Genomic DNA, 71,602 nt, shown 5'->3' on the forward strand with positions numbered 1-71,602 from the left:
GTCAGGGGTCCAGTGGCCACAGACAGACCAGGACACAGCCCAAAAAAAATACGCAAGTACTCACACACTAAGACCAGAGGAGCGAACCTCAGAGGGGACCGAGGGGCTCGCCAGCACAAGGACACAAAAAGTAATTAAATCTCCGCAGCGTTTAGCTAGCCCACCCATGTAAGGAAGAAGCCGCAAAGATGAAAGGAAGGAAGCAAATCGGACCGACAGCCGACAATCATGCCTCACACGGATATTCACAGATTGCCCGTGACGCATGATTGATTTGACGCTCAACGGACGCTAACTGCTTATAAGACCAAAGATAAATTCCCTGTGTCATAAAGCGGACCCGAGCCCGGCCGAGCGGGGCATCAGTCTGGTCACTGAGAAAAAAAAAACCGCTGCAGAGCAAGAACGCGCAGCGCAGTTAACAAGGACTTTGGCTTATAAATCTTTTAGGAATTCAGATTATTATAGATTGTGTTGTTGTTTGCAGTTGTACTATGGAACAAAAACACATACAGGGTTTTCCTTTTCAAAATACAGTTGGTATGAAAGAATTGAGAAAAGGCCTTAAAAATTAAGTCAAAAAATTTGTGAAAGTCTTGGTGAAAACTTAAGTTACTGGTGATTGAGTCATTCCCAAACCTGGACCTTGACATGTGACAAAAATGTGAATATGTTTCACTGAGTCACAAGATTAAAATGTCATTGCTTTTTAAGGAAAATGTTACTTGTAATATTATTGAATATAAAAATATCAGGAAAGTTTTTTCTCCACCTTGGTGCTTGTTTAGTTTTCAAACATTTGCTTATAAAAGGTATAAAAGTTCAGTTGATTCTGCTCTGTATCATAGTTTTTATTGAATGAATCTTGTGATCAGTTGCAGGGAATGCCATTTTGCTTGGTCAGGATAGAATATCCCTTGCCATGGTCAGTGTGCAGGAACATGTCAAAAAATACCTTGAGGCTGAAGAAAATGCAATGAATGAAAGAATACGGTAATTTGCAAGTTTCAGTTCCAGCTGACATGATACTCGGTCTTAATACACACTTATTTAAGGTTCTCCAGGTAGCTGCCAAGTAAATGTTCACCTTTTGTGTATTAATTATATTAAACAAGAGAGAGAGAGAGTTTTGTCACATTTCCACACCGAGAAGAGAGTTGAAAATACGACGCCCAGCGAGGTATTTTTGACGAACTCCAAGGTGTTTTGATTTGTGATGGAACAGTCTCGAGTGTTTGATATATCTTCACAATTGAAACTAAAACTACAGAGAAAATGGAGAAATAATATCATAAAACTCTATGCTAGTTATGATCACTTATTTAAACTCCTGCCATGGTTCTGATTTCTTTTGTTTTGACTTGATGAATTATTAATGGGATTTGAGAAGCCTTGATCAACACAAGTTGAAATCTGCCCTGTAGCTGTGTACTTAATTGAATGGAAGCTCGGCTGGTTCTGTATTAATACTTCATAGGGTGAAAACTAATTATTATAAGCTTGAAGTTGACACACTTGAGTGAAAATTTAGACGACATATGAAAACTTCTGATCAAATGGCTTGTTGTCATGTTGTTTGGGTGTTAGAGCATTTTGAATGAGACCCCTTGCTAACAATCCAGTTTCTTTAATTTCATGACAGGAAATTCATTGATGAACAGAAGGCAGGATATACATCCCTTCAGACAGAGGTATTCAAGGATAAACAGGCTGTCTATTGGTATGTAAGATTTCACATGATACAGGTTTATTTCCCTTGTGATTCAGGAAAAAAATAGTTTTGAATTATACAGCATTCAGCTGTACAGTGATGTCATGTGAGAAGCATATCTGGTGCTTGACAATGCAGGGGTTTGCAGATAAAAATAAATCTTCTCTTAATACAGTGAACATTATATTGTACCTATAAACTAAACGTAGAAATGCCTTTCTTTTATTTTAACAGGGCTATCAAAAAGGAAGAAGAAAAATCATTGGAAAACTCCCTCACTGAAGCAATAGCAGACAGTTCTTCAGACACACCTGTGTTACCTAAGCCTGGTATGAATAATTAATTATTCCCATTTTAATTTGTAATTTTTACACGCAGTTTACCGACACTGCAATTAAAGTATTGGCTTGTAAAACTTTTGAGTTTTCAAGTTTGTCCATACTGTAATCCTTTTCTTTTCCCTTTTTGCCATAATTTGTTAGTCATAATCATCTTTTAAATTCTTGATATTTTATTTTGCAAGATTTGTTCCACAAATTGAAGTGATTGAGCTTTAAATAGTCTTTTTCAAATCTTGCAGAAAAGAGCCCATTTTGATAAATATGTATTATTTATATACAGTACTGTGCAAAAGTAATGCAAAAATTTTTTTTTATTTTTTTATTTTTTTGGGTTTTTTGTTTAAAAATTTTTTTTTTTTTTTTTTTTTTTTTTTTTTTTTTCCCACAAAAATTTTTTTTTTTTTTTTTTTTTTTTTTTTTTTTTTTTTATTTTTTTTTTTTTTTTTGGTGTATAACAAAAAAATATTTTTTTATATATAAAATTTTTTTTTATAAATTAATATTTTTTTTTTTTTTTTTTTTTTTTCATATGTTTTTATGATGCGCACTGCCAATTCTTTACGTAATATTTTTTTTCTTTCTGTCTTTTCAGTAAACACAGTCCACAAACTAAAGGAGCACCATCCCGTAAACCAAGTTCACATTACTCAAGTGGCCTCTCAAAAATATCCTTTACATCCTGGTGCCCATCCATCTCGGAAGACAAGAAGGTCACCACGGAAACCACCGCAAAAGGACATATCCTTAGAATCCGATGCTGATCCTGTGTTTTCATTGGATGATTTCACTGACGACTGTGAACCTTTCTTTGAATCAGAGGAAGATGAACTCAGTAGTAGTGGTGAGAATATTACAGTCAAAACACCTGAAGCGTTCTTCGGGTGGATAGATTCCATATTGCATTTGATTTCATTCTTTGCTCAATACCATCGAATTGAAATTGCAATTCAAACAGCGACTCAATTAACGTGAATGTTGACTTCATTCATGGACAGACACGGAGATGAAATTCCCATTTGCATAATGGGTCAACCATTTTTCCCACTTTTTCTTCTGCCAGTAGTATTCTTGTGCCTTTTCAGTGTACCAAAATGTCTCGCCTATCTTTTGGTATTGTCATAGGGCTGAAATAAAGAAAGTGAAGAACAAAATGATAAGAAAACATGATGCGTTACATTTGACGGTTGACTAGTCTATGCAATTTCAGGCCGAATTCCCACGTGCCCGTCGCGTGAAGCCAGACGACAATCCAATCAACATTCAAGTTTTGAATTGAGTCGCCGTTTGAACATTGCAATATTCAATTCAAGAATGGAACATTGAAGCAAAGAATGAAATCAAATTTGCAATAATGGAATCATTAATCCACCCTTGACAGGAATGTTTGAGGTGTTTTGACTGTAATGTGTTTGGCATAAATAGTTGTATGAGGTCCTTAAAGTCTTATTAAAATTAACACCAGTGTTGTTTTGTTTGTCTTCTACAGATAACAGTTTTCAGAGTGAAGAACCAGTCTACAATTCCAGGTTAAAGAATATCAAAAAATCAACGCAATACTCCACCTCTGTCCCCATAACCATGCCAACAGGGAAAAACTCGCCGCCGGAGGATGATCAAGAGGTAATTAAGCTGTTCAGTTTCTCGCAGGGTTTTAGGGTTTTATTAGTGTGTGATAATATGGGATAGATACTATAGATACTATGGGAGGCGGGGTGGCCTAATGGTAAGTGCCGAACTCCAGATCGAATGGTCCCGGTTGGAGCCCTGTCAGGGGCCATGGGGGTCATATCTCTCCAATTTAATGGCAACAACCATATTATTATTCTCTCTCTCTAGCTGGTAAAACCTGATCCAAGCAAGATTGGAGAATCCATGAGAGCATTAGCCCGCAGTATTCACGACAATAGAGAAGAACTGTTTGGGGAACTACCAAGACCTAGACGGAGTACTTTCTCTTACAGATAGTGAAAATAGTTAAATATTAGCACTAGGTAACTAATTATTTTATGAAAATTATGAGTGAAACTTGAGCTGTCGCTGTCCTTGCATTAGCTTGCTTGGATTAATAGTCAAGGTCAGGTTTTGGCCAGAGCTACCCGGTAAATAGAAAAAAAGAAAAGAAAAAGTGTTTTGGTCAGAGCTTAATAATTTATTGTATAACGTGTTACATTATTCAGATTTATAGATCACTTAAAATTTGTAGATCATTTAGCTTAGCTCAAGTGTGTCACATGTGTTCCGTTATTTCTAGTGACATTTTAGTGTTATTACGAAGAGATGGGCAGTTGTGAGATATTAAAATTTATTTGCCCACTCAATAGGAAACAAGGATCAATTACAAAATTAATTACTAACAAGGATATGCACAAAATTTGCTTGAAAATCTGAAATAAGTATTAATTTTTGACATGTTTTGCATTACAAATGGTCATTAAGTGGTGTAAATGCTGGTTGCCTTCAGAACCAAATCCAACTGTGACTTTAACCAGTCATGCTTGACTATTCTTTGGCCTCTGGATGTAGCTTCTTAATTCCAGTTTTCATGACAAAAAAAAGCATTCGAGAGCATTGAGTGGTCTTTTATTCGGTAACGACATCAAACAGTGGATAACAACCTTGTTATACTAACACAGAAAGTGCAGCATTCATTACACAATGGATATACGACTAACTACTTAAAACTTTCTAGAGGAGTTAAGCAGGGCTGTCCTCTGTCTCCCTATCTCTTTACACTTGGAGCAGAAATTTTTAGCTGCCCGAATAAGGCAAGACTAAAAAAAATTGAAGGAATCGAAATATTCGGAACAGAACACGAAAGTAAGCCTTTTTAATTTGCAGATGATTACGTCAGATGTTTCTAAAAAACACCACGTGGCCATATTATGTTGCCAAAGCGCCGGTATTTGACCAATAAAAAATAATCTTAAGTGTGAAGGGAAAAAAAGTTGATGCAGCAATGTGCACTTGCAGGACATGTGTCATTCTGCCATGTCAACTCTATCCTCAAACATCTTAGATTTTCTGGTTCTGTCTTGTTATGTGAGTTCACTAGCAATGACAAAGAAATAGTTGCTGTCAGTAATTCTTTTGTTTAGAAGTCATGGTTTCCTTGTAATGCGTTGTTCAGGCTTTTTTCAAAATCAGTCAGTCAATACCTTTGTAGAGGTCCGAAGGTATTTATCATTGAAAAATAAAATAAAAAAGATTAAAACATTCCATCTATAGAAACTTAAGTGGAAATCTGGGGAAAACATCAGACATGAAGAGTTAGAGTTCTAAACTTTAAACCTCCATAGAAATATAGACTTGTAATTGAAAGTGTTTTCTATCAAGTTAAAAAAATAACCCATAGAAACAAATTTTCCGTGTTTCTTCAGAGTTCTAAAAACATGGCTCTCAGTTAATCAGGGTGTGTTTTTTTTATGGGTGATTTTTTAAAGTAATATTGTGTGATGTTAAATATATATATATCAGATTTTATTTATGTCAACATGGTTTTGCAAAATGTGGAAATTAAGGAGTTCTCAATTGTAATGAGAAGCTATGTGCTAGTTGGTATTTTTTATAGATGTATTTATAAAGATATTTTGGGTTGGCCAAATGGCCCATTAAACAATTAAACAAAGGAATACAGGTGTCATGTTTTAGGGGACATTTGTTTGGAAAAATTCTGGAATAAGACTATATTCTGTAATAAATTCCAGCTATCTTGCCAGAATGGAAATCCAAGTATTCCGGAATATATAGGAAGAGCAGCCAAACAAAAGTTAACTTGTATTATTCCAATTATTCTTATTTCGGATTGATCCCAAATGAACATGCCCTAAGTCTACTTTGCTGCCAGCTCAGATGTAGCCTGTTCCAGGCTCTCTGTAGTTGAAGGGGAAAGCCTTCTTTCCCCCCTCTTTTTTTCCTCGCTCGCCCGTGTTTTTTGCTTTCCCCTTCAACTGCCAAGAGCCTGGAACAGGCTAGCTAAGAACTAGATGCAGTCAAGGTTCAGATTCGTAGGCAAAAAAAAAAATAATAACTAGGTAAATAGCCAGGCATCTTGTCCAAACAGCCTTGGTCAATAAAAGAATTTATTATATGGAATACCGGTAGTTAACTCAGCGGCTCACTTTCTTTTTAACAGGCTCTTCCATTTTCAGTTTTCACATTTCCTTTATTATTTTGTAACCTTCAAGGTAAATGCTTTTGAAATAAGCTGCCAAAACAGGAATTAGCTATTGCAGCTATAAAGAAGTCATTTCTTTTGTCTGAGGCTTGGCGTGCCAGTGTGGTTGTGTTAGTCAATAAAGAGCAGAAATGAACTGTAGGTAAACCATAATATTTTCACGTTGAAAATAGCTGAAGCTCCTTCTGATTTGATAAAAAAAATGGTTTGTATCTGATCTTAAAATCGGTTTAAAAAGTTGTTAAAAAAATGTATAAAACTGAATTTTCGGTAACTCTGTTACCTTCATCAGAGTTAAAATCGGTTCAGTTTTTGCATACACTTTTTTTTTTTTTTAATAATATTTTTTTTTCTGTTTTTTTTTTTTTTTTTTTTTTTTTTTTTTTTTTTTTTTTTTTTTTTTTTTTTTTTTTATTATTTTTTTTTTTTTTTTTTTTTTTTTTTTTTTTTTTTTTTTTCCCCTTTTTTTTTTTTTTTCTCATAAATATAAGAAGGAAAAATTTTTTTTTTTTTAAAAAATTTTTTTTTTTTTATTCCTTTTTTTTATTATAATTTTATTTAAAATTTAATCCTCTATTTTTTAAAAAAATAATATATAAAAAAAAAAAATAATAAGTTTTTATATGCCGCAAAAACTGAACCGATTTTAACTCTGTCAAACACTGGTCGCCCTAATAACATCCTTCTGATTTGTTGGTGTTTATCTTATTCCATTCAAAGCTCAAAAATATTTCTCCTTGATGAGTGCTATTATGGCGTGTTTCATCATGGCATTTCCTGGGGTGACAAGAATATTGGAAATCTTCAACCAGTGGGCTTAAAAATAATCAGAAATCATTTCACTTTCTCAAAAAAAATTGAAAGCAGCTGTTGCTTAATTTGCACTGTCACCAAAAGACTTGTACGTGCTTTCTGCCATTACTTAGATTTTTAGTTTGGCAAACTGATGAATTGTCCCAATTGTGTTTTAATTGGTTGCTCAAATATGGGAGAAAATGAGCTATGGACCAAGGGGAGGAGCGCGGCCCCCCCCCCCCCCCCCGAGAGAGGGGTCTGAGATTTTTTGCTCTCGTGTGCCTTGCTTCTTCAGTACCTTGGATCTGCCACTAAAAATTGAAATTAGAAAAAATTAGAGTAGGATGCAAAAATTATTTTGATAGTAGTGAGCTGACTATAAGAATAAGTTGTGCTTACAAAAAACTTTGAAAGTTATAGGTATCGTATTTTCTGTACCTCAACTTTTGGCTAACTTTGGAGACCGTAGATAGCTTAGATGACCTGTGGTCATTAATCTTACGAGCCTGGGATGCCTGTGATAGCACTGCGGTTGACGGCCGAGAGATGATTGGATCGAGTGTTCCTCTTCAAACACATGTTGTAAAGGCTTTCTTTCACGAACCGAGCAGCTTGCTACTCTATTTTTTGAGTGTACCGAGGTCTGTTTCTGTCACGACATTGCTCATTCAATTCTCCGAGGCTACACATTTGGTAGAGGGGAAATGTTTGGTAATCTCGTGAACAAAAACGCTCGCACGGCTCTCAAAGAATACGCCGATCACAATGGAGCCATGGTCGATTTTGACATCGTCGCTCAAAACACTTTGGAAAATGCACACAATCCGCAGTTTACCGCCGTAGCAAAAGTTGGTGATCGCAGTTTTGTTCCAGCTACAGCTTCGTCGAAGAAAGACGCGAAAGAATACGCGGCCGATCTCGCACTACAAGCTCTTGCTCAAGGTACAGTACAGTAACAGCTAGAACATGAAAATTTAATATGGAAGATTGTAATTCTTTCAGCGCATTGTTTTGTGTTTTGTTTTAATTTTTTTTTCCTTTCTATTCCGGTTCTCTCTACAAATGTACAGTATTTTGTGTTCTAATGTCCCAGATGCTCGGAATGATACCCAGGTTTATATTTTTTTGCATATACCGAAGTTTTCAAAGTGTGAATTTCATGTTTTAGGTGTATATTTTGTTCACAAGTTGTCGATTTCTAGCTAGTTCTAGATCTGGATGGCAGATGTTTTGACAATTGGATTGACGCACAAAGTTTTTTTTATTTGCTTTTGTATTTGGTATAAATGAACTTTTTTTTCATCTAAACCCTGTGTTTCAAATGAGCAGTTTCTAAGAGTTTACCAGACAAACTGTTTTTTTGTGTGTGTACTTTGAAAAAGTTCACTGACATATTTCAAATTTTTATATATCCCAGGCCAATCTTTCTATGCCATCATATGGGAGCAGGGATGGCGCAGTGGTGAGAGTACTTGCCTCCCACCAATGTGGCCAGGGTTTGAATCCAGGATCTAGCATCATATGAGGGTTGAGTTTGTTGTTGGTTCTTGTCCTTGCTAAGGGTTTTTCTCTGGCTTCTCCAATTTTCCTTCTCCACAAAAACCAACACTTTCAAATTCCAATTAGATCGGGAATACACAGCTCCACCACTCTCTAGCTTTAAACTCAACCATGTCTAAGTGTAGGTAATTTATTTTTTTATTTATTTTTTTTTTGGCAAGAAAATTTTGCACAGGATCCCAGCGTTTTTTCAAGTCATTAATGCCAGACTTTTCCAATTTAAACCAGTGAAAATTATCATTTTCAATCTTGCTGTCATATAGAACCATATGGTAGGTTCCAACATAGTACATTTGATGCTCGTGGTACAGAAACCATGGCAACTGAACAAGGGCTTCCCCAAAGGTATGGGCGGAACTTCAGAAATCGGCGTCCAAAAGTAAAAAGCCTTGACCCAGCAGCACCACCAGACAAGGACCCTGTGATGCTACTCAATGAATATGGACAGAAAAGAAATCAACCTGTATGTACAAAATTATTATTGTAGTAATAGACGATAGAATATATGTACATGTAGTCACAGGCTAGGTCATCCAACCAAGCCACAATATTTACAAGTAAACTTTGTTTTGCGGGGAAAATGGGTTTTTTTGTACTGAGCGTTTTAAAATATTAGATAATAACTTCTCTCATCAGAGGGTTTTGTCCCTGGGTGTGGTGAATGCAGGGTTGCAAATAATTTTTTTCCTAAAATCATCCATTTTGATCGGACAAAACAAAAGTAAGGTCAGGCATCATATTACAGTACTGCTTGATATGTGAACCTGCTAAACTAATGCATTGTCAACGCAGAACATTGGTGTTTGCACTGGAAAGCAAAAAAAGTTGTCGGGACATTCTGACCAACCACAGTTGGAATTTCATCGGACATTGGCAAATTGTGTTTGGACAATGTCCGATTTCCAACAGTTATTTGCAGCCCAGAATGAATTGCCCTTCCAAAAATGTGCAGCTCGCAGAATTAGCCAAATATCAGGTTCTCATCATCTCAATTTTTTTTCCAGAATGCCATCTCAGAGTCTCACTTTCTTTTGCAAGGCTAAGAAAGTCTCAAGCTCGTAGAAAATATATCAGTCTTATTGTCTTGCAATGTCTCCAAATTTGCCATTCGACACCCCATAAATTTTCCAAAGGAATTTTGCCCAATGCTTATGCATCAGTCACTCAGATCAGTGCAATCATGTTTTTCAGGTGAAGTTTGAAGATGTGCAGTGCATGTACCCAGGATTGTACCAGGCTCAGGTTGTAGTAGGAGAAACTACATTTGGTCCAAAGAAAAGCTCAACAAAGAAAATGGCCAGGAAGCTTGTTGCGATTGCAGCCTTGAAAACCCTGATGAACTGGGAGCCGGCAGAAGGTTAAGAATATTTATTGTTAAAATAATTGTTAATAAGTAATTTTTAAAAAGGTCTAAAAACAGAACCAACGTCTTTTATTTATCCCAGTTTGTTTGTGTGGGAACTAAGCCTCCAAGTTAAGACCATTTTTCGTCGCCATGACAACTAAAATTTTGGAGCTGGAAACTAAATTGGAACTAAAGTCGCCAGCCTGGCGACTAAAATCAAGAAGAAGGATTGAAAGCATGAGCTTAATATTATGTGACTAAAAGTTTTCACTGGCGATCAAACTTGGGCAGTCAGTGGCCAAATGGCCACTAAGGAAAAAATAAACTTGGAGGGTTGGGAACACTAATTTATAGAAGTCTTGAGAGTGAGTGAGTTTGAGGATGTATTTCTTGCCACCTAAAAGACTTTGAACTTTCCAATAAATATTACTGTTGAATTTTGATTTCTGAACCCCTGATTTCTCGAATCTCCTGATAACTTGAACCAAAAGTTGTTTCCTTCCTTAGAGCAGTTTTCAATTGAGTGTCGTAAAACCAAAACCAATGTAATAACTTTGGCCAATCACAAAAGACACGGACAATCCAGTGAACCTATCAAAACTCGAAGCAAATACATGTAACCGGCTCAAAGTGCGGAAAAACGTGCGTGAGCGAGTCACGATTGGTTTTGGTTTTAGTTCCGATTGGCTCGAGAAAGTGGCGCGAGATTTTAAAGCCAATCACTGAGCGTAGTAATGCAAAACCATAGCAAACGCAATTTACTTTCAACACTCAAGTGAAAACCTCTCTAGTCAAACATTGCAATTTTACTAATTTCTCAAACTCCCTGATTTCTAGAACCAATGAAAATTATTTTCATTTCCCTTTAGAGGTTTGAGAAATCAGGATTCCAATGTATGTTAACAGCACATTTACTTTACAATTTCAGTTGAAAGTTTTGTTTTTGTTTTCTAGTGCTAAATGTTTTGAAAATTCCAGATATTTTGGGACATTCAGGACTTATTCCTTCATCACTAGAACTGTGTTTTGAACAACATATCCCGGGGGGGGGGGGACTCCCATATCAAACGGACGGGGATGCTCGTCGGAAATTTTGAAAAGAACCCCTAAAAGAGACCAATCTGGGTGTGGCTCAAGCCTTTCTTGACCCCTAAAAGATACCAAAAAAGTAAGAATGGAGTTTATATTTGTATATTTCTTCGTGTGTAACCCTAAACGAGACCATTATGGCTAAAAATATTCATTGGCGTTTTGGGCGTTTTTTCCCGGAACACCCTAAGCGAGACCAAAAGTCCGAAATTTACACCCCTAAGCGAGACGACGAGCATCCCCGTCACTTTCATATGCGAGTCCCCCCCCCCCCCCCCCCCCGGGCAACATATTCTCTGGATGTTCTTAATGCATAAAGAAATTCAAAATAAAATTATATAATTAAAAATTGACACAGTCACTTTGAAAGTTATCACAGGCTCAGCTTTTAATTAACACTTGATTATTTAGGATTGTATGATACAACAGAAGAGAGCCCTCACTGGTCTGTGGGAAGCAGTGGTCCTTTAGCTCCCCAGCAGATGCCAGGAGATACAGCACACGCAGAAGCTGTTGTGTTACGCAAGGATCCTATCATGCTTCTGAATGAGCACTGTCAGAAAAACCAGCTCAAGGTAACAAAGGATTGTATGAATACAAGAACTTAATTAGCCATTTAAGGTAGGGTAGAGGTAAAGTCTGCTTTCAAGCCTAGTGGCCCCTCAGGCTGGACCTTAACCTGGTTTCAGTAGCATGAAGCAACTAGAAGTACATATTTGCCCTAAGTATATCCAGGATCTATTTTTCAGAAATAACAGTGGATATAACCTTGTACAACCCAAAGCTTGTAGTTAAAAGAAGAGCTTGTTTCCAATTCACTCAATTCCTGTTTAGGTGGCATATGTAATGTAACTTTTTTTAGGCAGAGAAAGTGCTGCCAGAAAAATGATTGATTACAAGCTAATGATTTGTTAACAATTTTATTGTTTTCTCTCTAACTTTGTGCAGGTTTCATATGAAGATCTTCCTCATTTTGGCCCAGATCACAAGAAGATATTTTCTTGTAGAGTCACAGTGGGAGAAAAGAGTTTTAAGGAAGGGTCTGGCCCTACAAAGATTGCAGCCAAAAAGAATGCAGCTTTGCATGCTCTTGAAGGCCTTTTCAACATGCCTGTTGAAGTAGGTATGTGACAATCAGTTCTATCATATGATAATGTTTTGTTGACTGGTTTTCGGCAATATTTTTCAGCGTTGTTTGATCCTGTTGTTTGATTGTTGTTTAAATTTAGTCTGGCAAACTTTTAGGTATCATTATCTTATACCTGCCAACTCTCGCGCCTTAGGTATGAGTTTCACGCCTGCGAGTTGAAAACTTCGATCTCACGCCAACTCGCGCTTACGAACCAATTTCTCACGCCTAGTCGAAAAATGTGTTATTACAACCATAAATAGCACACTTTCCAAAAATATGTGAACTCAAACCAATGTGAGAAACGGAAACTACATGTAAACTGAGTTGACGAAGATTCTTTCCCCGAAATCTCAGAGTTTTGACAAGAAAAGCATTGAGAATGTGGTCGTGTTTAGCAAAACACGTCCTGGGACTGTGTTCGGATATGTTCGGAACGTCTTAGGAATACTTCGGACGTTTTTCGGGAATCTTCGGAAATGGTCGTGTCATCTCCGGAAATCCTAGCACTCTCAGGATAAAAACCTCACGCCTTTGACCCAGAAAAAGTTGGCAGGTATATTATCTTTCTAGTTATGATACCTTATTGCCAACGAGACAGCCGAGCCAAGAGGCGAGGCTGTCGAGGCGGCAGAATCATAGAGCCGTGTGCGTATGAGTGTATAGGCAGAGAAAATCTTAAGTTCTGCGTAAGGGATTTTTTTTTTTGACCATATTTGGGTGTAAGTAAACCCCATATTTGGGTTGTATTGTTCTTCCCAACTGGTTCCCAGTCTCTCACTCCTTGCTAGAGAGCAAATGACCAAAATGGCGTCCACGCGGCTCGCTGTTAAAATTTTCAATGTGGTCATTCATCCCTTTACCGATAAATACACCTTTGGGGAATTATAAATCGAAAGAGAATACCCTACAGAATATTCGACCGCTGAAAAAATGAACAGCAAGGTCTTCAATGCGATGAAATAATCTTTCGACTTTGGAGTCCTTTAATTTACGATCGCAGAGAGACATGAAAATCAAAAGCGGACTGTTGACTTCAAATAGAGTTTTCTTGACTTATGAGAATGCTGAAGTCGGGTAAATGCTTCCTTTTAGTGTTGATTGTGTTTACAGTAATTGTTTGACCGATGATTTATTCCAAATCAAATACCGTTTATATTTAATTTGGCACACATTTTTGCTCCGCGTAGGAATAACATCAATACAAAGCGACGCTCACTAAAATTACTGCATGTCATACACACAAGAAAGTCAAAAGTTTTTTGCTTCTAACGGCAAATGTAATGTTAACTTGAATAAAAATTTTGTCTCCAAATAATCCTTGACCGTTCAAGTTTTGTTTTCTGTTCAAATTTTTCAAGTTTTGCGTAACTGAACATGACACTTCGCATGCAAGACTGAAATCTGACCCACGGTGCATTACTATCTCTGATTACTGAAAATTATTTTCAAAAAAGCATCTTAGCAGTTTTGATTTTGGGATTTGATTTATAAGAAGTTCTTGAAATGCAACTATCCCTTTTGTGGACGGAAACATTTTAACCATCGCGTGTTGTATTTAAAAAACAGTGATTAAACCTCATTTATTTATTAATTATTGCCCACATTTTGTGTCATTTTAACGTTGAAAAGAATTTAAAGATTTGTCAAGAGTTATCAATCTGTCAAACCCATAGCCTGCGCAGCAGACATCTGTGTACGTTTTTATTGTGTTTAAAAGAGTGCGCGATCGCGAGAATACACGCGCTGGAAACTACGGCGCCTGCTACGCAGGCTATCAAGCCTGTGTCATTTATGAACACCAGAGAAATAGCACTTTTTTCGCATATTACCTAAAATACAATTTACCATATTTTGGTTATTTCAAATATAGTTCTATCAAAAACCATTCAATATCTGTTCTTATGAACAAACATGTTGAGTATTTTGCTCGTTGGCACTTACCGATAGGTACAACTAGTTATAGGAATATAACGAGGCATTTTAACAACGCGAACAAAATTTATGCGTAATAAAATTAACGCGAATTTAGGAAAAGTTCTGGTCAAATGCTTATAGTAAAAAAGTTAACATACATAAAATTAACGCGAATTTTTGAAATTCGCGTTAATAACATGTATCATTAATTTCCTATAATAAGGTATATCTATTACCATATGGGCAACACCTGTTTCGCCCATAACCACCTGTGGGGAGTATTGGCCTTTGTTCAACTTCTGACATTGTTACCTTTAAGCAAAAGAGGCATTATTTATACTTAGGTTCTGCACAAGGAAAAGATCTTTCCTCTGATATCCAGATCAGAGCGAGTGGGCTAATTGAGCTTGAAATACACCCAATACCCAAAATTTTGATTTTTGCACATGCCAGAGAAAAAATGCCATAACACACAATGCTAGTAGAAAGAAAGTCCTGTTTCCATGTTGCAAATGCTGTTTTGAGTAGTCTGGAGCTAATTTAGCTCATACCTGGCCAGAAGTGTCAAAAATCTCGATGATTTGGTAAGTGCAGAATGCAATATGGAACAATTGAAAGTATGATGTTTTATATATGTTCGTGTTTATTTGCTTTACTTTACTTTCGGAAAAACTGTTCACAGGCTACTTGTATTCTTTCCTAGGTGTTCCTTACGTTAATCTTTGCAAACGTAACACGACACTTTTGTTCGTTTGTAACAAAATACTTTTGTTTTCCTTGAAAATGCCGTAACATGAAACTCTTGTTTTTTGTTTGTTTTACGGCGACATCGATGACATTTGTTTAATTTAATTAAGTTACGGTTTAAACTGCACGAAAGACGATTCTCAAAACTAAAGAACAAATCTAATCAAAAAACATCTTTTTCGAAAGGGTTTTTAAAACGCAGTACAGCTAGGATATTTGTTTCCTGGTTATCAGGTGTTCACGCCGAAAATCCCGGTGCAAGTTTTTGCATACCTAATTACGATTTACGAAAGCGCTGTGAACACGTCACACGCTCACTCAAGCATGAAGCCGAGAAGCACGTAGTGTGAAGATTTCTTTCAAGAAATGTCGGAACCGTCACGAAAGCATGTTCAAACACTAAAGCGGCAGAGGTTTTACAAAATAAAACGGAGGTTAGTTCAACCGATGGAGAACAAATAAAAGGAAAGGAAGTGACGGATGTAACATGATATTGTTGTTTTTTTCTCGCAGATCGCTGTGATGCCTTTTAAGTCTAATTAAATTAACGCCACGGATTCTACAGGAATTCAACCGCATTGAAAAGCACACCACGTTAGGCTTTAATACAAAATTTCTAAACACGTCACTGTTATTTTAATTTTCGATAGCTTGAATTTCAGTTTGTTATTGAAACAGCAAACGAGATACTTTTGTTTTTGTCAAAAACATGTAACATACTTTTGTTTTTGTCGAAAACGGATGTAACATGATGATATGGTAACGTGATTTATTTTCTGCAAAGAAGGCGACATTGATTATAACACAGATGTTATCAGGTTATCAATTAATTATGAGATGCTAGATCACCTTTTCTAAGAAAACAGCATTGCCATATCAAGAATTATTTCACATGATCTGCTATGACGCCTTACTGTCTAATTCAATTAATTTGTGGTTTTAACTTGGGGCCACGGAGTCTACACGAATCCTTCTGCAGAAGAAAAACGCAATGTTCGTGATGAAGACTGATCTGCGCATGCGTTTAGCACAAAGTATTTTTTTCCAGAAAGAATTGTACCACAAGGAGAGCATAGTGCTTTCTGAAACAAATATATACCTTGAGTTCTTCAATTGTAAGTATCGTAATGGACTCCCCGATTTACCAAGGGCACACGGTCAGGTGCTCTCCATCCCCTCCCCCTTTACAGAAATAATTAATTAATTGATATTAATTAATTAATTGGTGATTAAAAGTTTACACCGCGTTAGCGGTTTAGTGGCTTAGTGGTTTAGTGGTTTAGTGGTTTAGTGGTTTAGGGGTTTAGCAAACGTCAACCCACCAAACCATCACAATAGTGCATTCTGCACTAAAAATGTCTAAAAAATGTTTTTTTTTCCTTCAAAAAACTCCAGATGTCAATGGGTTAAATCAGGTGAATTTCTAAATTTGAGATAGTTAAATAAAGGGTTATAATTCTAAGTTTTCTGTTGTGGTTCTTTCAGCTTACAAGCCTGGTGCTGGTAGCAGTGGTGATGGAATGGCTGTTGAGAGGCATCCTGTGAGCATTCTAAATGAGTACGGGCAAAGGAAAGGCGTCAAGGTAACCTTAAGTTCATAATGTCTTAATTAGTTAACCTTGGAGAACCTCAAGGCAATCCTTTTAAAATTTCTGGTGAGCATCTTCTCTCACTGTTAAGCACTGGCCAAACGGTATTGCAAGTGGGCGCAACTAGTCACAAGTTCAACTTGCATACAGACTTACCTTAGGTGGCCAAACAGACATGCAAGTTTAGTCACAAGTGCGCGCAAGTTTGCAAAAAGTCATTTAAAATGCTACAAGGTGTAATTCAGTATTTGAGGTTAACTGCAAAAAATGCATTGACTTGAGATGGGTGGACAAACCATGAAAAATTGCGTTAACTTGTGTGTGAATTTGGTCAAATTTGATCGACCAAAGTGAACGCAAGACAACGCAATTGTACTCTAGCCAAGCAAGTGCACGCAAGTCCTGGCCAAACGGAGAGGCAAGTGGACTCAAGTTTTCAACTTGCAACTACTTGTGTTGGTGTTTGGTCAGGGCTTAATATAGTAGATAGCAGGTTTCATGGAAATTTACATTGACTTGAATGAATAATTTCGTTTTCATGTTGTGTTTCAGGTTGAGTTTGAAGACTTGGGTCATTCAGGGCCTGACCACTTCAGGAATTACAACTTCAGAGCAGTTGTTGGTGACATGGTTTGTGACAGTGGCATGGGTCGAAGTAAGAAGGATGCAAAGAGGGAAGCGGCAGCCATTGCTCTGCAGAGCTTGGGTTACCAAGTCAGTTCTGGTGAGAGCTACTCACTTGATCTTAGCTAAAGCAAGGGGCCAGTGTTTATGTCCAGTTTCTGTAGCTTGGCTGTCACAGGGTTGTTGTCAGTCAGGAAATGGTCAAGGAAAATAAAATTCTGAAGGTCAGGGAAAAGTCAGGGGATTTTATTTTGAGTCAGCAAAATTGACATTTTGAAGAAAAATCAATACCACTGATGGCTGGAAGAATCATTTCAGGTCAATGTGAAATTGATTATTATCATCATCATCATCATCATCATCAGCTAAGGGATGTTTTGTTTTGAGGTGGAGGCTAAAGGCCACTTCCATTATTTGTATTTATTTGGTCAGGGAAATTTTATTTTTATCAGGGAAAAGTCAGGAGAACTGATGTCTGTGGCAATCATGTGTCAGTATTGGCAGTTCATCACTGCCCCCCCCCCCCCCCTTCTCCACTCCACCCCCTCCCACTCCCCACTGCCCAGCAGATTGTCTAGATACCGTTGCAATTTGTCTGTATCCATTTAAACTCCTGGGTGGAGACAGACACCATAAGAGAGAAGAACTATCTCCCCCAAGAACACAGCACAGTCAGCCAGATGACGTGTTTGTTATGTTGTATTTTACCTTGTTCAAGAAAATAGCAATTAGCTTCAGGAAAAAGAAATACAGTTTAACCCCACTATTTCGAACTGTCAGGGGAAACAAAACACAGTTCTAAATAGCCGGTTACAAGTAAATGACTGGAGTCAAATCCAAGGGAAATGGGGTTTTGTTCAAAATAGTGGGGAATTCGAGTTCGAATTTGCTGGGTACTGTACTCTTGTTTTGCTTTTAGCCTTGTTGCTCTCAGCCTATAGAAGAGTTGTCTATGAGCTAAAGTATCTTGAAACACTCTATTCCAACAGAGCCAGTTAAGTCAATTCCTGTTGCTGATCATGAAACCTTACATCAACCTGACGTACCCCTAGCCTCCTTAACAGACGGTAAAAACAGCATCAGTGCATTGTACGAACTCTGCCAGGCCTATCACTTGCCACAGCCAGTGCCACAGGAAGTACGACCTGAAGGAAATCTAGACCCTTCTCTCCATTACTGTGCTTACAAAGTTGGCGAGGAGCAGTACAACTGGGGAGCCGGAAGGACGAAAAAAGCTGCAAAAGAATCCGCAGCGCAGCATGCAGTGGCTTCCCTGTTGAAGCTGAAAGGTGTACAACAGCTATACAACCCAGGGACCTCCACGGAAGGGGACAAGATTGCAGCCCTATGTTGGAACCACCTGTCGACCCTTAGTCGTGATGCACCAGAAGGATGGAGGTTTGCTGGGTACAAGGTGATTGCGGCATTTGTGATGCAGGATGGTGATGATGATCCTGGGACTGTTGTGAGTCTTGGAACGGGGAACAAGTGAGTTCACTCTTTATGCCTCATAGCCAAAAAACAAATTCTCCTTACTGATCTCTTTACATTTTGCACAGTGCTAGTTGAGAGAATTTGTAAATATCACCTGAAGACAATTTAACAGAATTACATGGTATTGATAGGGCTGCAATGCATGCAAAACACGATTAATTTTAAAAAGGTAAAAATGTTGACTTTGGTAATGCTAGGGTAATCGACAAAGGCAATTATTGCGTTCGAAAAATGTTTGAATCTTGGCATACTGCCAAATCTGTCAGCGCTGATAACAACTCGAATCTGTTGCCTAGGCAATATTCAATTTTACTGTAATTAGATATCATTTACATTTTATTTTCTTAGTTTTTTTTTCACACTTCTTTTCTATTTTTGTTTTTTCATAAGTTCTATCACACTCTTTTTCTGTATATATTTTTCATTTGTGCACTCAGCCGAAAGCTTATGTTTTTAGACTTTTTAACCAGAGAACGTTTTTACCTTTTTAATATGTCTTATCCTGGTTACAGTTCTTATTTCACACGATTAATTTTGATGTCTTTCGATTATAAGGTGTATAAGTGGGGACCAGCTGCGCATGGACGGAACAACAGTGAACGACTCTCATGCTGAAGTGATCGCACGGAGGAGTCTGATAAAATTCTTTCATTATCACTTGACACACCTGCTGAGTGGTAAAACAGATGTGAAGAGCATCTTTGTCCAGAAGGAAAGGCAAGGAAAGATTCAGCTGAGGGACGGAGTCAAGTTCCATCTTTATGTCAGTACAGCTCCTTGTGGGGACGCCGCTATCTTTGTGAATGAAACTGTTAACAGGTAACTGTCTCTGTCTGCAGATTATTGCTGGCTTAGTGCTTGTAAAATTAGCCACCAGTCAATGGTAGTTATTGGTAGCTCAGGATTAAAAGTTGTTCCTTTTGTTTAATTAAAGCTAATTTCAAGTTTCTGCTTGATAATTGCCTGCGTTGCAGACGTCATGCAGGCTAGTTTGATTACTGCTGGCTAAAATTAAAACCGTTGGCCTAAAATCAAAAGTGGGAAATGGTTACTCACGACTTAGAACTACATTCAAAGTTTGTACTAATCAAAGATTAGCTTAATCCTACATTGTCCAACAAAAAACCTGAGCCTGCTCGCCTCGAGCATTGTGTGTGCAAATGTTGATGTGATCTAGTGCAGTTTTCAAATCAGTGTTGTAAACTCAAGTAGTCACCCTGGCCAATCACAGAGGACATAAACAATGATCCAGTGGAGCAGTCAAAACGCGAAGCAAACACATAAAGCTTGTGTGAAGCGCAGGAAAACATGCGTGAGCAAGTCGTGATTGGTTTTGATTTAACTTCTGATTGAATGAGAATGTGATGTGAAGTAAATGCGAATTACCTTCAACATTTAAGTGAGAATCCCATGCCGCAGACTTTTTGTGTTTCACTGACTTTATTTTATCTTTTAGCACTGATGATACAAGTCAAGCTAAGGCAGTATTTGGCTCCAGGCAACAAGGTCTGTTAAGAACAAAGGTTGAGAAAGGTGAAGGCACGATCCCACTGGACCCACAAGATGGTATTTTGACCATTGATGGAATCCGTCGAGGTCAGAGGTTACGAACTGCTTCATGTAGTGACAAAATAGCCAAGTGGAATGTTCTAGGTAAGTTCTTTTGTGGTGTTATTTTTTGGTTTACTTTTGTGTCCTAACAGTCTTAATTAAACGTGCAACTCCGTTCATAGTTAGCAGAGGGAGACTCTACTAACTTAACAAAAGAGCAGTTTTCAGTATTGTAAAACTAAAAGCAAAGTAATTACTCTGGCCAATCACGAAGAAAATACATGTAGACCATCCAGTGAATCAATCAAAACTCGAAGCAAATACATGTAGCCGGCACTAAGCGCGGGAAAACATGCGCGTGCGAGTCACGATTGGTTTTGGTTTTAGTTCTGACTGGATGAGAAAGTGGCGGGAGATTTTCAAACCAATCACTAAGCGTAGTAATTCAAAACCAAAGCGAACGCAAATTACTTTCGACACTCACGTGAAAACCGCTCCAACGTTAATTTTTAGGATCCGCGCCAAAAATGATTATGTGAGCCTCACAGTTTCAAGATTGTCTGTTTTGAAATCCGTTTCCATCCTCGCCATCGTCAGTCGTCCTCACTTCCTAATGGTTTCCTGTCATTTGCTGAGTACAGTTGCACAAATCCAACGATCTCCTTGTGTTTTTGCGTGGTCTGTGGACATGTTTTCTAGTGGGAGAAAGGACAAATGTTAGCAAAATAAAGCAATTTCCCCACAGCTCGGCTTGCTCCACATTCTTTGCGCTCTTTTCTAGTTCTTGAGGTTCGCAAAGTTGGCTAAAACAAAATGAAATGATAACTTTGATTCCTTGGTTCTGTTTTACAGGCGTTCAAGGAGCTCTTCTCAGTATCCTTATTGAACCAGTCTACATCAGCTCCATTGTACTTGGAAAGCTGTTTCATCCGGGTCATCTCAGCCGTGCCGTCAGCATGCGCGTTGAACTCGATAATGACAACAGCTTTTCAAACCAACTGCCTGGCTCTTACCACGTCAATCATCCTAAACTGGAGGCGGGGCATCTTGTTATGCAGGTTGGTTTCCATAGTTACCATATTAGGCTCATTTTTCAAGGTCCATTGAGGGTGGGGGTGAGGGTGGCTTTATTAGGTGCACCCATCATTACTTTCGGCTGGAATACTGTCTATAAAAAATTGCTGAGCCCACAGTTTTCAGCGGATGTTGCTAAGCAACATGACACGCCCCGATGACGACAAGCTGACGTGACATCTCTCGAAGCACGTGCTGTTTCTGATTGGATGAAGCGAATCGGAGAATCTTCGGTACTTGAACGAAGATTTACCGAACTGTAAGTAACAGCTCGGGCTATAAAATAAAATTGAATATACCTGTTTTGCTTTTCCTTTTGGCAGGATCACTCTCGAGAGATTGAAACCAAGTGTAAAACCAAGATGCTCTCACTAAACTGGTCTGCTGGACAGGACACGACAGCGGAGGTGTACGATGGATGTTTAGGGATGGCACAAAATAAAATGTCCAAACCCTCTCGTCTGAGTCGGCAAGCCTTGTACTCAAGTTTGAAGGAGGTGAGCTTCTTGCAATCGAAAGGCAGACGGAAAAGGGATGTTGGAAAAATTCGCAACATTTTATCAGTGAACAAAAGATAACGTGGATTTTTTTTCTTTTTTCTTTTCAAACTTGTCCATCTTTTATGCCCGGCATCAACCCATATCGTGTTCTGATTTTGTTAATGTGTTGTGAATTTTTGCTTGTGACATTGTCTTTGTTTACATGTATGCGCAGTAATAATAATAAATTGGTCTTTTTTAAGGTTACCTCTTTAGTTGGGTAGACTCTACAAAAATGTTATCTTAGATTTCCAAAGTAAAATTTAAACGTGCTATTCACTTATCCCAGCCATTAAAAACATTTCTTAAAAGAATTTGCGTTATGTAAAGGAACTAACCCATAAAGTTAAAAGCATCATGTTAGTTTGGCGACAAGATGTCGTTCTAAGAGACATTTTAAAAAGATAATGCTTATCTATAAGACGTTGAAAGTAGCTTTAAAGGTTTTATGATTTTTCTATTTTCCCATTATCGTAATGTCTCGAATTATCGTCTCCTTTTAAAAGAAAATATTCGAAATCGACACCAAGCTCAAAGAATCGTTTCATTTTACGCGAACTAGTAAAAAAAAGGTCGCTCGTCTTTTTTACCAGAAACACGAGTTTTTTCCTTTTTTTTTTTGTAATTTGTCGCAATACTTTCCAATCTTAGCCATCTTTGCACATTTGATTCCTTCAATTCAATGATAATTTTCTAAATCGTGAAAAAATTTTAATGTATCGTTAAGTGGCTTAAAAACAATCTTTATGACAGTATCAACATTCAAGTATCAAAAATTCTAGGATTTTGTTTGAAACTGTGGCCATTAAAATGTTATTTTGATAATTTGCGTTTACAGGTGGTCAAGAATAGCCAAGATCTCGGACATCGCCAAATTGTCGAAGCACAGACGTACGGTAATGCCAAGGAGCTAGCAACGGATTATCAGAAGACGAAATCAATGCTTTACAAACGCCTTCAGGATACCGGGTATGGGTCGTGGGATTTGATGAAGAAACCACCTGAGCTGAGTCATTTTAATTAGCTTCGTATTGTCATGTTTGTGCGTTTTTTGTTGATTCATTTTAAAATAACGAAAAGGCAATTTAACTGAAACCAGAAAACTACAGGACGGAGATTTTTATTCTTCTTTATTTTACTGACGCGAATAGCCGTTGAGGCGGTCTAAGCGAGAGAGAAGAAAACCCTTCGCTTCACGACTCTTTTCGCTCCTTCGCGGTAATCTCGTTCCCAGATCTCGCGCTAGCCAACCCTGATTGAAAATTAAAAAGGGAAACCTTTGGAACCCCGGGTATCCTCCGTGAAGTAAATTGTCTTATCACCTTTCCTCGTCACGTTGTTTCAACTGACAAAAAATCTAAAAGAAATCAGTGTAACTGTTGTATAGCAGAAGAAGGTACCGACGAAAACAGTCAAATTCGTTTATTTGGAGTGGTCACGCAACGCTTCTCCCTGCTGGTGAGGAGTGTTGCGTGACAGAAGACTGTGAAGATCACCTTACTTCACTGCAAAGTAAGAAAATAAAGCTATCTTTTTGATTGCCGTGCAACGCTTTTAGTTTCGAAGAAAATTCTTCTGCGTATATGAACTCTATACTAATGGGCTATTGCATTAAATTTTTGTTCCCGACCTGTTGAGGAACAGTGGAATTCTTTGGGGGTAAGGGCAAAAAACCCATGGATTTCCTTAGGGGTAAGATAAGAAATACAGGAATTCTTTAGGGGGAATGCTTGAAAGGCTGTGGAATTCGATAGAGGTAAAACCCGAAAATCCCGTGGAATTCTTAGGGGCGAACGCTTTTTAATGGAATTCTTGAGGGCTTAACTCATTTTCAAAGAATTTCATTGGGATTCAAGGCATTTTCAGTCAATTTTAGACGTTTTTAATGAATTTTTTATACGGGTTAGAATGAAACACCTGAAAATACCTTTCCTCAACAGGGGCGGGGGGGGGGGGGTGCGGATATTAAAAGCAATAGCCCAATTTAAAGAAAAATGCACTTTTATTTATAAGCCTTAAGTTTATAAGACTGAGTTTATAAGACCGTATTTTCGTTAAGAGCAGTGCATCTCCGTGTTACAAAATGAAGGTTTTCACGTTTTCAACTACTCAAAACATAAAACATTCATCGCAACGAAATTGCACTTACGTTTCACGGAAAATTGCCGGCTCTTTGTAACAGATTTTTACAAGTAAATAGTCAAAACAGGTTTGATATCTGTTAGATGCTTACAAAAGTTTATGGTTTTAAGGTCGAAGACCACATTCATTAGTATTTGATTAAAGTGGTATGCATCTCGTCTTAATCGAAGTAAACAATGTAATTACAGAGTAGAATTTCACAAAGGAGGAGTTACGTAAGAGTTTTAGATCTGGTAAGGGGTGAGAAAAGATTATATTACATTAATAATTTAAATACAGTAACCGGTTAGCCTGCTGCTGCTCCTCCGTTACCTTAATAAGCTCTCCGGTTGGCCTAATTAGCACTGTGGTTAGCCTAATAAGCTTAATGGCTAGCCTGATTAGCACCCCGCTTAGCCTGTTAACGGTTAGCTTTTATTTGTAGGTAAGGATAACACTATTTATATTCACTGCACTTTATATAATTTAATAATTTTGGTTTCCGGTATCAAGCCCGTGTTTGGTGTAGTGGTAAGGTACATGTAATGTACTCCCCGTGCTGGCTACCCTGTTTCGACTCACCAAGGTTGTCAAAAATTTTCTTTCTTTTCTTTTATTTATAACGAAACCAAGGGCGCGTTGTTTACCCACAATTGTGGAATAAGAATGGTTGGTACAGAATGCAAGGAATAATTCGGATTTACTTTATTAAAAAAACGCCCATGTGGTCGAGATGATATGCGCGGCCCTGGCACGAGTAAACATTGTGTAACAAATATGGCGGCCGACGAAGAGGCTGCCATTGCAGCCATTATCGCAGCAATTTTTCTACTTAATTAAGAGGAGGAGGAAAGTATGGAGACTGTAATGGATTTGCTGAATGTTCTGTCAGTGCTATTCTGTTCATTTCGGAAAAACAATGCGGAATAGAAAAACGCGCGTATTTCACATTCTAGTCATTCTCATTCCAGAATTGTGAGTAAAAAAAACGCGCCCCAAGTGTAAGAGAGAGAGAATTATGCTGATAAAATAGAAAATTGTTACCGACTAAATATTTCTTTACATCCTATACATAATTTTTTAATACGTAATTTTAGAATATAAATTACAGTTTTAATGCGTTTTTTAAAAGTTATCTGTACAAATTGATTAAAATTCAAACAAAGTTATAGCTTACTTATATCGTATATATAGGAGGGTACATTTATGCATACAATAGCTTGTGGTTTCTCCTTAAAATATTGAGACAAAGTTTGCCTTTTAGGTCGTGTGAATAGAGAAAATTCTAACGTACCTTTTGTTACTTATTTTCGCGGGTACTTAATTTCGCGAAAATGGAACAGAATATTTCGCGAGACTTAATTTCGCGATTTGGCCAAAAATACGTAATTAGCATAAAAAATACAATAGAAATCGTTTAGAATTAATTTTCGCGGGTCTTTAATTTCGCGATTTTTTGAAAATCGCGAAAATTAAGTCCCGCGAAAATAAGTAACAATAAGGTATTTACATACAATGAAATTCTTACGAATTTTTCTGTAACACTATGGAGACCGTTAAAGAGTTGACTTTACAGCAGAATAGCTCATAGCCTGTTTCCTGTGCTTTTGCCGTTGGTGATCATCTGTTCAATTCTCATGTCCTGTCTGGCTGATAACGTATCAATATTGTAAGGAGAAATTAGATGCTGGATATCGAAAGTTTAGGTCATTGCCGCGTGACGGTCAGTTCAATGGCGTGACTGGCGAGGGTGTCTAAGAGATTTTACGTATTGTGCCGAAAAATATGTCACGGTCTTGTTTTTACGCAGTAAAAGTGTTTTTATGTGTTGTGGCTCAATTGTACCCTTGGTACGATCTGGTATTACCCTTTGTTCATATACACCTAATTGCAATAACGACCAACGTTGTCATAAAAAAAAGAAAAAAAGGTAAATAGCAATTAATTAGCGTAGTTTCATAACTGGTAACATTAACAGAAAACTCACGAGTTTTTATCTGCACACTTTGAGTCCACTTTTTATGCTGTAACAAGATAAATTGATTAATTCGTATTTTGAGGCATCTGAGGCCATTTGTACCAATAAATTTCATGCATGCGCTTAGTTAATTCCTATTTGACTTTTTCCTTTTTTCTAAGACAACCTTATTGCAATAAGTTGTATAACCATACACTGGAATAAAGGAAAATACCAAATTGTATCGAGGGTAACATTGAACCACGACATGTACATCGAACGCTCGTATGTTATCGTTAACGTATGTGCATATTTTTTTTTTCTTATTGTAGTTTGTGAAATCACGATGATAATAAAATTATCACCTTGATCTGTATAGAGCTTCCTCAAGGAAAAAACTTCCTCAGGGAATAAAACTTCCTCAGGGAAGTGTGTGTTTGAGCACGTAGAGAATCGAATTTAATTTATATCACATTAGCAACTAGAATACATATTGATGTACGAAAAATACATTAAAATCTTGTGAAAATTGATCTTACTTGCTGCGTTTTTGTGTGTGTGTTATTTTTGGTTCCAAGCCTGTGAGACCGAGTTCGTTGCCCTAAGGTAACTGGATTTACTTTCGACTGTTTGGCGTTCAAACCGGAAAATCTTGCCTTCTAGCAGTATTTTGTGGGAGGCGTGGTGGCCTAATGGTTAGCGCGCTGGACTCCGGATCGAGCGGTCCGAGTTCGAGTCTGTACCGCTCTTTCATTGTGTTCTTGGGCAAGACACTTTACTCTCACAGTGCCTCCCTCCAGCCAGGTGTATAAATGGGTACCGGCGAACAAATGCTGGGGGGTAACCCTGCGATGGACTGGCATCCCATCCAGAGGGGAGTAAAATTAATCCTAGTCGCTTCATGCTACAAAAACTGAGATACACTCTGGCTTGTATGCGCCAGTAGGCTCGACGCAGTCTTTACCAATTTTAATTTCGTTGGGTGGAAAGAGTCATGTGGTAAGATTGGGTAAGTGGGTTAACATTATTTCAAGAAATTGAATAGCTTTTAGGAATTGTTGGGAAGTGAAGTTGACTAACAATGGCGAGGGTGAAAGTACACTACTTTCTACTTGAAGTTTCAAATGGGGAAGCGCAACCTCCAGGGCGAGAGGGTCCCTGGGAAACAATGTCTACATTATGTTCATTCTCGTCCCCATAGCCCTTTCGTTTCTCTTAGCCGGCTGGGCCTTGGCACGAGGAAACGAAGGGCTATGGGGACACAGAATTTCCAGTCCTAGATTCTAGGACTTCTGGTCTTCATGTATGCAGTCATGACGTTTCAAAAGAATGTACGAGAGAGTCGCTTGGTTTTCGACTTACGTTTAGGAATTCTTTATTCCAAACAGCCAATCCAAAAAATTCGAATTAATTCAAAAATCCTATGTCCCCAGAGCCCTCCGTTTTCTCGTGCCAAGCCGGCTAAGAGAAACGAAAGGGCTATGGGGACGAGAATGCATTATGTTGCGACACCCTCGTCCCCAGGGTTTTCTCCGTTTTAAAAATGGTGGCTTTTCCCTATGCTGGGTTGAACTTCTTGAATACACAAAATCACTAATTTCTCTTTTCCCTACGCGCCTCCTTTCAATGTTCAAATAACGCAACTCCCCCTACTCACCCTTAAGATCTTAAGATAGGAAGTTATGAGAACAAAATCATCGCCGATTGATAACATCACTAAATTTCTCCTGATCTAATTTAAATAAACCTTTCACAGAAGATACACATGTACAAATTAAAGTACAAAGAGTACCTAATGTTCATACGGTATCCATAAAGACTCACGGCCAAAAAGCACAAACATCAAAAGATTATTTTTCAAAACAACTCGGAATTTATTTCTTTATTATACAATGAATATCCTACGCATAGATTTTGAAATGATCTGAAATGTACATCCAAAAAGAACAACTCCGATAACAAAGAACTCCGCAATAAATTAAAAATGGAATACATTAAATCGATGTAATCTTCTTCGTAAAGCTGTGAATAACACGTGGTTGATTGTTTTTAGTGTTCTAGGTGTCTTTGTTTCCCTTCGCAACGGAACAACCAGAAGCTTCCAGACAAATTTGAATTCAATTTGAAATGAATAATGTGTTCTATTCTTCTCCTGTATTCGCTTTTAACATACTTAGTTTGCACAGCTTTAAGTTAAGAACACTGACATTTGTCTGTTTGAAACGTGCCACGGAATGACTTTTTTTTTGCTTTAAAAACCGTTTTGACTTCTTTATACCAAACGCGTTTCTATGGAATAAATATAGCTAGTTTGCTATGACACATTGTTTTTCTACACCTTTAAATATTCCTTGATTATAAAGATAAATTATTCTCTCGCTGACGCGTCCCAATAAACATTAAAAAAATAAAATAGTTGTCAGAAGAGTATTTCCGAGCCATGATACTATCATTATTTTCTGTTTTTCATCCCCACCCCCCTCCAACCCCATCACAACTCGTACCAGTACCTTTCACGCCCTCTTCCTAGGAAATTCTTTAATCATCTTGTTTACAAGTAAACAAAATTCCAAATGTCTTTCACGTTCTGACATATAACAAGCAATGGCATTCAGTCCGGTTTATTACTTTTTTGTACTATACACAAAACCTGAAATGGATTCAAGTCCACGCACGAATCGCACGCGTGTATTTTTATTATAGTATTTCGGTTGAAATCGCACATCAAGCCGTTTTTCCACCGCACGAGACCATAGCCTGAAAATTGCGTAAACCCATAGCAAGAGCTCGCAGAAATGATGATTTTCAACGCCTATCAAACGCGTATATAAATTACATTCAGATAATATTTGACGATCACCTGCAATGGCCGGCAGCTGAAGGTACATTACGCGTGCGCTCTTAATTCCCTTGACAATGTGGTGAATGACAGCTCCGTAAAGTTAAAGTTTTTTTGCATGAAATTCTCAATCGCTTAGCTTTCGAATGCAAATCATGTGCTCTTCTCGCCGCACGACTAAATGCAAATAACGAATACAAACATTGCCAGAGCTCGACGGCTTTTTTTGGCAAGGCGCTTTTTTTCTTGGAGAAAAACATCGATTTTTTTCGTCTGGAGTGTGCTGTTCACGAAATTACGGACGGATAAAATGACCGAGGAGTAATTTTTACCGCAAAAAATAAGAATGATTCGCGGAAAATCCTCCTGGCTAAAAGCATATGTTCAATTGCTTGTTTCTTGTTGACTAAGCGTGAAGGAAACAGAGCACCTGTCCGCTGGCGAATTTTTCGATTTTTTCTACTTGGATTTCTTGTCGAGGTTTTGGCCGCAAAACCACAAGAGCACCAACGTGAACTGTTAAGATAATTTTTTATGGGATTTGTGGCGGTGTTTGGGTGAAATAAACGCCCAGCGTCCATGAGGAATTCCCTTTGGAAATGAATGAGTCGAACAAGATTGCAACCAAGGAAATTGTTAGCATAAGCGAGGAAGACGGGATTGACAAAAGAGAAGAGGAACAACCGAGCATGCAAGATGTTGAATCGCCGGGTAGCTCGACTGATCAAGATTGCGAATTGCACAAACAACGAAGCCAAACTTCCTCATCTCCGCCGCAGACTGCGAAGCGAAAAGATCGAGTGAGCATTAATGTTGGCGGCGTCAAACATGAAACGTACCGGAGTACGTTAAAAAATATTCCCGACACTCGGCTTTCTTGGCTTGCAGATGCCTCACCGGGGTCAGTTGACTATGACGCCGATATGGGCGAGTATTTTTTCGACCGCCATCCGGGCGTTTTCGCCAATGTTCTCAACTACTATCGCACAGGCAACTTACACTGTCCGTTGGACGTGTGTGGACCTTTATTTGAGGATGAATTGAGTTTCTGGGGTATTGACGATCAGCAAGTTGAATCGTGTTGCTGGTTGACTTACCGGCAGCACCGAGACGCGCAAGAAACGCTCGCTGCGTTCGAAGGGGTGGAATTTGACAATGATTTTGACGACGAGGAACCGGATTTTGGTAGATATGGCTTCGCGTTTGCCGCCGAAACTGAACCAGATACATCCTGGTGGCAAAAGTACCAGCCGCGAATTTGGACATTAATGGAAGAACCTTATTCTTCTACGCTTGCTAAGGTACGTGTAAATTTAAGTTTTAAAAAGGACAAGGGCCGTTTTTGATGTGGTGAAGCTGCTAGAAACCCTCACAATTTGAGCTCATTTAGGAACAAAACACGCGTTGCATTCTGAGGTTTAAAACTTACAATTAAACTCCCGACCGTGTAAAATGCAAATTTCTCCCATCTATATGACGAAAACGGCACTTTTCATGTCAATGAGAGAAAAAAAAGTTAGTTGCGTTTGAGACCCGCGAATGAAATTGAAGTTTTAAAGAGTATTTTGTAATTGTTGCAATAAAGGGCAACACGCCTTAAGAAGGAAGGTCAAATTAAAAACCTTATATATGCCCGAAGCGTGTTTTACTCATAAAAAATTGAATCTTCGAAAATAAATTTTCAGTCATGCTAAAATCGGAGTTAAAATCGCTCGGCTGATTTCACTGGAATTGAATCTCCGAGAAAAAAATAGAGAAAAAAACGCATAGCGTACAAATTTTTATTGCTGTCATAAATTTTTGAAACATTCAAAGTGATTTTTCTCGACGTCAAGTCCGGCATATCTTGCTCGGAGCTGTTTACGTTATATCCCGTAGAGCCGAGCACGTAGACATATACAAAATATGCCATGAACAAATTGCAGGGCAAAGAAGACGAAAACCTCAATCATAAATATTGTGGATTGAACGCTATCGAACTATCGTAACCTTAAGAAGTTACTTTTTTGAGGTTTTGCGCAAAAATAGTCGAAAATTGTTGACCTTTTGAAGAAAGGCCTATTTAAAATTCATATCCGAGCTAATATCTCGGTTCGCATATGTTACCATACTACACTCATATCAAATTAAAAACAGTAAAAAGCTTTTTGTCGCGAGGCTATCAACCCTTCGAAGACATCATTTGGGGGCAAGGAAATTTAGCGGGTTTTAAGCTGAAAAATTAGATTGAAATTCTATTATGGCTTGTATCATGAGTAAACCGAACCCGTAGATAGGAAATAAAATATTTATGAGTCTTAGTACCACAATGATTGCTTTATATTTGGTTCCCGGCGAGCTGTGAATTCTTAGAATCCTCAAAATTATAGTCTACTCGATTTAATGGTCTAAAGTTTCTTTGTAATTGGTCGGTCTAGAAAACTCGCTAGTTGAACATGCTTTTTTTGTTAAAATTAAAGAATTCTTCGATTCGTGCGTTGAATATATAAAATTTAGTTCTGATAAATTGAAGAAAAACATTTCTCCTTTTAGGCTCTCTTTTTTTCTGTTATGCCGAATTTCTCAGCATGTAAACTGTATGATTATCGCTTTAAACGCAAAGGGGTGATTTTAAATCTAGAATATACCACTTTCATTCAAAAACATCGCAGCAGTTGAAAATTATTTATACTAAAAGCGAAATATTTTTATCCGTTTTACTAGCTAATCGGGTTCAAATTGTATCCAAAACAGACCATTAACCCACAAGAGAACATATTTAGTGTAGAAATTCCAGCAAAAGATGAATTTACAAGCTTGTTTTCTTCGTAAACGTTTTAAGTTTAAGTATTGCTTGTCATTTCCAGCGGCTAGATCAAAAACAGTTGGTATCCACGGAAATGTCTGTTAAATTCTCTGTATGTAGTCCGGGGCATTAAAAACATTTAAGTTCTTTTCCAGCGGGAAAATTGCCCCAAAACACACTGCGATTAAAACGTGCTGAAATGAACGCGTTTTGTCAAAAGTAGCGGTCGATTTCTATTTTGTCGAAATCAGTTTCAAGTCTGTTTCTTTTTAGTACTTAACAACCTGCTTTGTGTTGCTAAGCAGTATTTTAAGACTTCTCTATATTTGAATTAACAAGAAACAGACAAAACGCACTATTTCTTTACGATTCTACTGGCATTTAACACGGTTGATTTAAGAAGTAAAATGATTGCTTTGGCTTCAGCGAAAGGCAAAATTTCTCTCGGGTGCAAACAACTGAAAACCAAGTAACTGACATAAATAAATTTAATTACCTTGTGTGGAAAATTCGAACAAATGTACGCCTTGTAAAACATGAATACATGACGAAAAGATACATAAATGATTTAGTTCATTTTTTTGTAAATATTTACTTTGACGAATTTTTTCCAACTGTAAAAATTTCAGCAACCAGTTATCACAGGGCACTTGTGTTTAGATATCATAGGTAAACAATCGTAAAAGTTGCTACGGAGATATTATGTCAACAAATTTTCGCACCTTAAGCTTGCATAAAACCCAATAACCTCAAAATTGTACGGCAGCATTTTTAATTGAGTATCAAGTTGAGTCTGAAGCTAGACTAGTTTGAAATAGAGATTTACATTGGTGATCGTTGTATAAGAATAAAATGTCCGTCATAATGTTTAAAGTTTAATTTCAGATTTTAAACTAATCCGCAACCAGACGAGAGTAAAAGACAGACTTGTCAATGAAAACAATGTAATTCCTGGCTCCAACGAGACTAAGAAATATTTCAACGTTTTTATAATTTAGGTGTAAAAATAAGGCAAATATTTGCTGTTACCTAACGCACCGGTAGCATAAGCAATCCCAAGAAATATTGTTACCCCTTAAATAGGCCATTTCTGAGTTACCCTTTGCCTCTGCTTCAAAACGAGTCTATACATGCAAAACCATTCAACAAATGAAAATGAGTTTGATTTGCATGAAAATGAACGTGTATGTAAAACTAATTTTCATATGAATGGTGTTGCACGTAGACTCGTTTTGAAGCAGAGGCAAAGGGACTATTCTGCACTCAGTTGATGTCGTGAGACATAACTCGAAAATGGCCTAATCGTAAGTCTTATCGGCCTAAATCATAAGCCCAATCGTAAGTGACCAAACTCTTGTTTCTCCTTACAATATCAATACGTTGCCTGGCAAACAGGTGGTGAGAATAGAGAAAGTCATCAGTTAGAAGGCATTGTGTTGATCATATCGCCAAATTCTCTGAGCTAACATTAAAACAAATCTATGGCAATGAATAACGAGAATCACCATTCCAAGAAAGGTCAACAAAAACTGTGTTCTGCCAATTTTATCGTCTCTAAAGGTGGATTAGCTTCAGTCAGATCTACCGTCGTGAAATGCTTCGGTTCGCGCGCTTTCTACATCTCCGAGTCGTCTGGGATTCCATACTGATGACGTAACTCTAGAGAGACTCGTGTAGTGACTCTAATTGGTTGTTACTCGCACGCGCAAACTCAACCAGGAAACAACCAATCAGAATTCCGAACGGGGATGAATTGAGAGCGCTAAGATACGTCTTTTTGAATCAGACTAAGTCCATTGAATGTGGGTCGGTTGGGCAAAAGAAAAAGGGAGAAAGAGAACAACACAAAGAAAATTTAAAGAGTGTAAACCTGAATCATATCAAACCCTCAATCATAACTTCACAAAGCACTTAAATTCAATAAGGAGACCTTTCCCCTTAAAAGGCGTTTGAAGACGTTTTCGATAGTAATTTGAGGGTGTTTTGTATAGAATCGGAAGTTAGTAACACACGCAAAGAAAGAAGGGTGAATTACATTTTTTTTTAATTTTTCAAACAATTGGGTTGCTCGACGACAGGAAACGAAACAATTTATTGAGATGGGTTAAGCTAAGGAAAACTTGATTGTTGATCTCTTCATTTGCGTTTTCAGGTAATCGCGTACACAACCCTTACACTGATCGTCCTGTCTGTGGTTCTATTTTGTTTGGAGTCCATGACATTTTTCCAAACGGAAAAACCCAAACTGGCGCTTGAAATCCTCGAGGGAATCTGCGTTGCCTGGTTTACTTTGGAACTCTTGGTTCGCTTTACCTTTTGTCCAGAAAAATTGGCCTTCTTCAAGAAAGTCATGAACTGGATTGACTTCTTGGCGATCGTACCCTTTTACATTAGCTTGTATCCAGCGAACTCTGACGTCGAGGTCTTGAACATAATCAGGCTAATCAGGATTTTCCGGATTTTCAAACTTTCGCGTCATTCATCCGGGCTTCAAATTCTTGGACACACTTTGCGCGCGAGTGTGCGCGAGCTTCTCCTTCTAATCTCGTTTTTGATTATCGGTGTCGTGTTATTTGCTAGTTTAATTTATTACTGGGAGAAAGACGCCGAGAATACAAAATTCAAAGACATACCAAACTGCTTCTGGTGGGCCGTGGTTACCATGACGACTGTGGGCTATGGTGACATGGCACCTGTCACTACCATGGGCAAGTTCATTGGTAGCATTTGCGCGGTTTGCGGCGTGCTGACGATAGCACTTCCGGTTCCTGTCATTGTCAACAACTTTTCGTTGTATTATTCTCACGCCCAGGCGAGGCTCAAGCTGCCGAAGAAGCGGCGAAGAGTCCTCGTGAACGCTCCGAACGCTCTAAAAGCGTCGGCTGTAGTCGAGAACGGAATGAGCGGGGACTCGAACGGCAGTTCGGATAGCGGCTGCGCAGAAAATAGCACCGCCAATGGTGGACGAAAATGCAGTCTTCTGATCACAGATGAACTGAATGAGATTAAACCCAGACGCCCTGTTAGGAGGGACAGTCATCTGTTCAATAACACATCAACAACAACAACGACTTCCAATGGTGACGTCCCTGCCCAGGGCAGGCCAAACTACGCCATGCAGAAACGGCTATCAATGAGACCGACGGTACCAACGTTACCGGAAGTGGAGTGAACCGGAAGATGAGATCTGCATCTCAAAGTATGTAAAATTAACGGTTTGAGTGGGTCTTAAAATGCTAGTTAGTCTGGGCCCAGATTCACGAATCCTTCTTAGGTAAAGATGTACCCTAATTATTGTTTGTAAACAAAAGCCTATTGCTAAGAAACAGTACACAATCTTAACTTGGGAGAGTTTCGTATATCTGGTCCCTTGATTGCATTTTGTGTTTCTCCTTCACAAAAAGTAAAAGTAAGGCTGGAAAAAATAACGTGGCAAATCGGTGAAAATTCGCAAAAGTAATGGTTTATTTCCAAGTCCATGATAGTTTTGAGAAGATGAATAATTGATGATGATGTGGTGTTTGTCTCATGGCATGTAGTCACTGTATTGCTGGTTTTCACTGTCACGCAAGTAACGATACTGTCACGCACTGCAAAAAATAAATCCAAATCTTTTGAGTCAAAAAAAAAAAAAAATCAAGAATATAACAGGTTGTAGAAAATTACTAGATAGTCTACATGTCCAAGTCTCAGGTCTGTACTGTATTCCGTACTCGAGTTATCCGTTAAAATGTTTCACGAAATTTTAGAGAGCACAGTATGGAAATGCCATGCTGGAGTCCGTGTGAAGGGGCACCAAGATGAAATGGCAACCGCTGAGCGTGGTGTCTGAAAGCTTTTGATACAAGGATGTCGAACATGAAGAGCGCAAAATTTCAACTGTATACGTCCTTCACGATCCTTCCCACTGCAGGCAAAGACACCGACTTGTTCTGTTCTATTTCTGTCTATCAAACAATGCCTGATTGAAGTCTGGTCATAGTTTACTAACCGAGATTGTTTATTCCTCCGCAGGAGTAGCGAGAGGTCAACCCTCGACAAGCACAAGATATCCCACCAGGGACCCACCCTGAGAACAAAAACTAACAAGACAAAAACGAGTGATCGGATCGTTCGTCTTTCAACCAGAAGCATCCTCACAGGGGAGGAGTAAGTGAAATTAGCAGTGATGCCTTACGTGCTGACCAGCGGTCATCAACGACTAAGGCAATGAGATGAAAATACATCCTTCATGTTTTCAAATAAAAACCAATCCTATTTATTCCAACCGTCCCAAATGGGAATTAACTTCAAAATGTCCTTTTCGCGGGCGAAATGAGTTAAAATCGTACGATATGAATACGAAAACTTGAATACGACGAAATTCGATTATATCTTGAGATCAATGAAGGAAGACACTTCTACAGAATTTTATTTATTTATATATTAATTTATTTCGTGCTATTAATTGCTGATATTGTTAGCTATTGTTTGCTGATATTGTTAGCTCTTCAGAACTGTGAATAACATTTTAGCTATTACACTCCAAGAGATGATTCTATTTAAATGATAATTCTGACACCAAAAAGTATAAATGAATCTGCAGTTCGAGAAGAAAAATGATTTTCTTAGAAGCGGGTTTTTTGAGCATTTTTCTTCGACTTGACTTAGTTTCCTAATTTATAAGACGACATGAATTTTATGAAATGGTGTTGGACTATAAACTAGTCGTGTCAAGCAAATAAGTTATTAAATAAGAAAGATAGAAGTGAATTCCTAAAAGGAACATGAATCTTGGCTTAAAAGTGCCGATAAAAAGAGGATTTTTATGGGTAACAAAATTTGTTATGTAAAAACGAGCGCCTGCATGGAAATGCGTCGTCTGAGCCCACGGTTGGTCCAGGTCAGTTTAAAAGTTGCTATGCAATGTATTGTAACGTCGAAAGCGAGGGCTAACAATATTATCGTATTGACACCGGTAACTTTAGGTATTTCTCCAAATGTCCTAAAAAAAGATACTTTTTTCTCGATCTTGTAGGCTATCATGTTACTGCAATGGGGCACGAAACAGAATTGCATATTCTCCCACCAGACGGCAGGCAGAGTCGCCGAGACGGGGGGAGCGGCCCGGGGGGGCGGGGACCGGGGAGAGCGAGGGGGGAGGGGAGGCCCGGAGCCGGGGCCCGGGAGCGCCGCAGGCAGCTGCGACTCGTCGACCCGATTTTCTCTGCCTCGTTTAAAATGCGAGGCTGAAAATCAGCCTGATTTCTAAAATCTGTGGCACTGCAACAGATTTTTTAAAATCGGACCGGTTTTTAACTGCGCACTCATTTTCCTATCAAATCTGGGCCAAATTGGGCCGACAACTCGTACCGTTTAAACCGGCCTTAAAAAAAAGAAACTTCTCTCTTGAATTCTTTTCCCGCTCAAATTCCATACTGATGACGTAAATCCACAGAGATTCATGCAGTGTCTCTGATTGGTTGTTACTCTTGCGCGGGAAAACTTAAAGCCAATCAAAAACACTTCACGGACCTCTATAGGCGGTGTTACACGGGACAACTTGCAACAATGATTTTTCGCGCGAAAATCCTACACCGTATAACATGGTACCGGGGAAGATTTTTTGTGCAACGTTTTACTCGGCAACACGTTGCGAGTTTTTGAACCCAAGTCAAAAACTCGCAACGCAAGATGACGAATATTTAGAAAATTGGCTCTTGTAACAGGGACGCCGCCGATTTTTTGCCCAGCACCTTCCCAGAATTCTGTTCAACATGGCCTGGACACACGTTGCTCGGATACGCGAAATGTTGCGAGTCGACGTTGCGCTGAAAAATCGTCTCGTGTAACATGCATGTTGCCAAGTACATTTTGTACGATGTTGCGCGAAAAGTTGACTAGTTTAACATACCACGAAAAGTTGACGCGGTGTTGCGCAAATTGTTGGTTGTTGCAAGTTGCCCCGTGTAACACAACCTTTTGATGCTACGCCACCAGGCTAGAATTTTGAGCGAGGGACGAATTAGTCAGTAAGCGCGCGAAGGCCGCACTTTCAGCGAACAAATCTTTTTTACCTTTATCGCTTTGCATATTGTCCGTTAACATATTGTGCAGAAGCGAGCGAGGTTGTATTTGATTATCACAATAATTACTCAAACACAATGCAAATGATGTTTATAAAACTTAGATATGTTCGCATCCAATTACAGAATTCGTATGTGAAGAAGAGTTTATATATTCCCATATGTAAATAGTGTAAATAGACATGATTGATATCTGGAAATATTTTCTTAGTTAGATAGTCAGACAATCTAACCTGAAAAAAAAAAATCATGTTCCGTAGTTTTTTTTAGATGTTTAGTTGATGTTACTCGTAAGTTTGAATAAATCACTTTTAAATAGTTGGATGAAATGGTGTATTTTCTCATTACATTTTATTTCAGATACTGTAAAAAACGTTTTCCATTGAGGTTCACGAGACCTTCCAGCGCTTGTTGTTGCTTACTTGTTGTTTTTTCCTCATCCTTGCAAAAGGTTAAATATTTTTGTTTTCAATCGCTTTTCATTAGATTTCCGTTGTTACTTTTCACGCGATTTTGACTCCCGCGCTTTGGGTTCCCGCGCTTTTTTCCTTTTTTTAACTTTTATATGTGTTTTTCCTGGTGCTCTTTACTGGGCTTCATTTTCCCGCCCTTTTTACATGTTACATCTCTTTGCTTTCTTGGGCTTTTTACCGGTTACTTGTATTTGTTTTACTGCGCTTGCCACCGGCCTTTGCTTTCCCGTGTCTATTTCGCTTCGAGTTTTGATTGGTTTATTACCCTTACTCCTGCGTTTTTGATTGGCTCTCAGCTGGTTCACTCTGCTGTTAGTTTTGTGACATATAAGAAATCCGCGCTTAACATTAATCTCCAAGTACTGGTTTTGTGAAATTCTTGTCGGTTTTTACTCCCCTCAGTGATTTTTCAAACTCTCTATCTCAGTAATAGTTGTCTTTTTATGCATTCAATTTTAAATTCCAAGCCTCCAATCACTTACCATAGGCCTATTCGAAAGACAATATTGCTCTGGAATGACAAATCTCGTATTCAAGTTACTCTGAGTCAAAACGTTGTTTATGTGTATGAAACTGGCTATTTTTTTGGCTGAGAATATTGTGCATTTTATTACTCACATCCCTCTCTAAAACATCGTGTTAGACCAATGTAGATTTGAACCCGTACTGTGTATAATTGATGGAAAGCGAAGGAAAAGTTACCTGAGCCAAATCACAGTTTTAGTTTTGCATCTGATTGTATGAGGTAATACTATCTTCGTTTTGATTGGCTGGAGTAGGTTGCCCGAGTTTAACCCCCAATAAACGAGCTCAGCAAAACACAAAATTAAAACAGTATAGTAGAGGTATCTAGCTACAAAACTAAAAAAAGACACACAAGTACACAAAGGGACAAGGCTGTTTCACAAACAAATGTTGTATTTACTTGTATTTACATTCAAAGAAAAAAAAGCTTCACCACGCGTGAACACTAGTTAACTTTTACATACACTTGTATGCAAATGTGTCCTCTTCAGACTTGGACTCTCACAAACAAATTTAAGAAAACTAAAAACAGAAAAAAGAACTTAAAAATTTCTTGAATTTTAATAGTTGAAGCTTTATTGGTTTGACTGTTTCATCAAAAGTTTTGCTGCTGCTTTGGTTACTGTTAGAATGCATCATTTCTTTTCACGTTGGATCAAAATTCGTCGTGGAAGGATTGACCAAACTGTGTCACAAGACTTCCTGCAAAAATCTCGTGACTCATGACGAACTCGTCAGCGGTCAATTTTCCATCCTGCAAACAGAAAAAAATTGTAATTTTGTTAAATAACTGTTTATTAGAATACCAGCATGTATTTGCTTTAAAATAGATCGTGGTTAAATGAAGGTTTATTATTATGTTTATTGTCGTTAGTCAGCTTCTAGATTAGGTGGCTCGACCTATGTGAATCTTCGAAGTCTCTATAAGTGAATTACCAGCTAGACTGAAACTTTATTTACCCTCGGTATTATGAGCCGTGTTAGGGCTCTAGTAAGTATATGCTAATGAAACCGAGCATTTCACAGTATACAACACAATGCGCAAAGATAGACCACAACACCGGGAACTCCGTGCCCTACTCTTTTCGATAAGTGTGTGGGTTCTTTAACGTCCCCTGTTGATTATAACACTGAAGATGCAGGAGACGGGGCCTACGGTTTATCGTCCTTATCAGAGAAGACTAGAATGTCTAACCATTTGCAGATGTCATTGCAAAGGCAGCATATTCTCCTCAGTTATTTTAAGACCCTGAGTGTTGGTCCGGTCTGGGACTCGAACCCGAGACCTCCCGCACGGCTGTCCGGCGCTCTACCAACTGAGCTAACCGGTCGGCGGTTAAAAAAATTCCTTCCGCAAATTTCGTCGTTGTTGTATTTACTTGTCGTTGGTGGATTAGGTCGCGTGTAAAGGATATTCTTTATGATTGGTTAATATTTGTTGACAAATCTTACTATAGATCTAAAAAAAGATTTTGAAAATCTTAATTTACACGAACAGTGGGGCTTGGTCTCTTGGTCATCACCTCCCGACACATGCTTTGTTACGCCACAGGGCATCTTACATGAAGACCTCGACTGCATTATTGACGGCACTATTGGTGCCATAACACCGTGTTGTTTAGTCTTATGCAACAAAAGTATATTTCACACTGGCAACACACTATTCAAAACTCTAAGAAATTAGAATTCTATAACACTTTTAAGGAAGACTATACGCCTTCCTGCTATTTGGATCTTACAAGAAAACTAAATAACAGGAAAGAATTAGTAAAACTTAGAATAGGTAATCATAAATTATTGATCGAAACTGGCAGATATGATCAAATTCCAAGGGATAATAGACTCTGTCCTACGTGTGAATCAAACCAAATTGAAGACGAATTTCATTTACTTTTCCATTGTACTAAATACTGTAGTTTTAGAGATGAATTTTACCAAAAAATAGAGAATCAAATACCAAACATAACACAATTACCTCCTATGCAAGCCACCAAAAAATTAATGAACTCTGATAATTATAATTTAAATACTCAACTTATGAAGTTCATTGTGAGATGCTTATCTTTACGAAATAATCTTCTATCGAATGAAAGTAATGTTACACATACATATAATTTCTTTTTTCTTTCCTATTACATGATTATTATTGTTATAAGTTTCGCTTTAGTTTAGTTGTACGCTTTTGCAATACTGTATTTACTTATAGTCATGCAAAGCTTGTTATTGAAAGATGATGATGATGATACTTATCCGACAGGCGTGCCACACCACCACTAAGTCACAGATACGCTCGTTTTGCTGATAGATTTTTGCCTTTTTTAAACTGAAAAGGCTCCTTTAATTTTGTGTCCGAAACTAAGATGTCCTTGTACATTACCTATATATAAATCTAACGAGACCGAAATTAATACCTTGTTCATATCAGCATACTCTATTAAATGTTGAGCTTCTCCTAGCGCCTTGTTAAAGTTTCGTGGTCTTCTCCATTCTTCTATTTCTTTCTGAGGAAAAAAGCAAACAAATATTGAATATTTAAAAATTTTGCATTTATTAGCCCAGTCGTGCAACAGTTTATCTCTGTAACCTCTTTACTTTTGGAAATACATTTTTAAAACATCATCTATTGTACTGATTAAATCAAGCAGAACTTGTTTTCTCTGTTACCTTTTGCCAAGTTGAAATACTTATACTGCTAACTGGAATTGATCAATGAATTTCGAGACAGTACTTGACTTCGCACTAGAAGCTTAGTCAGTTTCAAGTAAGCACTTGACTCAAGTGCACTTGGAAATCTCAAGTCGCATTTTACAAAATCTGGCTTCACACTTGATGACAAAACATAATACAAGCTGTAGTAGCACATAGCACAAGCTGTCAATCATATTCAGAATCGTGACAACGCTGCACGCCGCTTTCATTTGGCTTCCATTTCCTGTTGGTCAAGTGCGTTCTCAAGTGTGGTTTAGACCATACTTGGCGGCGTACTTCGGCTTCTTTGAACTACAAAAGTTTCCATGGTCACCAAGTAAAGTTCAAGGAAGTACGTTTTACCCCTTCACACTCAAAGTAGGTTCCAAGTGCACTTAGACTATACTTACGAGCTTTAGTGTGAAGCCAAGTAGTGTAGTAATACGTACTTACCAGATTAAGGTAGCCATCGTGATCTACGTCATATTTCTCGTTAAAATCCGCTATGTATAAAGAATTAAAAGTTGGCATGGCGAGGAACGCTGCAAAAGAAAATAAAACTACGTTAGAAATTATATAAATAGTTCAGCATAGGGAAAAAAGTAGAAAGTGAAAAAAAAAAATGCTTAAATAATTCCGCGCTTGCTCTGGACTGAAGCTATATTCCAAGAAAGACAAGCAGAAGTTTTTTAGTTACTTCAGGGCCTGAGGCAGAATACGAGATTATTTGTAATCTCTTACTTGAATACATGAAATGAAGGTTAATCGCCGCAGCTTTGTATCCTATTCAAAGGACTAATGATATTCAACAAGGTTTGAAGGGAATGACGCCCAGGAGAAAATTGAAGTTTGCGATTTTTAGTTTGTCATGATGACATTTCCTATTACCTTAGTAAATAAAGAATTTATGCAAGTATTGTTATTTCTTGACTTTAGATTAAACTCATTTTAAAAAGCCAGCCGATTACGTGCAGGCCTGGCGCGCGTGCATTGCGAAATCAGCCAAAAACACTTCGAATATAAACTACATTACTGTTACCTAAATATTCGTCCATAGAAAGGCGGCCATCTTGATTTTTGTCAAATCGATCCATTAATTCCTACAAAGAAAGCATAACACGTCAGTGAGAACTCTCGTCTGCTTCTTGATAATAACGTCTTTTTACAATTTATTTCTAAAACTCTAAAATAAATAAAAGACGGACATTTTACTCAAAGAAATCGACGTTGTAAAATTTCGAAGCGATCTGAGCCAAACATGATGAAGGGACTAAGGGCCTCTTTACATGAGAGTTTCGTCCCGTGATGAATTCATCTCGGTGTCTGGTCATTTTCTTGTTGCTGTCTACATGATTTCGTCCCGGGAGGAACTCACCCCGGGACGATTCCATCCCTGTCCTAAGCACCGGTATGAAATGTCATCCCGAGATGAGATGTGACGAAAAACGCCATGTACACAGTCTTTCCGGGATGAAATGTAATGTAATGTAAGCACGGGCGAGATGAATTCAACTCGGGCGGGACGACTTACGTCCCGGCATCCCAGGATGAACACGCTCATGTAAATGAAAATTTTTATTCATCCCGGGACGAAACTCATCTCGGCTCTCGTGTAAAGAGAAAACAAGTTAAACGTGTTGACACGTACCACAGCTATATAAGGCAGCATAATTTCATGTTCTTTTGGGTGGTGGAAGTACTCGTATTCTTGCCTGTTCAGCATGCCATCTTTGTCTTGATCGCTGTATCTCCATTTCTTCTTGTCATATACGACGTACGGTTCCAGATTTGATCTTTCCCATCTGCTGTGCATATCTGTGAAACAGCGAGTCATGATTCGTTACTCACTCCTATAAGAATCGTCGTACAAATGTTCGCAGTTCGTATGAGAGATAGAAAAAAAGCAGAAGAAAAAAGTCGTTGGATTTAGTAAACGTTGATCATAAAAGATCCCTTTGGCATGAAATATGGTGTAGAGTACATATTCTGGAGGCCAAGTTTCAAATATGCTGTGGAAATCATAAATAATGATCACAAATGACAAGAGTTTTAAGAACCCAAAATTTCAAGAACAATGACTAACACATTTGAGTCCCAATTTCTTGAGCCCCCGGTTTCGTGAATAAACCTTTCTAATAACTCGAACGAACCAAAACTTGTTTTCCCTGGATTTGCTGAACTATGTTGAACACTGCACCGGGGCACCCAACAGACCGTTTAATTGAATATCTGTTCGAAAGATCTATAATCGCCTGCGATTTTCGGATAAGGTGTGATGAAGAACTGGAGATATCTACAGCTCAAACTTTCGTGACATGGGGAAAGAAATGCCTGTTTTTTTTCGGAGAGAAAAAATGTCCTTTTGGGCACGAAAAGAGGCCAGCTACGATTTTCGAGAAAGCAACAGCGGCTCGTTAATTCGGGTTATAATATTTCGTTCCCTAAAATTTTCTGTTTGAAAGTTCAGCATGCGTATCCGAAAAGATACACTTTTCTTAGCGTTTAAAAATAAGGCCTTAAAACGCACAAAAAGGACACTTATAACGTAAAATCGGTGTTCCGACACCTATAGTAAAATTTTCTCGTTGGGTGCCCCTGTCGCAGTGATCTTGGTATCTCCCAATTTTAGGTACCCCCGTACCAAGATCAATTGGATCCCCCGGGAACCAAGATCACTAACAGCGTCAATCAGCAGACTGGGAGTGAAGCCCATCCACTCAACACCATTTTGCTTTACACAAATTTTTCGTAAATTAATCGTCACAAACAATTTGACGACTCGCAAATATTCGCAAAGCTAAACAACCGTTGATTCAAGTCCGCGTTTTTCTAAACCGTCACCGAACCACGCGCCGAAATCCCTAACCGGCACTAAAAAGCGATTGTAAGAGCCAATGCGTAAGAAATAAGAAAAAATGCGACATATAACTGAAAAGGACGTCACCTGCACTCAATGAGCCGCAGGCGTGATGACCCTCGATTGAACTCTCTTTTCATCATATAATCTGGTTGCACCCAAGAGCCACCAAAAAAAATAAAAAACAAGACCTAAGGAAGATATGGGGACCGACCCTAGTGCACCCAAAATACCTATCAAAAGCAGTAGAGCAGGGTACAAAAGGAATTTTGGGAACGAAATCCCAGTATTCCTCCCCGACAAAAACCAACACTAAAAAAAAGACCAGACGAAAAGCAAAGAAGTAGAGGGGCCCCAGCCACCCCAGACCATAAAGACGAAAACAAAAATAAAAGGACGTATTATGCACACAAATGCCACAAAAGAGAACTGGGGAAGACCACAAGGGGAAGCCGCAATGCAGTATGGCCCCGAAGAGAGTGCGTTGGAAGAAAGCGCCGTCGCTACCACACATGGGAGGAAAGCACTGGAGGGCCAACACAAGACATCACCTTTACTTACTCATTTTTCTTTTCCCTCGAGCAATAAACACAGTAAACAGGGGAGGGAGGAAAAATCCCAATTAACTTTCCTGCAAAAACCAGCCAGATCCCACACCAGCCGAATACCGATACCCAACCCCTTACACACTAGAATTTTATTCAAATTTCCATCCTTCCCGCGCCCGGGTAGATTCCCCAATCCCTTTCCCTTACCTTGGGTTAGCCCTTCCGCGGTTTCCTGGTTTGAATACAAGGAGTAGTACAAAGAGACCCTACATCAAGGGCGAACTGATGAGGACCCCACTAGGGGTACCCCCATCCTATCTTCCTCTAGTCTCACAACTTCAGAGATGTAGTAGGACGGACCCAACACTAGGGACTCCCGCCCCATTCTCTCTCTCCTGACGTTTTCCTCCGTGTTTTTGACAGACAAACATAGTGCAGAGCGCCGTCTTAAAAAAAAGGATAAAAAAAATCAAAAATTGCAACCCAGACTCACCAGAATGATCCTGCGACGAAGACTGGGCGGGTGTCGGTAGAAGCGCGGACCGAAGCGGCCGCGACGTAGGGGACTCGGACTGGGGGGGGAGACAGCCGAAAATGGATGCGTTAAAAGCGAAAAAGAGGAAAGAAAAGACAACAAAATAGAAAGTTTCATCGCCTGCTTGCTAAGTTCTTTCGTGCCAGCCCAAAGATTCAATGCACTGAATCCTCGGAAATTTTATCCACCCAAAAACAAAGTTTTGGGAGCCCATTGCATTGTCCCCCTCCCCTGAAAGTATAAAACGTGAAACATAGGAAAATGTACTAAACCGCCCAGAAGAGTAAAAGAGCCACATCAGCTTTTCTAGCATACTGGATTCACCGCGCGCAACGCCAGCTACAAACCACTGCGCCCTCGCCAACCCACCCCAAAATGATGATCAGAGGAGCACGACAGAACGAACACCACAATACTATTATTTGACGTAATTGAGTTGACGCTTTCCTAGTGCCCGAACAGGGCCGAGTGGGGGGGCTGCAGCCCCCCTCGCCCCCCGCCTCGTACGCTAGGTATTTTTGTAAGAACGAAAGAAAAGAAAATGGATTGTGCTCATGCCCCAGTCTGCGATCGACGTAGTGACGGATCCCCTGAGGGGATACAAGATGGACGGACGGGGGACCTAAGGGGGATACCAAGATCACTGCGACACCCCTAACTGCAATTTTACCGCCAATTTCTCAAACTTCCGTTTTCTCGAAAAATGGTTCGTTTCCTTATTTGAAACTCTAGAATAGGTGCTATGCACCTTATTTCATTCCAAACAGGCCTTTGATCAACTTTTTTTTTGGTGTATACAGACCCTCCTCTGTGAATCCAAACGTTCTCGTCATATACTCCTTCCACGTGACCTTGTCGTTGTTATTCATGTCCAGATCTCTAAATATCGCGTCCACGTCCTCGTCAACAGTCCACTTCTGCATCTTGTGTCGAATCCAGATCTCTAGCTCGGCCTCCTCTACGAAACCATCCTTGTTAATGTCAATACGAGGCACCAACATTCTAGTGAATTAAAAAGATATAATATGGCGAAATCCTAGTTCATTATAATTCGAAAACAATGATAATAACTAATATAAAAATTTATGGTTGAAAGCTTTTAAAACTATGAACACTAAGTAAACGTTTTCGATCATTGAGATCATTATATAGAGAACGAAAATGAAAAAAGGAAAATGACTAATATCCTTGCTGGAAAAATTCAAAATTAGATCCATGTCGAATATCATTCGACGCACTTGCTCTTATTTTGCCTAATTAAGAACGAGAAATGGCTCTGAGATGAGATGGATTTACTGTGCAAGACAAACAACAAAAGAAGCAACTTCAGCGATTACTAAAATACAAGTTTAAGTTTAGTGTCAGAATAAAAGGACCGTGCTGGGCAGAATAGGCATTTTAGTTTTGGTTCTGATAACCCCGAAGGTCAAAAAGGTAATGCTGAAAACTGGACTAAGGGAAATAGCACAGAGCATTCAGGCGCGTTAAAGAACAGCCCCAGAACAAATTGGCCTCTGTAAAGCCGCCCACTAACCTCAAGAAAATCGGAGGCACAGATGCCCTTCCTCCAATTTTTCTGAAGGCGATTTAGGCTAAGAACAAGTTAATTGGGATCGCTTCACTTTAATATTATAAATCTCCACCCAAACTACGTTCTGAGTGTTTAATCTTGAATTTTAGGTAGTTAAATAATGTTAGTTATCCATCGGAAAAAGTTAAATGCCGCGCACATTTAATCGTAGAAATTTGAAACCTGTCAGACAACGCACACGACCAATCAGCGAGCGACCCGCAAAGAGCGTTTTACAGGTGACGCATTGAAGGTAGACGGTTTTTGGTGACGATATAATCAATGTAGAAATCAGTAAGAGTGAATTTTGAAAGACGCAATAGTTTTTGGAATATTTACACAGCTGTTTATTTGTTGAAGGAATAATTTATTTGGCATGATAATGAGCAACGCGCAAATCATTGACCTTTTCTCGATCATTAAAAATGACGCATCAAAGAATATAGAAAAAATTATTTTTATAGTACGATTTAGCTATTTTTTTTATTCTAGGCATAGAAGCAAAGAAAACTATTATTATTGTTGGCCTTTGTGTTGAGATCATGACGAGAAACATACAAAACTTAACAACAGGCTTGGATCTTTAATAAACTCTTGTCTTTTATGTTAAAAAATTACTAAGATTTAACCATGGTTTAGAATTTTAATTAAGTGTAAAACCGTTAATTGCATGGAAATGTTACGATCGAATCGCCGATCTCAACGTTGCAGGTTGTTTAGAGACTCGAATATTTTTTTTAAAAATATTCTTTTGTCGACAATCCAGAATTCTTACCGCAACGTTGGGTTTTTTAGTGAGTTACTCTGCGCTTTTCAGTGTTAGAAGTTTTCTTAATTATTGGTTCTTATAAATTTTGATATCTGAACGCGTGACTGTTATTATTTCATAATTGCTAGTATTAAAGGTTACAGCTCGCTCCAAACAAAAAACAACGGATAGTGTACCTGAGTCGCCTTCTGGACTCCTGAGGAGAAAGTTTATCAAACTCTTTCGCCAGCTTCTCTCCAAGAAAGGCGACATGATCCTCGTGAACACTGTGTTTGTGTCCTCCAAAGCTGTGTTCAGAATGCGCCAGAGAACATTTGATCAGCAAACCGAGAACCACGAGCAGAGAGAGAGAACCACACAGCTATCATGTTGCGAGCGAGCTCGAATTCCGACTGCTTGTTCCTTGTAGAATACGAAATCAATTACTTGTCTTGTTTATTTACGCGGCCATGTTTAGTCAGCTGTGACGCGTGGTTTAGCCACAGGTGCGCCACGTTCCCAAAGCAATGCCACTGCTCGGTTGTGGACTGGATCCAAAACATTTGAACACTCTGGTTCCCAGTCCCCAGTTCTGTTGGATTTTCCAAGATATTCGGTGGGTGCTATTCTCCCTCGAGGCGTCCGCTAATCTCGCGGCTCGTGGTTTCTCTGTTTCTTGTGAACAAGGGATAGCAGTTTGTTTGCAGTCTGGACACTTCTGCTAGTCTTTTGCTTTTGTTTTTTTGTTCGTTCGTTCTTTCTTCCTTTCGTTTGTTCGTTCGTTCGTTCTTTCAGTCAGTCAGTCGGTGAGTTGGTCGGTCGGTTGGTCGGTCGGTCGTTCGTTCGTTCGTTCGTTCGTTCGTTCGTTCGGTCGGTCGGTCGGTCGGTCGGTCAGTCGGTCGTTCGTTTGGTCGGTCGGTCGGTTAGTTGGTCGGTCGGGCGGTCGATGGTCAGTCAGTCAGTCAACGTCGCGCGCTTAAGAGAACTAATAGTCGAACCCTTATTAAGCAGCCACCCTTGGGGAAATGGCAAGTGGCCACTTTAATAGAGGTTAGCCGCTTAATAGGGGTTCTTTAGAATTAGCATAAGGCGTGGTAGAAAGTGGTAGAAACATCACCTTATTGCCAGGAAATCAAAAGGTCGTCACTTAGCTTAGTGACAACGAAATCACGTCAAGACGATTATAAGCATGTGTTTCAATGATTTTATCAGTCGTCACTTTAATTTTCGGACTCTTATCTGTAATTAGGTTGATGAAAACAAGGCCAAACTACGTGTATTCAATTCTTGGTGGCCGCTTAATGGAGGTAGAAACAATAGACGAATCCTCACTGGGAGGGCCGGCAAAGGTAGCTGCGGCCGCTTAATAGAGGTGGCCGCTAAAAAAGGGTTTAGTTATAATTATCCTGGCAATACATCGGGACTTTGATAACGGGCCGCTTAAAAGAGGGTGACCGTTTAATTTGTAAAACTTCTGATCTATACAGAAGAAATTAAACGATGGAAAGATTGCACATAGGCCCGGCTAGTTAAGCTAGTCAGCTTGAACCGCATCTGCCTCCCACTTCATGCTCTGAGTGCAATAACCAAGTAACAGGTCTTTTCAATAATGCAGTTCGGTAAAAAAAATAATTGTGTCCAGTCAAGGTGTAATAAGGACCAGAAATAGTTTTACTCAAGATCGTTTTATTGATTCAATACATAAAATACTTTGAATTTACAAATAAATGATGTATCACATTTGTATAATTAGTGATAGTCCTTAAATACTCTGAAATTGTTACAGTTTTAAATGTTTACCGGTCAATATAAATATCCTGTGTTCCTCTCGGACGCAGTGATACGTTTTTTCAATCGTTAAGCACTTCAAGGCGGCGCGCATGAGCAGCTTGTCGGAATTGCTACAGCAACGTCTTTTTCAGCCTGGTCCTTTATTGTGACCATGACAAAATTTGACTCCACGCATTTCCTCATGTTGCTGTTGTTTGGGGTTATCGAACTAGAACACGCGGTTAGGATCGCAACTTGCCTACAAATGGGGTATGAAGTGGAACCACCATTCGCCAATTGTGCCAATTGGCGTTTGCCAGTGTAACATTCAGGCTCGTCATCAAGTACTACAGGGGACCCCGTATGTCTCAAAACAGGAGTGGCCTTGGTAGAACATTCGCCGCTGATATCATCGCAAAGGGAATGGAGTGCTTCTTGTCTTGGTAAATCTGGTTCTGCTAAGCCAAGGACGTCAGCTTGATTCTTTTCATGTTCAGTTGGTTTTTCGTTCGTCTCATTTAAGGCTGTGTTCAATTCTTTATTTACTATATCAAGCATTCTTTGAATTTTGTCGTTGCTGGCTGACGTGATAGCTCTACCATTTCTTCGGTGAAAGAAAACAGCAAGAATGACCGCAATAACCTGCGGGAAAAACATCAATGTAAAAAATTAAGTTAACTCTTTATTTATTCCCAAGAGAGGATCAATATCTAGCCTCTCCATACAACATCAATACAATGACCAGTGTTGTGAATACGAGAATAAATAAAATTGTGTTGATGTAGCACTAAATTCTAAGAAATTAAAAAGGAATTTTTTTTACAACCTATAATATTTTTATTTGAGTCCAGCAAACCGAGGTAATTTAGAACAATTTCTTCATTTACTAGAAGTTTAATGGTCATTTACTTAATGTTTCTAGTTTTGAAAAGCAAAGGACACTTGCAAAACTCAGAAAAAGTTGATACAGTCAAAAACCGTCAAAACGTATTCTTACCTTAATAATATCCATTCTTATGTGCTTGTGGCCTTTTACCAAAGTTAAAAAGTGCTCACAACTTTTGTTATATGTTTTCTGTTCTTCTGTGAGAAAATTTGAAGACTTTGATCTGATGTCGAGTACTGTAACTCTCCTCTTTAATACAATTTTCAGTGGTCCTGATTTGGCGCTGAAGTAAATAGCTAGAGAGGGAAACTATCGAGTTTCTTCCAGAATTACTTCATTTGTCAAATTTATTCTGTGTCGAGGAGCGACAATTAAACATAATGGATGGTTCGTTAACTCAACACTAGCCTCCCACGCAGTCGTTCTTAGGGGCGATCGTGTTTCACTCCTCCCCGTGGGCTAACTCAACACAAACTTTACTCAAACACTCGAGATTATCATTTACAACACAGCTCGATCGAAAATCCTCTCATCTCGACGGGCGCACGTGGCCCATAGCAACGTGACGTAATTTGCAATGTAACAGTTGACAACGGAAGTTCGGGAAGCGGGAGGCACATCCCTGGCCCTAGTCGAGACACAATGTTGAGACAAATTACAGTTCTAGCCTAACGCTTCCTCTAATAAACAAAGTTTTGTGATTGGTCTTTTGTACTCTCCCGTCTGAGTACGCACTATAACTGCTCGAACCATCCCGTCCTGTCTAGGATAGGTAGACACGATTCTGCCCAATGGACATACACCTCGCGGTTGGTTCGGTTCAGCGACTAGTACAACATCTTGTACTCCTTAGTGAAAAGAAGAAGTTGACCAGTGCCTGGGACTGTCGCAACAGCTTTGTCGAGTTGATCTCTCTATCACTAACATCAGCATCTTCATAACTCGGATTCGCCCTCATCAACAGCAAGTGATTTGGCGTTAGCGCTTCAATGTCTCCTGCATCATTAGACACATGAGTAATCGGTCGTCTGTTCATTATCCCTTCTGCTTCGGCGCGTGCAGTTCTTAGTACTTTTTTGGAAACAATCCTGTTTGCCAGTATTGCCTTCAGCGTCTTCTTTGTGCACTACACCAATCTCTCCCATGCACCTCCAAAGTTCCATTCAATTTCCTTAGGCGCACAAAAGTCTTGTACTCTCTCCTCATCTTGCTGCTTAATACACTTCCGCAGTTCATTATCAGCCCCACAAAGTTCGAGCCATTATCACTGTAGATACTCTGCGGTCTTCCGCGCCGTGCAATGAATTTCTTTAATGCCATAATGAAGTGATCTGTTGAAATATTCCAGGTGACAAGTTCTCGTACTCAAGTAAGTGAACAAACAACCATACACTTTAACTTCACTACGTTTTTCCTTGACCAACACAGGTCCAAAAAAGTCAACTCCAGTGTTCCTGAACACCATTCCTGGCTCAGGTCTGCACTCCGGTAGATTACCCATTCGCTGCTCTTGAGGCTTTACTGTCTGGCGATAACAGTAGTTACACTTGAACTTTACGTTCCTCACAACTTGACGACAATAGATGATCCAATACTCTTGTCTAATTAACAATTAGACTACGATCCCGAGTTTTCTATGAGCGAATAGTCAACGAGGCGCATTTTTGTTTTAGTAGAAACTCTAAGGGATTGCAGTCCAAAACCTATAATTTTGTGCACTTTGAAGACAAAAAATCAAGAAAATTTACCGCTTAATGTGCTACGCGCCCGCGACTGTTTTCTAGAAAACAGTGGGAGAACAGTGGGAGACAGTGGGAGAACCAATCAGATTCGCAGATTTCCAATAGAACACAACTGAGTTTCTACTAATTTGATTTGACAAGTGTTCAGTTGGTGGGTGGTGGTAGGTACGATGCATTTCCTCTATGATCAGCTGCGCAAGGTCATGGTGCGCGCCAATTATCTTGGGATGCCGTGCCTTGTATGGAAAACAGTGTGCTCTCGGTAGCCTCCCACCAACAACTAGAAATCCATCCTCCATCTTTGGATCCAGAGACTTAATTCGGCTCTTCTTGTGAACCTCTTGACCCATCTCCAAACACTGTATCTCCTCACTGAAAGACTCAACTTGGGCCCTCTTGAATAAGTAATTCTGAGCCGCTCTCAGTTCTGCCAACGTTAGAGGCCCTATTAGACGTGCTTCTTTCTTTGCTCGTGTAGTGTTTGCGAATCGCATCACATAAGCTGTGACTCTTCTCAGCTCCGCTAGTGACGAATACTTCTTCCACCCCAACAGAATTTCGTTAGCCTGGGAAGCTCCAGCCCATCTTTTCTTCTTCTTCTCACTCTCGTTATCCTTCTCGCAGGGTGCTTGGACTTAATTCTATGGCCACAGCTCTTCTACTTCATACAGGAAGTTTGGCCATCATTGAGTTCGGCAGGGCGTAGTCTACGGGTGATGTCATCAGCAGGAATGTTTTCTGAGGGCATATATCTCCAATTCACTGTGCTCGCCCCTAGTATGGCCTCTAGGTTGCTCATGATCCAGTGAATCTCGGATACCCGGTTGCCGAAGAATGCTTTGTAAGTAGAACTCATCTGGTGAATCCAATGTAGCACTGTGGTTGAGTTACTCCAGAAGGTTATCTTCTCTATCTTTGTCATCATCTGTGCTCCCAGTTTTTCAGCTAAACGCACCGCTATGAGTGCTCCCATAAGCTCAAGCCTGCAGATGGTCTGCGCCTTCAAAGGTGCCACTCGTCCCTTTCCAGCAGCAAGTCTGTTCTCCACCGTACCATCTTCAAACTCTCGCCTTAGGTACGCACATGCTCCATACGCCTCTTGGCTAGCATCACAGAATACATGCAGTGTGATCCCTTGGATCGCTTTGTCTTGACTGAGGAGAGCTCTCGGAATCTCCACTTTATGACGTTCCTCTGTTTCCTTGTGCCATTTAAGCCACTCTCGAAGATCAGATTCTTTCAACTCGTCATATCCCACCCGTATGTATGTAGTATGTGTTGGTAGACTGCTCTGACACCAAGGGGCAAATCAGCACAATTCTCATCCGCATTACGCCTCATGGTGTAGTTAGCTCTGGATGGTGCAGACACCTCTCTGAACACCGTTCTCTCAAACAGATACACGCTTGATTCTTCTTCTGACGACTCCCTCCACAAGAATCTCACCGCTGCCTTACCACTGTCCGGTAGATGAAGCATATGATACATTTCTTTCACGTCTGCAGCCATAGCAATTCTCCCCTCGCAGAACCTGAGAAAGACTCCAAACAGAGAGGACAGAAGATTTGGTTCCGTGTAGATTTTGTCATTCAGACTTTGTCCCATGAATTTTGCCGTGATGCATCATACACTCTTTTGAGACGATCAGGTTTCTTGGGATTGATGACAAATCTATGTGGTATGAAGATGAAGTACCAAACCACATTGCTATCACATTGCATTTCCTCTTTACTCAGTTTCTATACAAAGCCTTACTCAATTCTTTATCAACCTCACTGTTATTTGACATACCTTCTTCCATGGCCATAGCGTCTTCGAATTCATATTCGAGTTGTAATTCTTCAGCTTTCTTTTTAAGCTCCAGAATCTTCACACGCTGTTGTCGCTCGGTTTGTAAGCATTCAATTAATTTCATCTGCAAACTTTTGCTCCGCTAATTTCACCTCCAGGGCTAACTTCTCTGCTTCCATTTTCTTCCTAAGAATGAAAGCCTTACTTGACCTTGACGAGGTCGATTCGTTCGATGTAAATGGTCGCGGGGTTTCATCTCTCCTGACGTTCATTTCGGCAATTTACAGTTCTTGTCAGCTTTGAATCAAGTATAAACTTAAACACAACTCTGCACAGCTCAATTCCTTCGCAGCCTGACGGCGTAATTTTTCGAATTTCTTCTCACTGTCCGGCTCCGTAGACCAAATGTCGAGGAGCGACGATTAAACACAATAGCTGGTTCGTTAACTCAACACAAACTTTACTGAAACACTCGAGATTTTCATTTACAACACAGCTCGATTGAATATCCTCTCATCTCGACGGGCGCACGTGGCCCATAGCAACCTGACGTTATTTACAATGTAACTTGACAACGGAAGTTCGGGAAGCGGGAGGCACATTCTGGACAGCATTTCATTCTCAATCACGTTTCTGTACGGTTTCGTTGATAAAGTATCCAATTTCTTACAATGTAGTTTATAATGTTTAAGCTGTGAAGCGCTATCAGCAACGACTTCCCTTGATTCCGGTTGTAAACTAAAGAAGACGAGATGATTCTCATTGGCCAAAAAATCCCTCCCATTTTGGAAGATACTAGCTCTAGTTACCCTAACGATATTTATAGTTGAATCCTACGCGACAAAAAAGATTAAAATAGTTTTAGCCTTTAATAGAAAATTGTTTAGTTTACCAAATTATCCAATCATCTGTATGTTTACGCCATAAACTCTGCTTCCGCCATTTTGATACATAACACTTTTAGCGCGCGTAATTTTGTTAACAATTTCATGCAGATGGATTTTTTTGCATCGAGTACTTAGTCGTACAAAGGCCGTAATTCCGCGAATCCTGACTGATTTTTTCATTATTTAAGGTCCATCTTTCAGCTCTTTTAAAAGTTGGGAGGAATGTTTGATCTGAATTCCAGTCTGTAGAACGATAAAAGTTATTTTATGTAAATTTTTTACTTTCAGTGCATTATTACAGGAGATAGTGACTATCGCTCCGTGACACTCTAAAATTTTAATGCTTTGAATAAGTATGTCACATTATAGGTCGTTATATATAACGACCATAGATTTAAATTTGTTAAAATAAAATCCAGGGGGATGCACTTTATTTTTTATCAAACAAAACAATAAATTAAAGGCCTTGCCAGATCCACTTTGGAGATCAGTGAACAAAAAGTAACACTTTGTCATTTGTTTTTAGAGAAACTCAAAGTTACATTACATAAGTAACTTTGCTTCTCAAACGTCCTTGATGGCAGTTTTCGAAAGTATGACCCGTTGAAAAGCAAAAATAAACTCCCCCAAAGTCTCAAGTATCAAAATATGATACTCAAGTGAAATATTCTGATGCGATAAACGATCCCGCCTTGTAGCTGAGTACGTAACAACTCACTCACAGGAACCATTTTGAAATTTCAACCTGTAAATTAATTTTAATTAATTTACAGGTTGAATTAACTGAATTTTACAGTTGTAGTATACTTAAAGGGTAATCTTGTTTTTGAAAGAAATTGAATTATACTTTCGTTGATTTGTTTTGGCGGCGTGCGACAATAAGCCGACTAGATCGTTTCGTCATCATTTTAATTTGTAGACTGTCGAATGGCTATAACCAGAAACCCATATTAAAAAGTTCCTGCTATAACATAACAAAGTGTTTCCTGTAACGTTAAGTTTTATCATACATGCTTTAATATTCATAAGAACCTTTTCTAGAAACTTGAATGTGAACAAAATGCGTTCGCAGCTAAGCTGAAATTCGTTGTCGGTCCGGCGGATTCCTGGCGATAAACAGCCAAATTTGGAAACAAAGTATATGTTGGTCAATATTTCAGTAGAAATACGTGTCTTTCAGGAACTCGCGAAGTATTCTTATGGGGTGAAGAATGGTGGGAGGGTGAGTAAGGAAAGTGGAGGTGTTTAGGTCTGCTGACAATTTACTGCGGAAAGTCGAGTGAGACCGAAGGACACTGTCAATCCGGCTACACAAGATGGCTTGGTTTACACAATTTCCCCCAAAAATGTAAAGACATGCATGGCTTGTGTAGAATACAGTGAATGATTCGTGACTTCCAAATCGGAGATCGATTTTACCACCCAATAGTTTTCCAAATTTCCTTGCGTTTGTATTTGCGTTACCGTAGTTCACATGTATGTTTCCTTCCGTTTGCATTTGTGTCGCACGTGTGAACCAGATTTAACGCAAATACAAGTGCAAACGCAAGCAAGGGGAGCGTGACTTGTCCGCCATCTTGGAAAAAGACTTCAACTGCCTGTACGTATCGTACGTTCCTTGTGTTCGTGTTCTTGGTGTCTGTCGCCTGGATTTTCATTTGCGTTTGCGCTTGCGTCGCACACGTGAGCCAGGCTTCACCATTTCTCAAAACCTACAAGCAAAGGAAAAGTACTTTTTCTTTCCCGAGGCGCGGTGGCCTAATGCTTAGTGCACTGGACTCTGGATCGAGCGGTCCGCGTTCGAGACCTGGCCAAGGCACTGCGTTGTGTTTTTAGGCAACACTTTACTCTCACAGTGCCACTCTCCACCCGGGTGTATAAATGAGTACCGGCGAATTAACTGCTGGGGGGTAACCCTGCAATGGACTAGCATCCCATCCAGGGGGAAATAGAAATTCTCGCTTAATGCTACAGAAACCGGGATAAGCTCCGGCCTGATGAGCCACTTGGCTCGAAAGCAGGCTTTACCCTTTTACTCATCCCGAAATTAACACCTTTCCAGTTTACCTCCGTAGTCCCACCCCCTGCGTTGTCTTCTTTGATAAAATAGTCATGCGGTAGGACTTGAAGATTTAGCAGGTTTGCATGTAATCACTGAGCACAGCCAAGCTGATAGTTTAACTGAAGAACCCTTTATTGATCCAATATATAGGAAGCCGCCGCTCCTGGGGGGAATAAAATACTTAAAATATTATGCAGTATAAAAATACTGTACAACTTATACTATTTTAAAGAGATTTATGCAACATAAATAACTATTTAATACATCATAAGTCACGTTTACTCTAGGCCTTTCTCGATTATGCTAGCATTTTTTTCGGCATTTTTTGGGAAAACGAGCATTTTTTTCGTTTTTTCTTCAAAAAAAGAATTGCTAGCATTTTCTGACACTTTTCATGACTGTGATCCAGATTTTCAGCACTCAGAACTCAGAAGGATAAATAATCCTAAAGTTTCACACTTTTGATTACATAATTTGATTGTTTTCTGTCTGTTTCGACTAGTAAGATAGTAAGTAAGTAACGTCTTTATTTATAGAGGGTAGCACTTAATAGCTATAAAGCTAACAAACTCGTGGCCCTCCTATTTACAAGTATTAAAAAATCTAAGATACACAATAAAAAAACCTACGATATACAATAAAAAAACCTACGATATACAATAATATATAAGAAACGAATTATCAATTAAAAAAACTACTTATTAAAAACTAATTAAAAAACAATCTGTATTCGGAATAAGATCTTAAATAAAAAAATGGTCAATAAAATGTTGTTTTCTTAAAATTGAACTACAAAAACTATTTCGAAAACTGTTTGTGCGTTGTGTTACTTGTGTACTTGTGTTGTGTTACTTGTGTGTGTGTTTTTTTATTTTTTTTTTTTAAAAAGAATTTTTTTATATTATTTTTTAATTTTTTTTTTATAAACAAACAATTATTAAGTATCACCTGTTGTTGATATGAGCATATAATGTGAGAGTTTTTACGTTTTGTTTGAAATAAAACAAAGCATTTTATGGAATTCAATTGGCATTTTTTTAAGGAAATCAGGCATTATTTTAGCATTTTTTTGGCTTTATGCGAGAATTTCTAGTAGCATTAAATGCCAGTTTTACTAGCATAATCGAGAAAGGCCCAGTTTACTCTCAAGTAATACAAACAAAACAAAAAATAAACACTGTCAAATCTTGGCCTTGCTTTTTCTGAAGTTTCAAAGTCAAACTTGCTGAATAAGGTATTTTTTGATAAATCAGTCGAGCCTGTGTCGCGCACATGTGCAACTCGAAAGAATGGCCGAGAATGAAGAATTGAAAAAGATACGGCCCAAATGCTTGCTGAGGAGCATTTCCAGAATGCTTTTCTTTGCAATAATTAAATTACATTGATTTTAGTGAGTTCAGGTTGTGAGAATGGAGTATACCATCTCGGCAAAAACCTCTCCATCAAAAATTTTATTTACCTGAGCAGAATTGACAGTGTTTACTTTTGCATTTCTTTCCTCTCTTAAAACAATACCAGAGAAGCTCAGCTTCTACTGTCTTAATTCTGTAATAAATATCCTTAAATACTCTTAAACTGTTACAGATTTAAATGTTTACCGGTCATTATAAATATCCTGTGTTCCTGACGCAGTGATAAGTTTTTTTTTTCAATCATGAAGCACTTCAAGGCGGCGCGCATGAGCAGCTTGTCGGAATTGCTACAGAAACGTTCATATTCCCCTGGTCCTCTATTACCGTGACTAAATTTGACCCCACGCATTTCCTCATGTTGCTGTTGTTTGGAGTTATCGAACTAGAACACGCGGTTAAGATCGCAACCTGCCTACAAATAGGGTATGACATGGAACCACCACTCGCCAATTTTACCAATTTGCGTTTGCTAGTATAACATTCAGGCTCGTCATCAAGTACTACAGGGGATCTCTTATGTCTCCAAACAGGAGTGGCATTAGCTGCAGATTCACCGCTGACATCATCACCGAAAGACTGCAGTGCTTCTTGGCTTGGTAAATCTGGTCCTGCTAATCTAAGGACGTCAGCTGGGTTCTCTCCTCGTTCAGTTGGTTTCTCATTTGTCTCATTCAAGGCTGTGTTCAATTCTTCATCAACTATAACAACCATTCTTTCAATGTTGTCGTTGCTGGCTGACGTAATAGCTCTGCCATTTCCGCGGTGAAGAAAAACAGCAAGAATGACCGCAATAACCTGCAGGAAAAACACCAATATAAAATTAAGTCTTTATTTATTCCCAAGAGCGGATCAATATCTAGCCTCTCCATACAACATCAATACAATGACCAGTGATGTGAATATGAGAACTGCATTGATGTAGCGCTTAATTGTTAGAAAATTTTTTTTTTTACAACCTATAATATTTTTATTTGAGTCCAGCAAACCGAGGTATTTTTGGACAATTTCTTCATTTACTAGAAGTTTAATGGTAATTTACTTAGTTTTTCTAGTTTTGAAAAGCATACGGACACTTGCAAAACTCAGAAAAAGTCGATACAGTCAAAAACAGTCATAGCGTATTCTTACCTTAATAATATCCATTCTTATGTGCTTGTGGCCTTTTACCAAAATTAAAAAGTGTTCACAACTTGTAAATGTCTGTGCGAAGATTTGAAGACTTTGATCTGATGTCGAGTAAAGACACTCTCTCCTTAAATACAATTTTTAGCGGTCCTAATTTGGCGCTGAAGTAAATAGCTAGAGAGGGAAACTACCGCGTTTCGCGTTCAAAATTACTTCATTTGTCAAATTTATTCTGGACACCGTTTCATCCTTATTCATGTTTCTGTGCAGTTTCACTGATAAAGTATCCGATTCCTTACAATGTATTGAAGTTTGTACAGTACAAACTGTAAAGTGCTGTTAGCAATGACTTCCTACGGTTCCGGTAGTAAACTGAAGAAAAAGCATGATTCTCATTGGCCAATGAAGTTGCTCCATTTTTAAACATACGAGCTCTAGTTACACTGAGGATATTTTTAGTTGAATCCTACGCGTAAAAAAGGCTTAAAATAGTTTCAGTCTTAAACAGAAAATTGTTTAGTTTACCAAATTATGTAACCATCCGTATGATTATGCGATAAACTCTGCTTCCGCCATTTTGCTGCGTAACACTTTTAGCGCGCGTTATTTTGTTGACACTTTCCTGCACAAATATTTTTCTCATCGAGTTTTTTTTAGTACATAGGCCATAAAGTTCCACGAATCCTGACTGAGTTGTATTTAATTAAGGCATTTCTTGAATTTATTTTCATGGAGTATCTCTCAGAAGGAAAGTTTGATCTAAATTCCAGTCTGTAGAAACATAAAAGTTATTTTATGGAAAAGTTTTACTTTCAGTAAAGCAATACATGAAATGTACGAAATAGTGACTATCGCTTTGTAACAATCTGGAATTCTGATGTTGTGATTAAGTATGCAACAGTTAAAGTCCCTATTTTTTTTAATTCGTCAGAAATAAAATAAAAAATCAGAAGTATAAATTTTATCTAAATATCAAATATAAATCATTGTATTAAAGGCCTTGTCAGATCCACTTTGAAGACGAACAAAAGGAAACATTTTGTCATTTCTTTTAGCGAAATTCAAAGTTACATTGCAAAAGTTACTTTGATTCTCAAACTTCCTTGATGGCAGTTTTCGAAACTGTGAACCGTTGAAAAGTAAAAATAAACTTCTCCAAAGTCTCAAATATCAAAATATGATACTCAGGTGAAATATTCTGATGCGATAAACGATCCCGCCTTGTAGCTAAGTACGTAATAGATTGCTCACAGGAACTATTTGGAAATTAATTAATTTACCGTTTTAATTTATTTAAACTGAATTTTACAATTATAGCATTAAATTTGAAACGGATAAAAATCTTTGTTTATTTGGGCGACACTCAGTCATGAACGAGTAGGGCACGGAGTTCCCGGTGTTGTGGTCTGGTTTTTGCGTTTTTTTTTTTATATTTTAAAGGGCGGTTTTCTTTGGCTTTTCTTGCCAGGGCCCCAACCCGGCAAAAAAAACCGGGGGAAAAAAAAATTGTTTAAGTAATTGGTGGTCACATTATTTTTGAATGAAACAAACGATTGAATTTAACAAGATAATAAAATCGATTATCATAAATCTTCAGTTTCGGGATACGTGCAGAGATGTTCATAAAAAAAAATGTTCTAGAAACTTGAATAAAAATAATATGCGTTCGCAGCTAAAACCAAAACTCGTTGTCGGTCAGCCTCTTGGTGATTATGAACCAACTTTGGAAACAAAGGATGTTTGTTATGGCCAATATTACACTAGAAATACGTATCTTTCGAGAAGATACGAGAGTGCAATGTATCGTATCGGGGTTGACGGGGGTGGGGTAAGAAGGGGAATAGGGAAAAATGTGTTCACGTCTGCTGACAATCCACTACGGAAATTCGAGGGAGACCAAAGGACCCTATCGATCTGGCTACAAAAGATGGCTTGGTTTATGACACAATTCCATGCTACTGCGGCGCAGCATACATCGGGGGAGAATTTAGGCAGGAGAAAATCAAGGAACACGAATTAACGAATATTCCAATCGTCCGTACCCAAACCTCCGCCGTTTTGTGAGCACGCCAATCACACCGGCTTTATTAGCTTTGGAACGAGCTTTAAAGATTTATTGATCGAGACTATAATTGTTACACCCGTAGTGAGAAAAGGTATTCACATAAAAATTCATTCTAGCAACTTCAACAGGGATAATTGTATTGACTGATTGGTAATTCTACTGAATGATGGATTTTTTACAAGTCACGAAACTCAAAAGAATAACAGCACAGCATAGGACCGGTGAGGACAACTGTTTCTCACTTGAATGTGTGAGGATCAAATCACCAAAGCACATCGGACCAAAGTGACTCGTAAACCGTCGACCTCATCGCCTAAAAGAACACTGACTGAACACTAGCAGTGAGCAGTCGAAACGGTGCGATCTACATCGCAAGTTACTACATCGTGAAACAAACCATAACACATTTTAAACAATACTTGGAATTATTTCCAAAAATAACGTAAAGACATGAATGATCTGTGCAGGATACAGTTAACATAGTTTGGGTACAGTTGGACTAAAAAAATGATCCGTGACTTAAAAAATCGGCATGTAACTTTTATTATTATACATTGGTGTCACCAGCTTGATTTTGATTGGCTATAAGCACGCAGCTAATTCTTGCTTGCTGTTTCTATTACGTCATACCCACAGACATTAGATTTTACATATGTAGAAGTGACGTCATACCTACAGACAATAGTTTTATGCATGCAGAAGTGACGAAAGGTTATAAGCTTATAAAAGTATATAAACAATAAAGTTGTTTACTTACAAGTTGACTGTTGTATATTGATCATTTTTTAAGTGCAGCTCAGGAATGTGCATAATAAAACAATTATTGGATTCGGTTTTCGCATGATAGCGATAATTATCAAGGCTTTAGTTTCTGTTATCCGCCTCAGCCTTCGGCTTCGGCAGATAACAGAAACTTTGGCCTTGATAGTTATCGCTATCATGCTCAACCTCATCCAATAATTGTTAATTATCCAATGTTTTCTCAAAGTGGACAGAACTCACAGAAGCAGCAAGTCACGTAAGCAAGCCAGACAACTCCTTTGACTCCAACTTTAATAAAATTAATCTCATACTGTCAATAATCGGACGCACTACATTCTGCACTATCTTTTGAGTCTCTGAGTGAGTATTTGACCAACACTAAACGAGCTTTTCCCGGCCGCACTGTTTGTCGGATTTACAAGAAGAGGCTAACTAACAGATTGTTATGATTTTACAAATCATATTCTTTTCTGCGCTTTCAAGTATCTCCCTATATACTGCCACTTCTTTATAAAGAAAATCCAGGCCTAAGAACTTACTCAGTAACGGTGATCCTGGTGCGCATCGAAACGGGTCCCCCCCCCCCCCCCCTTAGGGGCTACAGAAAATGAATCGACTGTTCGTGGGGCAGTACGAGATATTTTGAATGGTCTTTTTAAATGCCTAAGCGACAGTTTTCCCTACCCTTTTATATACTCCAGCTTGTTAAATCCAGCTTCCCTTTTATATACCTACAGCATGGGGGCAGGAATTCCTCTTTGCGTGTGTTACCATTATGGACGGCCCACAAGCAAAGGAACTGTAATTTTTTTGTTTAACGGCATCCCAATATTTAGAGCCCCTCCACTTTACCTCCGTAGAAATTAATGAAATTAATTAATTTACAGATTGATTTAACCGAATTTTACAGTTATAGTATACTTAAAGAGTAATCTTGTTTTTGAAAGAAATTGAATTATACTTTCGTTGATTTGTTTTGGCGGCGTGCGACAATAAGCCGACTAGATCGTTTCTTCATCATTTTAATTTGTAGACTGTCAAATGGTTATAACCAGAAACCCATATTAAAGAGTTTCGGCTTTAACATAACAAAGTGTTTCATGTAATGTTAAGTTTTATCATACATGCTTCAATATTCGTAAGAACCTTTTCTAGAAACTTGAATGTGAACAAAATGCGTTCGCAGCTAAAACTGAAATTCGTTGTCGGTCCGGCGGATTCCTGGCGATAAGCAGCCAAATTTGGAAACAAAGTATATGTTGGTCAATATTTCATTAGAAATACGTGTCTTTCAGGAACTCGCGAAGTATTCTTATCGGGTGAAGAATGGTGGGAGGGGTGAGTAAGGAAATAGGGGTGGAGGTGTTTAGGTCTGCTGACTGTAAACATATCAGGTTTTGCGCATGCGCGTGAGGACTGGACAGAATCATACACGTGTGCTTGTACTGATCTGTACTCGTTTATAGATACACTGTTAGATAGAATAAAAGTTAGCTTCAGCACACTTGGAATATCTTTACATGGTGTCAGAAGCGGGATTGTGAAGTAACCAAACATACCATTTAGCTCGATACACTGGAGAAGGTGGAAGAGTGAAGGATTTCCGAACGACACGCGTACGATTGATTCTGACAAGAAGACAACATGGCCGCCAGCGCCTCATTCATTGACAAGGGTCCAACCATGGACTGGAGTACGGATGAAAACCTATACTCACGCTTCAAAATGTGGAAACAACGCTGTGAACTACTCTTTACGGGGCCGATGGCCAAAATTGACGAAGAAATCCAGTGTAAGCACCTGCTTTACTGGGCCGGTGAGCACGGCTTGGAGCTGTTCAACAGCTGGGGCCTCTCGGCAGACGAACAAAAGAAACTCGAAAACTACTGGAAGAAATTCGAAAACTACGTGAAACCCCACTCAAACGAGTTGATCGCCGCTTGGGAACTTCATAATCTTCGACAAGGTACACTATCGTTAGAAGAATTTATTGCAAAGCTTAGAATCCTTGTCAAAGAAGCCAACTATCCATCGGATCATCATGATCGATTTTTGAGAGACTTCCTTGTACTCGGCATGAATTCAGACCATGTCAGAAAGGAGTGTTTCAAAGAAGGAAATGCTCTAACATTTAGCAAAGCTAGAGAAATGGCAAAAGCAGACGAATCAGCAGACAAGCAGCTTAAGCTAATGAACCCAGTGTCAGCAGTACACCCAGTTAGCTCAACGATGAGAAACCAATTCCCAAGCGACCAGCTGAATGCAGTAGCCGGCGGATCAAGGCAAAACCCAAAAGGCAACAAGTCAGGAAAAACGCAACTCTGCAGGAATTGTGGTTGGGGTCCTCACTCTCGTGAACAGTGCCCAGCAAGAAATGCAACATGTCATTACTGCCAAAAGGTGGGACACCTTGCTAAGGTATGCATTTCAAAACTTAAAAAGAAGAATGTGCATGAAATTGAAGCTACTAGTAATAACAATGCCCTAGCTGAGTCAGAGCCTACCCAATCATTAGGTGATTATGTGTTCCTGGGCCCAATTGAAGCAACACCTCTGGCCATGAATGTAAATGTTGTATCCTGTAGAGAGAAGGCTCTGCTCGAAGTCTCCTTGGCATTGAAGCCAGAAGGAAAACAAATGAATGCACTTTGTAAGATAGACTCAGGGGCTGAAACAAACATTATACCTAAGTCCCTATACCAGCAACTAAGCCCTGAGACACTAAGCTTACAACAACCTACAGTGAAGTTAACTGCTTATGGTGGAGCCGAGATCCCAAATCTTGGATCTTGCCAAATATATGTGAAGGGTCCTAACAATCCCAACCCCAGAGTCATCCAAGCAGAAGTTGTTGACGTTGATGGTCCTGCCATAATTGGTAACATGTCTGCACAAGATCTAAACCTCCTAAAGCTCAACTGGCCAGTCACAGCCAGCACAAATGCAACTACCCAGAATGTTGTGCAAAGTGAAAAGCCAATGCCCAATGTACATACTGTTAAACTATTTGACATCAGAGGCAAGCAACACCCCTTCCCACTGACAAAAGACTATCTGTTGAAAGAATATCAGGATGTCTTTACAGGAATTGGCTGCTTCCCAGGACCCCCATACCACATCGAAACTAACCCTGACATTCCCCCAGTACAGCATGCCCCAAGGCAGGTTCCAGTACAACTACAGCAAGCCTACATGGAAGAGCTAGACCAGTTAAAAGAATCCGGAATTCTGGTTTAGGTCCAAAATGAGTATACCCCTTGGGTTAACTCCACTGTGGTTACCATAAAACCCAACGGGTCGATCCGTCTGTGCTTGGACCCTCGAGATCTCAATAAGGCAATCAAACGCAACCCCTATTATGTGAGAACCATAGATGATGTGATACCAAAAGTCAGTGGCTCCACCCACTTCAGTATCCTTGATGCACGCAGCGGATTTTGGCAAGTTGCTCTTGATGAGGAGAGCAGTAGGCTGTGCACCTTTAACACCCCATGGGGAAAGCATAGATGGACAAGGCTTCCATTTGGCCTTACCTGCAGTGGAGATGTGTTTCAAGAAAAAATGGATATGGTCTTTGGCAGACTGGAAGGGCTCAGCGGTATCGCAGATGACACATTTGTCTATGGTACAGGCGAAGCACATCATGATCAGCACATACTAACTGTCCTTGACACAGCAAGAGAGAACAATGTGAGATTTAATCCAGACAAATTCCAGTTTAAAGTGAATGAAGCGTCCTTCTTCGGGCTCACATGGACCCCCGACGGGATCCGCCCTGGCGAAACCAAAATAAAAGCAATCCGTGACATGCCTTCCCCGAAGAACCTTACAGAGCTGCAGTGCTTTTTGGGCATGATTAACTACCTGAATAGGTTCTCACCCATTCTAGCCCAAGTGTCAGAACCTGTGCGACAGCTGATGAAAAAAGATGTACCATTCTTGTGGCAACCGGAACACCAAAGGTCATTCCAGAACCTCAAACAAGCAATCACTGAAGTACCAGTCCTAGCCTATTACGACCCCGAAAAGGAAAACCTTATCCAGTCTGATGCGAGTCTTAAAGGCCTTGGATGTGTCTTGATGCAAGAAGGAAAACCAGTATGCTATGCCAGTCGATCGTTAACTGAAACTGAGTCTCGATACAGTAACATAGAGCGAGAGTTACTTGCTGCCTGTTGGTCGCTTGAAAAGCTTAACCATTACGTGTTTGGTAAGAAGGTGGTCATTGAAACCGACCACAAGCCACTCGAAAGTATCTGGAAGAAGAGCATATCAAGCGCTTCACCACGTCTTCAGAGGCTCCTACTTAAAATGTCCAAATACAACGTGGAGATCAGGTACATTCAAGGAAAAAGCAACGTGATAGCAGATGCCCTTTCCAGGATTAGCCACATGGAGCCCCCTGTAGCAGACAACGAAGTCCCCGTGGTCGAACTGGACACGATCTCTCGAACCCTGCCAGCCAGCCCTGCCAAACTAGATGAAATACGAGAGTGCACTGATCAAGACGTTGTACTCAGTCACTTAAAAGATGTCGTGCATCATGGATGGCCAGAATATCCAAATGAATGCCCACAAGACCTGAAAGAGTTCTGGAACTTCAGAGAGGACCTGAGTGTTGAAAATGGCCTCATTCTTAAGGGACACAAACTCGTAATTCCCAGTAAGCTACGCCCACAGATGTTACAAATCATACACCAAGGACATATGGGAACGGAGAAATGTCTCCTGAGAGCAAGGGACAGCCTGTTTTGGCCAGGCATATCAAGAGACATTATAGAGATGACAGAGAACTGTCCGACATGCGCACAATTTTCCAAACAGCAACCAAAAGAAGCATTGCATCCACACAATGTACCCAGTTATCCATGGCAGAAGCTTGGATGTGATCTGTTCGACTATCGAGGTACCGAATACTTAATAGTCGCAGACTATTACAGCAAATACCCCATAATTAGAAAGTTGAGCTCCACGACATCTGCTGCAATAATTAACCACCTCAAATCAATCTTTGCAGAACACGGCATACCAGAAACCCTGGTATCTGACAATGGCCCTCAATACAGCAGCAGGGAATTTGCAGCGTTCTGTGACCAATGGGGTATCAATCACATTACTAGCTCACCAGTGTATCCAAAGAGCAATGGATTTATAGAAAGGATGGTACAAACCGTAAAGAACCTTCTAAGGAAGTCCGAGGCTGCAGGGCAAGACCCATATCTTGCACTCTTATCATACCGGGCCACGCCTGTTGACAGCAACTTACCATCACCAGCCAAGTTGCTGAACAATAGAGAATATCGCACACAACTACCCAGCAGTGGACGACTCCAACGGTCACAAGCAAAAGAATGCCACCAAGATCAGCTGCAGCACCGCCAAGATGTTCAGAAACTGCAGCATGATGGCAAGTCCACACGTGAGCTACAAAAGCTAGTACCAGGCCAACCGGTATCGGTGTTTCAACCAAAAACCAAGACCTGGACTCCCGCGCAAGTGAAAGAGGAAACGAACCACCCAAGATCCTACATTGTAGAGACAAACAGTGGTTCTGAACTAAGGCGCAACAGAATACAGCTAAAACCGTCAGGCCGAGTACCAGCAAGCTTTGAAGGGCAACTGCTCTCTAACCAAGACAACCCACCACAGTCCAGTGCACCTACATCTACATCCCACCTAGTCCCGTCACCAGGATTACCACAGACACCCCAGAAACCAGCTACAGCTGCTGAGGGAAGTCCCGACCAGCATTTGACAACCAGAAGTGGTCGCGTTGTAAAGAAGCCATTACGGCTGGACCTTTAAACGTTGTTAACCAGAACAACTCAGCTTAGCCGTCTGAGAACTTTGTTGCGTTGGATTTAGTTTGAACAATCTTGTGTTGTTTAGGTTCCAATTTATAGGCCAAGTTAGTTTCTTTCACCCGGCAAAGTTTTCAGGGTGGAGATGTAAACATATCAGGTTTTGCGCATGCGCGTGAGGACTGGACAGAATCATACACGTGTGCTTGTACTGATCTGTACTCGTTAGATACACTGTTAGATAGAATAAAAGTTAGCTTCAGCGCACTTGGAATATCTTTACACTGACAATTTACTGTGGAAAGTCGAGTGAGACCGAAGGACACTGTCAATCCGGCTACACAAGATGGCTTGGTATACACAATTTCCCAAAATAATGTAAAAACATGCATGGCTTGTGTAGAATACAGTGAATGATTCGTGACTTCCAAATCGTAGATCGATTTTACCACCCAATGGTTTTCCAAATTTCCTTGCGTTTGTATTTGCGTTACCGTAGTTCACATGTATGTTTCCTTCCGTTTGCATTTGTGTCGCACGTGTAAACCAGATTTAACGCAAATACAAGTGCAAACGCAAGCAAGGGAAGCGTGACTTGTCCGCCATCTTGGAAAAAGACTTCAACTGCCTGTACGTATCGTACGTTCCTTGTGTTCGTGTTCTTGGTGTCTGTCGCCTGGATTTTCATTTGCGTTTGCGCTTGCGTCGCACACGTGAGCCAGGCTTCACCATTTCTCAAAACCTACAAGCAAAGGAAAAGTACTTTTTCTTTCCCGAGGCGCGGTGGCCTAATGCTTAGTGCACTGGACTCTGGATCGAGCGGTCCGCGTTCGAGACCTGGCCAAGGCACTGCGTTGTGTTTTTAGGCAACACTTTACTCTCACAGTGCCACTCTCCACCCGGGTGTATAAATGAGTACCGGCGAATTAACTGCTGGGGGGTAACCCTGCAATGGACTAGCATCCCATCCAGGGGGAAATAGAAATTCTCGCTTAATGCTACAGAAACCGGGATAAGCTCCGGCCTGATGAGCCACTTGGCTCGAAAGCAGGCTTTACCCTTTTACTCATCCCGAAATTAACACCTTTCCAGTTTACCTTCGTAGTCCCACCCCCTGCGTTGTCTTCTTTGATAAAATAGTCATGCGGTAGAACTTGAAGATTTAGCAGGTTTGCATGTAATCACTGAGTGCAGACAAGATGATAGTTTAACTGAAGAACGCTTTATTGATCCAATATATAAAATACTTAAAATATTATGCAGTATAAAAATACTGTACAAGTTATACTCTTTTAAAGAGATTTATGCAACATAAATAACTATTTAATACATCATAAGTCACGTTTACTCTAGGCCTTTCTCGATTATGCTAGCATTTTTTTCGGCATTTTTTGGGAAAACGAGCATTTTTTCGTTTTTTCTTCAAAAAAGAATTGCTAGCATTTTTTGTCACTTTTCATGACTGTGATCCAGATTTTCAGCACTCAGAACTCAGAAGGATAAATAATCCTAAAGTTTCACACTTTTGATTACATAATTTGATTGTTTTCTGTCTGTTTCGACTAGTAAGATAGTAAGTAAGTAACATCTTTATTTATAGAGGGTAGCACTTAATAGCTATAAAGCTAACAAACTCGTGGCCCTCCTATTTACAAGTATTAAAAAAATCTAAGATACACAATAAAAAACCTACGATATACAATAAAAAACCTACGATATACAATAATATATAAGAAACGAATTATCAATTAAAAAACTACTTATTAAAAACTAATTAAAAAACAATCTGTATTCGGAATAAGATCTTAAATAAAAAAATGGTCAATAAAATGTTGTTTTCTTAAAATTGAACTACAAAAACTATTTCGAAAACTGTTTGTGCGTTGTGTTACTTGTGTACTTGTGTTGTGTTACTTGTGTGTGTGTTTTTTTATTTTTTTTTTTAAAAAAGAATTTTTTTATATTTTTTTTAAATTTTTTTTTTTATAAACAAACAATTATTAAGTATCACCTGTTGTTGATATGAGCATATGATGTGAGAGTTTTTACGTTTTGTTTGAAATAAAACAAAGCATTTTTTGGAATTCAAGTGGCATTTTTTTAAGGAAATCAGGCATTATTTTAGCATTTTTTTGGCTTTATGCGAGAATTTCTAGTAGCATTAAATGCCAGTTTTACTAGCATAATCGAGAAAGACCTAGTTTACTCTCAAGTAATACAAACAAAACAAAAAATAAACACTGTCAAATCTTGGCCTTGCTTTTTCTGAAGTTTCAAAGTCAAACTTGCTGAATAAGGTATTTTTTGATAAATCAGTCGAGCCTGTGCTCGCACATGTGCAACTCGAAAGAATGGCCGAGAATGAAGAATTGAAAAAGATACGGCCCAAATGCTTGCTGAGGAGCATTTCCAGAATGCTTTTCTTTGCAATAATTAAATTACATTGATTTTAGTGAGTTCAGGTTGTGAGAATGGAGTATACCATCTCGGCAAAAACCCCTCCATCAAAAATTTTATTTACCTGAGCAGAATTGACAGTGTTTACTTTTGCATTTCTTTCCTCTCTTAAAACAATACCAGAGAAGCTCAGCTTCTACTGTCTTAATTCTGTAATAAATATCCTTAAATACTCTTAAACTGTTACAGATTTAAATGTTTACCGGTCATTATAAATATCCTGTGTTCCTGACGCAGTGATAAGTTTTTTTTTTCAATCATGAAGCACTTCAAGGCGGCGCGCATGAGCAGCTTGTTGGAATTGCTACAGAAACGTTCATATTCCCCTGGTCCTCTATGACCGTGACTAAATTTGACCCCACGCATTTCCTCATGTTGCTGTTGTTTGGAGTTATCGAACTAGAACACGCGGTTAAGATCGCAACCTGCCTACAAATAGGGTATGACATGGAACCACCACTCGCCAATTTTACCAATTTGCGTTTGCTAGTATAACATTCAGGCTCGTCATCAAGCACTACAGGAGATCTCTTATGTCTCCAAACAGGAGTGGCATTAGCTGCAGATTCACCGCTGACATCATCACTGAAAGACTGCAGTGCTTCTTGGCTTGGTAAATCTGGTCCTGCTAATCTAAGGACGTCAGCTGGGTTCTCTCCTCGTTCAGTTGGTTTCTCATTTGTCTCATTCAAGGCTGTGTTCAATTCTTCATCAACTATAACAACCATTCTTTCAATGTTGTCGTTGCTGGCTGACGTAATAGCTCTGCCATTTCCGCGGTGAAGAAAAACAGCAAGAATGACCGCAATAACCTGCAGGAAAAACACCAATATAAAATTAAGTCTTTATTTATTCCCAAGAGCGGATCAATATCTAGCCTCTCCATACAACATCAATACAATGACCAGTGATGTGAATATGAGAACTGCATTGATGTAGCGCTTAATTGTTAGAAAATTTTTTTTTTTTTACAACCTATAATATTTTTATTTGAGTCCAGCATACCGAGGTATTTTTGGACAATTTCTTCATTTACTAGAAGTTTAATGGTAATTTACTTAGTTTTTCTAGTTTTGAAAAGCATACGGACACTTGCAAAACTCAGAAAAGTCGATACAGTCAAAAACAGTCATAGCGTATTCTTACCTTAATAATATCCATTCTTATGTGCTTGTGGCCTTTTACCAAAATTAAAAAGTGTTCACAACTTGTAAATGTCTGTGCGAAGATTTGAAGACTTTGATCTGATGTCGAGTAAAGACACTCTCTCCTTAAATACAATTTTTAGCGGTCCTAATTTGGCGCTGAAGTAAATAGCTAGAGAGGGAAACTACCGCGTTTCGCGTTCAAAATTACTTCATTTGTCAAATTTATTCTGGACACCGTTTCATCCTCATTCATGTTTCTGTGAAGTTTCACTGATAAAGTATCCGATTCCTTACAATGTATTGA

At 39.1% G+C, this 71,602-nt stretch overlaps 4 protein-coding genes across 4 annotated transcripts in view; 3 read left to right on the forward strand and 1 right to left on the reverse strand.

Moving 5' to 3' along the window:
* Nucleotides 1–4,147, forward strand: part of LOC144631844 (uncharacterized) — a 7,131-nt gene extending 2,984 nt beyond the window's left edge. The window contains exons 4-9 of the mRNA XM_078490419.1: nt 876–993; nt 1,643–1,720; nt 1,946–2,040; nt 2,645–2,893; nt 3,539–3,672; nt 3,889–4,147. Of these exons, the coding sequence (XP_078346545.1) occupies nt 876–993; nt 1,643–1,720; nt 1,946–2,040; nt 2,645–2,893; nt 3,539–3,672; nt 3,889–4,017 (803 nt within the window). The 3' untranslated portion in view covers nt 4,018–4,147. The remainder of the gene's footprint in view (nt 1–875; nt 994–1,642; nt 1,721–1,945; nt 2,041–2,644; nt 2,894–3,538; nt 3,673–3,888) is intronic.
* Nucleotides 4,148–7,587: 3,440 nt separating this feature from the next.
* LOC144631723 (double-stranded RNA-specific editase 1-like) lies at nt 7,588–26,295 on the forward strand. The gene is made up of 14 exons (XM_078490247.1): nt 7,588–7,963; nt 8,845–9,044; nt 9,773–9,938; nt 11,427–11,590; nt 11,964–12,138; nt 16,294–16,391; nt 16,950–17,121; nt 18,011–18,509; nt 19,071–19,334; nt 19,972–20,168; nt 20,919–21,124; nt 21,464–21,637; nt 22,518–25,090; nt 25,303–26,295. The coding sequence occupies exons 1-13, from the start codon at nt 7,726–7,728 to the stop codon at nt 22,701–22,703; spliced, it is 2,739 nt and encodes a 912-aa protein (XP_078346373.1). The 5' UTR covers nt 7,588–7,725; the 3' UTR covers nt 22,704–25,090; nt 25,303–26,295.
* A 2,459-nt stretch (nt 26,296–28,754) lies between these two features.
* Nucleotides 28,755–36,407, forward strand: LOC144632218 (potassium voltage-gated channel protein Shaw-like). The gene is made up of 3 exons (XM_078490813.1): nt 28,755–29,897; nt 33,534–34,580; nt 35,396–36,407. The coding sequence occupies exons 1-2, from the start codon at nt 29,196–29,198 to the stop codon at nt 34,551–34,553; spliced, it is 1,722 nt and encodes a 573-aa protein (XP_078346939.1). The 5' UTR covers nt 28,755–29,195; the 3' UTR covers nt 34,554–34,580; nt 35,396–36,407.
* A 2,421-nt stretch (nt 36,408–38,828) lies between these two features.
* On the reverse strand, nt 38,829–47,824 carry LOC144632773 (calumenin-A-like). The gene is made up of 7 exons (XM_078491499.1): nt 47,588–47,824; nt 45,875–46,074; nt 42,781–42,947; nt 42,172–42,232; nt 41,586–41,674; nt 40,856–40,945; nt 38,829–39,198 (listed from the first exon to the last, which is right to left on the reverse strand). The coding sequence occupies exons 2-7, from the start codon at nt 46,071–46,073 to the stop codon at nt 39,100–39,102; spliced, it is 705 nt and encodes a 234-aa protein (XP_078347625.1). The 5' UTR covers nt 46,074; nt 47,588–47,824; the 3' UTR covers nt 38,829–39,099.
* Between the last annotated feature and the right edge of the window lie 23,778 nt (nt 47,825–71,602).

This window comes from Oculina patagonica, chromosome 12 (genome assembly GCF_052425735.1).
Source record: "Oculina patagonica isolate OP01 chromosome 12, crgOcupat, whole genome shotgun sequence".
Classification (NCBI taxonomy): Eukaryota; Metazoa; Cnidaria; class Anthozoa; order Scleractinia; family Oculinidae; genus Oculina; species Oculina patagonica.

What these genes read in the sequence shown, in the direction of transcription:
- LOC144631723 (XM_078490247.1), top strand. Translation starts at nt 7,726, where the DNA reads ATGTTTGGTAATCTCGTGAACAAAAACGCTCGCACGGCTCTCAAAGAA. An exon ending in GACAGAAAAGAAATCAACCT is followed by an intron (nt 9,045 to 9,772) that starts GTATGTACAAAA and finishes CATGTTTTTCAG; the next exon opens with GTGAAGTTTGAAGATGTGCA. An exon ending in GTGAATGAAACTGTTAACAG is followed by an intron (nt 19,335 to 19,971) that starts GTAACTGTCTCT and finishes TTTATCTTTTAG; the next exon opens with CACTGATGATACAAGTCAAG.
- LOC144632773 (XM_078491499.1), bottom strand. Translation starts at nt 46,073, where the DNA reads ATGTTGGTGCCTCGTATTGACATTAACAAGGATGGTTTCGTAGAGGAG. An exon ending in GTTTGGATTCACAGAGGAGG is followed by an intron (nt 42,948 to 45,874) that starts GTCTGTATACAC and finishes GCTGTTTCACAG; the next exon opens with ATATGCACAGCAGATGGGAA. An exon ending in ACGATGGCTACCTTAATCTG is followed by an intron (nt 40,946 to 41,585) that starts GTAAGTACGTAT and finishes TTTTTTCCTCAG; the next exon opens with AAAGAAATAGAAGAATGGAG.
- LOC144632218 (XM_078490813.1), top strand. Translation starts at nt 29,196, where the DNA reads ATGAATGAGTCGAACAAGATTGCAACCAAGGAAATTGTTAGCATAAGC. An exon ending in ATTCTTCTACGCTTGCTAAG is followed by an intron (nt 29,898 to 33,533) that starts GTACGTGTAAAT and finishes TTGCGTTTTCAG; the next exon opens with GTAATCGCGTACACAACCCT.